General features: G+C 42.1%; 1 protein-coding gene and 1 long non-coding RNA gene across 2 annotated transcripts; both read left to right on the top strand.

The window, feature by feature from the left end:
* The first annotated feature begins 24,442 nt into the window (after positions 1-24,442).
* Positions 24,443-61,645, top strand: Atp1b3 (ATPase Na+/K+ transporting subunit beta 3). Its single transcript, XM_046431824.2, has 7 exons — positions 24,443-24,724; positions 43,809-43,937; positions 47,162-47,269; positions 52,384-52,568; positions 55,101-55,151; positions 58,439-58,525; positions 60,967-61,645. The coding sequence occupies exons 1-7, from the start codon at positions 24,616-24,618 to the stop codon at positions 61,135-61,137; spliced, it is 840 nt and encodes a 279-aa protein (XP_046287780.1). The 5' UTR covers positions 24,443-24,615; the 3' UTR covers positions 61,138-61,645.
* On the top strand, positions 24,983-30,336 carry LOC131423709 (uncharacterized). Its single transcript, XR_009225620.1, has 2 exons — positions 24,983-29,478; positions 29,787-30,336. It is a non-coding gene; the product is annotated as an uncharacterized LOC131423709 (long non-coding RNA).
* Positions 61,646-72,089: the final 10,444 nt, after the last annotated feature.

Raw genomic sequence — 72,089 nt, 5'->3', positions numbered from 1 at the left:
TCCTTCCTTCAAGGTCAGTTGATGATGCCAAATGATAAATGTCATATACTGAACCTCAAGTTTTTCTTTCTCCTCCATACACACTATATGTGCATGTATAAAACCTCATTTGCAATACCCATAAATCTTAAGTTGATAATTTGGCAAGACAGAAAATTCCAAGTTATATTCCTTTCACAAAAGAGAAAAAAAAAAGAATATGACATTTAATGATGTCTGGTTTACATATTCCAGTTTCTGATTTAAAGCAAAACACCCTGCAGATGGAAAATGGCCCTCAACTTAGTTTTGTGGGTTTTTTTTCTTTTTCTTTCTTTCTTTTCTTTTTTCTTTTTTTTTGTACTGGGAATTGAACCCAAGGGTACCTTACCACAGAACCACGTCCCCAGTCCTTTCTAAATTTTTTATCTTGAGGCAGGGTAAGTTGCGTAAGGACTCACTAAGTTGCTGAGGCTGGCTTTGAACTTGTGATCCTCCTGCCTCAGCCTCCTGAACCACTGGAATTACAGGTGTGTGCCACCGCACCTGGCTTCCCTTTTTTCTTTCTTTCTTTCTTATGTTTTAAAATTTTATTCTTCACATTTAATTCTTTAATCTACCTGGAATTTATTTATTTATATATATATTTAGTTGTATGTGGACATAATATCTTTTATTTGTTATTTTTATGTGGTGCTAAGGATCGAACCCAGGTCCTCATGCATGCAAGGCAAGCGCTGTACCACTGAACCACAACCCCAGCCCCCTTTTTCTTTTTTAAGATGGGAGAAAGAGCAGCATGTGTACATATTAATAGGAAAGATCAAGAGAGAAAAACTAGTGATGGGCATATACCCAAGAGAAATAGGGTTTATGTCAACCAAAAGGTACATATGAGAATATTCATAGCCACTTTTATTCGTGATAGCAAAAACTAGAACCCAACTATTCCTCAGTAGTTTCTGGCAATCTGTTGCTGTGCAACCAACAATTCCAAAACTTAGAGGTTTAAAACAACAACATCACACCTCAGGATTGTGCAGGCCAGGAAGTCACAGAGGGCACAGTAGAGACAGGTCATTTTTGCTCTGATCTCTGGGCATTGGCTGGGATGACTTAAATGGCTGGGAGCAAAAGGGGGAACGTATTTTTTTCCTACCCTCAGCTTCGTCCTCTGGCTAACTTGCGGCATGTGCCTTTAAAACAGCCAGATTCCTTCCACAGTGGTTCAAGGGTCCAGGAGGAAGGAAGCGAAATTGCCCATCCTCTTAAAAGTAGACCTGGAATTAGCAGAGGGTCACTTCTACCAGCCCAGTTCAAGAGCACACAGATCCAGCTCTTAAAGGGAGGAAGGTCAGAGAAAATGCGGCCATTTCAAATATGGCACAATTAGTAAAATAGGTAGATTGTTGTACACTTATACAATGGAATAATGCACAGCAGTAAAAAAGAATGAACTGCTGCTCACAGTGAGTGAAGGTCAAGGGCATAATGATAAGTGAAATGTCAGACACCAAAAAATGTATTTTTTCTTTTTTTCTTTTTTTCTTTCTTTTTCTTTTTCTTTTTCTTTCTTTTTTTTTTTTTTTAGCAACAGGGATTAAACCCAGGGGCACTTAACTACTGAGCAATGTCCCAGCTCTTTTTATTTTGAAACAGGGTTTTGCTAAATTGCTTAGGGCCTTACTAACTTGCTGAGGCTGACTTCGAACTTGGAATCCTCCTGCCTCAGCCTCCCGAGCCGCTGGAATTACAGGCATGCACTGCCATGCCCCGCTAAAAGAATGTATTCTGAAATAGCATATTTATATAAAGTTTTGTTTGCATAATCAACCCAGGGTGATAGAGGTCAGGTGGGTAGCTATTCCTGAGGGGTTGCTTACTTGGATAGGACTTGTGGGAGACCCCAGGAGTGTCGGAAATTATCTAAATTTTGATCTGGGTGCCAGTAGCTCATATACATACATATGCAAAAGTTTATCACTGATACGCTGAAGATTGCTGTTCTTCTTGTATTTAAAGTCTGCACATGCTGGGGGTGCAGCTCAGTGGTGGAGTGCTTGCCTAGCATGTGCAGAGCCCTGGGTTCAATCTTCTGCATCAAAAAAATAAAAGGGAAAAAAAGTGCACATACACTTTTTTAAAAGTCAAAAACAAAACAAAACTTTGCAGAGAGAGAGAGAGAGAGAGAGAGAGAGAGAGAGAGGAGTCCCTTACTGGAAGGAGGTGTGAGAAGCAAGGGGTGACGTGAGGACCGTGGGGGTGAGGGATCCCCAGCGAGGTTGGTTGCGTAGCAGCGGGAGAGCGTGGCATCGCTCTTTTGATTGGTGTTTTTTCTCTTGGGAAACAGGCAGCTCAGCTAGAAGCTGGTGAGAAGAAGTGGAGGCTGAGGAGAGGAAGGCGGGAAAGGGCCGTCTGGAGTGGAGACCTGGGAGGATTTCTGGCAGTGCTGGAGAAAGGGTCGAGCGAAGGACGACTTGGTCATTAATTTCAAGTGAGGCAGGTCAGCATGACTTTGGTGTCCACAGTCAGCTGAGTGCAGCCAGAGAGTCGGACTTCACCCCAGACTTGGCTTTGCTGCAGATACAAGGAAGGAAGCAGATGAACATGTGTGCTCCAGCAGGTAAAAATCAGGAGATGAGAGCCCAGGAACAAAGGGGAGACTAAGGCTGCCAAATCACTAGAGAGGTGCAGCAATTAGAAAAAGAAATCTGAAAGTAGAGCAGGTGGGTAGAGAAGGAAGGTTGCAAGGGAGGTCTGGGTGGAGGGAGAACTAAGGGAATTACAATGTCTGCCCGTGCGGTGCATGGCTGAGGTTGTGTATTGGTATATGCTAACTGCTATAACAAGTAATCCCTCAATCCTAAGGGCTCAGGACCAAAGGTTTATTCATATCACAGCCCAATGCCTGTTGACGGGCTGGGGGGTGAGGACCTGCTCCCTGCAGTGACTTGGAGTCCTGGGCTCTCTCCATGTCAGCTCAGACTACAGGGTTGTGCTATCCCATGTGGTAGCCACTGGCTACCATCATTGCTGAGCACCTAAAATGTGACTTGTGCAACTAAGAAACTGAATTTTTAATTTTATTTATGTTGAATTTAAATTATGGCTAATACATCTGGAGCAATTTGGGCTACAGATTACAGATCAAGTGTTTTTGTTGGACATTTAGGATCTGCATTGACAGGGGCTATCAATGTCAATTCCACATCAGATTTCAGAGACAGTATAAAAATGATAGTTTTGATATATTGGGTTAAAGGAAATGTACTATTAAAATCTATTTCACCTGTTTTTTTTTTGTTGTTGTTGTTGTTGTTTTGTTTTTTGGGTTTTTTTTTTTTGCATTTTTAATGTAGCTTCTAGAAGGTGTCATCGTGGCTACTCAGGAGGCTGAGGTGGGAGGATCAGTCACTTAGGTCCAGGAGTTTGAGACCAGTGTTTTGAGTTTCAAAGGCAACTATCAAACAAAACAAAACAAAATGACACACACAAAAAAAACGTAGCTATTGAAAACTTTCAAATCACGCGTGTGCCTTGAATGACATTTCCACCGGGGACAGTGCCCCTCTCGGGCCTCAGAACCCTCCTTGAGTCCTCTCCATTTGCTGGCAGATAATGAGAGCCGACAGAGGACTGGTCATACTGGCGGTTTCCGTGTTCCTTTGTCCAGAGCTCAGTCATGAAGCCACACCTAGCTACAGACCAGGAGGGGAAATGTAGTCTGCCCAGGAAGGAGAGGAAACAGACTTGGTGAGCCACTAGCTGGCCCTGGCACAGGTAGGGTGGAAAGTCCAGATCACTGGAGGAGAAGCAGTCAAGGCTCTGGCCCCCGTGGGCTGTGAAATTCCCATGAGTTCGCAGAGTGACAGGGAATGAGCTCTTCAAGAAATTCAGAGATGTGACCCCGGAGCCTCTGGGTATTCGATAAAGAGGAGTATTTAGTAAATAGAGCCCGATGACCCGTGCTTCAAAACTGAGAGCTTTGGAGGAGTCAGGGACAATGGCTTTTTTTTTTTTTCTTGGTAGTACTGGGCATTGAACCCAGATGCCTTCTATCACTGAGCTACCTCCCCAACCCTTTTCATTTTATTTTGAGATAGTGTCTTGCACCATTGCCCAGGCTGATCCGGGACTTGAGATCCTCCTGCCTCAGCCTCTGGAGTCCCTGGAATTTCAGGCGTCCACCACAATACCCAGCCTTGGGGAAAGGGTCTTGAAGCACCAGGAGAAATCAGGACACCACCTTCAAATGAGGTGTGTCCAAGGTGTTTAGGGGACAGAGAAAAGACCCTGCCCAAAGGAGGGCCTGAGCAGAGGGTGGGCTCCAGTGCACAACCTGAAGCAAGTAATTTAAATAGTTTCTGTGAAGTTTACTTGTCTTAAAATAGGGATAATAGGAATACTTGCAAGATTCTTGTATTAAATGTGAGCACACCTGTAAAGTATGTAACTTGTAGAAACGGCTACATACGATGATGTCCGAGCACTGTATTCTTCTTCATTCATCTATTTGCTCTCATCTGCGTGGGCCTTCATGTGGCCTCGTCCTGAGATAAATGGAGTCAGCTGTCAGCTTTGCTCTTGTTCTAGGACGCGGTTCACCAGCAAAATTCACCAGCTCCGTGTAAATTGATGTGGCCATTCAGAAGAAAGGGTCAACTTTGACGTGATGCGGAATTAATTGGATTTTAGACTCTATTTTGAGAAAGGAACACACATTTCTTCTATAAGTAGAACAACAAAAAAAATCTCATTTCAAAAGGAAAAAAAGCTTCCTACGAGAAAAGGGAAGTCCTAGGAGGAGGGTGTGGCTACTTTCCAGATTACAGTTGATGAAAATACACAGACTTTTTTCCTATTGCCTAATATGGACTAGAACACGAATGGCCAAGGAGGACTGAGGCTGGGCAGTCTCTCCAGTGTCCCATTCTCTACACCATTTCCAGAGCAGCACCCAGGAAATCAACAGCTTCTGTGAATGTTGCCTATAGTCAGATACTAATAGAGAACCCTCTGGACATAACAGTTCTGTGAGCGTTCTGTATTACTGTGTGCTCTCCACAGGGGACATCCACTCTTCAAATCTCACACCCAAAACTCAAGAGCTCATCAGAAGTCCTCTGAAATGGGACTGTCCTAGGCTCAGAGCTACTGGGCTAAGTCCTCGCTAGGAGAGGAGGTAGGCGATTCTTCATCCCCCAGGGCTGGGACCCGGCTCAGTGGCCAAAGCAGGTAGGTACATAGCCCTGAGTTTGATCCCCAACTCCAGATGGAACAAAACAAAAAATCCAAACAGAAAAACCCAGCCTAGCAGAACGCATGATCCTGTGAATCATTAAAAAAAAAAAAAATCTCTCGTGGGGTTGCTTGGTCCTGGATGGGGCCTTCCACCCTCTGTGATGGTTTTGTGAGTTTCCATCCACCAAATCTGGCATGCTGAAGAGCTCTGGGGGTGGGGGATTGTCGGGGCTGCCTGTTCACCTTCACAAGCTTTGTATATTCGAGGCATGATGGGCGTGGTGGCACACACTGTTAGCACGCACCTGCTTGGGAGGCCAAGGCAGGAGGATCAGGAGTTCAAAGCCAGCCTCAACAATAGCAAGGCCCTAAGCAACTTAGCAAGATTCTGTATCAAAATAAAGCATTAATAAAAGGGCTGGGGATGTGGCTCAGAGGTTAAATGCCCCTGGGTTCAATCCCTAATACCAAAGAAAGAAAGAAAGAATTCAAGGCATTTTTCGAATATGAAACTTTGTAACGAGTCAATTTTTAGCGAGTTTCATTGATGTGGTGCTTCATAGCACCTTTGCGTAAGTTCCCATTCTGATGTCAGGAAGGTATTCTTGTCCTTAGTTTCTCCCAACAGAGAGTAGAGTCTTGGAGTTGGTGTGTCCTGAAGTCACACGGCTAGAAGGTGGTGGCAGAGGCCGGGTGGCACTGGTCCCTGATGTCATGTCCTGTGCTCTTGCACAATGTCCACCCCGTCCTGTGATTAAAAACTAAACTCAAAGAAAATGAAGTGAAAGACTGTTTCTCTGCTGCCTCATTTTATCGTAAACCACTGGCTGGTAATCCAGAGCTCATGTGCCCAGTTCCTCCACAGCCGCCTGTGTCCCCTGCATTCCCTGGGAGCAACTCCTGGCCCAGGCATACATGTCCAATGCAGGTGGCATCAAACTGCTCTGCATGTGGTTTTTTTCTCTTAGGAGTTTCTCAATGATCCCTTCATATTAGTCACAGTGACTTACAAGTCAGGGAGGGGATTCCTGAGCCTGGTTGGTAAATTCAAGAACTCAGCAATCAAACCCATTCCTTCTCCTCATGCTTAGAACCACACAGTAGTTTCCTGTCCATTCCCAAAGCCCACTACAGGTTTAGCCAAGAACTCAAGGGCCACCCCAGGTCTCTATCCCTATATCCCGTTTAAATCTCTTCTGCAGTGGGCTGGAAGCAACCCTCTGAACTTTACCTTCAAAAATAAACTTCCACTCAACCTTCATTCCAACTCCACCATTTTTTTTTTAAACCAGGGATTTAACCCAGGGGTACTTAACCACTGAGCCACATCCCCAGGGCTTTTTTTTTTTTTATGTTTTATTTTGAGACAGGGTCTTGCTAAATTGCTGAGGTTTGACCTTGAACTTGTGATCTTCTTGCCTCAGCCTCCTGAGCCCATGGGATTACATCTTTTACAGTGTAACTCCCAAGCCCAGAATAGCTGGATTCTTACCAACCTCAGTGGTACTAATAGCTTCACAATAACATTGTTACCCCCATCATATTAACAGCAAATATTTGTTAACTGAATGACTATTCCCAAACGGATTGTAAACGACTGGAGGTGTGGAGCTAGCTTTTTATGCCATCTGTGAGGTGTGTCTGCTGGAAGGATATTATCTGTGATTCTTTCTGAGAGCTAATGTTGCTGGGTCCTCCCTGTCAACCGAGATGCCCTGGGTACCTCTGTCAGGCACATGGACACCTGTTGTTCTGTTCTGTGTACCCCCACCCTCTGTTTTTAACTCTTCTTTTCTGGTACTGGGAATTGAACCCAGGGCACTCTACCACTGAGCTACAAAACCAGCCCCCCCTTTTTTTTGAGAGAGAGAGAGAATTTATATATATTTATTTTAGTTATTGGTGAACACAACATCTTTGTTTGTATGTGGTGCTGAGGATCGAACCCAGGCCGCACGCATGCCAGGCGAGCGCGCTACCACTTGAGCCACATCCCCAGCCCCCAAAACCCAGCCCTTTTTATTTTTTTATTTCGACTTTTCCATTGATTTACTGAGTCTGGTTCCTGTGCTTTTGTCCCCCCAGGTACAGGACTGTACTAGAACCGATCATTGCTCTAGGGGTTGCGTAAGATGTGATCTCAAAAAAGAAATTCTTATGGTTGATTGAAACACATCAAATCTCTGAAGTCCATGATAATAACGGAAATCTGAGAAAAAGCACGCTTGTCACCATTTGAGCTCAGCTCTTTATTTTGAAAGTGGATAAGTAAAAGGCGGGAATGAAGCATTTATCCTGTGTTTCTGGTGGCAACTCTATTGCAACAACCAAATAGCCTCGGTGGAGCAGGGAAAGTGCTGCTTTACAGAGAAACCATTTATACTTCCTAATAAAATTTTACTGAGTCAGGCAAGGATTGGCAATTGAGGTTAAAAACTTCTATGGATGGGGAACTGGTTATTCATATGGTATCAAAATTATAGCTCTCAGGTTACTTTCTGGTCACAAGAGATAAAAACATAACAAGTGCTGTTGGTATAACTCAGTGGTGGAGTGCAGGCCCAGTGTGCCTGAGATCCCAACACCAAACAAACACCTCAAAAAATTCATAATACAATGGTGACATCAGGTTTTTGCCACTTTAACCTAATGGTCATTTAGCATCACTTTGGGGGAGATAACCAGCTACTGTCTATCTTCTGATGGGATAACAATAGGAAATGCAAACATTACATCCATTGAATTCTAACCAAAATGTTTAACTTGAATCTAAGCAAATGATTATAATTATTTATATGAAATATAAGGAGATATAGAAACTAGCTGCACAAGTATATGGGAAAACACACAAATACGAAAGATTGCACATTCTTTAGGATGATTGACCTGAACTCTTTGAAAACTCAGTGTAAGACAAGATGCTCTTCTAGGTTAAGAAAAAAATACTATTCTAAGTTAAAAGACAGTTTGAAGACATAATTTAAAAGATTATTTGGCTGGGGATATAGTTCAGTTGAGTTGGTAGAGTGATTGCCTCTCATGCACAAGGCTTTGGGTTCAATCCCCAGCACCACACACAAAAAAGAATATGATTCTGGACTGGTTCATGGTTTGTACAAATGATCTATAAATGATATTTAAGGTCCAAATGAGGAAATTAAAATATGTATTAAGTATCATAATTTTCAGAAATCAATGTTAATTATGTGAGATATGAAAATGTCATGTTAGCAATACAGGAAGATGTTCTTATTCTTTAGAAATGCATAATGGAGCCGGCACAGTGATGCACACTTATAATCCCAGGAGGCTGAGTCAGGAGGATCACAAGTTCAAGGCCCCGCCTCAGCAATTCAGCAAGGCCCTAGGCAACTTAGCAAGACCCTGTCTCAAAATAAACAAATAAAAATGGCTGGGGATGTGGTTCAGTGGTTAAGTGCCCCTGGTTTCAATCCCTGGGGGAGAGAGAGAAAAGAGAGAGAGAGAGAGAGAGAGAGAGAGAGAGAGAGAGAGAGAGAGAGAGAGAGAGAAATGCAGTCACGTTTTATTGGCTAAAGCAAGCCACATGGTCAAGTCTAGGGTTCTAGGGTCTGTGGGGGTAAAGAGGCCTCATCGTCCCACAGGGCAGGGTGACAGAATTATTTAGAAATCAATGACAATGAGTACAAAGCCTCCCAAACTCCAAGACTTAACAAAAAGGATTTCTCAGGGAGAAAATGAGAATGTTAAATCCAGATGTTAGAAAGCAAGAAAGGCTGAAAATAAATGAACTCGGCTTTCAACTCTAAAAAAAATAAACAAGAGAAGGTAGAGGGAAGGAATTAATAAAGATAAAATAGATAATACGAAATAGAAAACCAAGAACATAGAGTTAAGTTCTATGTTTTGACAAAACCAGAACATAGAAAGCCTTTGGCATGGATGAGCCAGAAAAAAAAAAGAAAAGAAAGAAACATACAATGACATGAGGAATAAAAACAAGATGCAGAGATTTTATTTATTTTTTAAAAAAAAATTTTCGCCTAGTACTGGGGATTGAATCCAGAGGCCCTCTACCACTGAGTCACACCCTTACCCTTTGCATTTTGTTTTATTTTTTTCAAGTTTTCCTTTGTGTTTTATTTTGAGACAGGGTCTTGTTGAGAGCCACAGCCGAGTCGGGATGGCGCCTGGCATTGCCAGAAGGAGTGGTTGAGAGGTGACACCAGGGAGCCATTAAGATGATGATAATTAAGTTAAGCTGTGTATAATTGCTGTGACTGGATGATGCTGGATTGAAACAGGCTGTGTATTCAGTTGTATATTAGACCCCTGCTGTTCCGCAATAGGGCGGCTCCTGCTGCTTTGGGCGCCCACTACTTTTGAGTTCTCCCGGAGTTTCCCCTTGAGTTCTCGCGGGGTCCCCGTGGGTTGTCGGAGCCAGGTGGAGGGTGAGAGAGTTCCCGGGGAGTGCACGTGGAGTGCGGGTGAGAGTTCGGGCAATAAAGTTTGTTCCTGCTTGAGTGGCTCGTGATTTGTGCCCAGCCAGACTGAGGCAGGGTCTCCCTAAATTGCTGGCCTCAAATTTGTAATCCTTCTCCCTGAGCTTCCCTGGTCTCTGGGATCACAGGCATGTGCCGCCAAATCCAGAAAGACTTTAGATTCTTTTAAAATACTGTGTACAACTTTATTTCAATGAATTTGAAAATCCAGACCATGGGGAAGAATATTAGTTACCAAAATTGACTCAGGGAACAGAAAGCCTGAATTTACCAATGATAATATAAGAAATTGGTGGCCAAAATTTTAACTCCAAAAAAGAAAAAGTTCACTTGACCCACAAGGAAAGGTTGTTCCACAAAGACTTAGAGGATGACTTAGACTCCATTTGGTGAAAAAAGTCTTCAAAGCTTCGTAAATGTAGGACACATTGCTAAGTTCGGTGGCACGTGCTTGTAATCCCAGCAACTCTGGAGGCTGAGGCAGGAGGATTGAAAGTTTGAGGCCAGTCTGGGCAATTTTGTAAGGTCTTGGGCTGGAGATAAAGATCAACCATAAGAATCCCTGGATTCAATCCCCAGTACCACTAAATAAATAAATTAGTAAATAAAAGTTGGAACCTTACCAAGGGCAGATGATAGCTCTTCAGGGTGTGAGTGATGAGGTGAAAGAAGACAGGGGTGTATGGTTCTGGAAAAGGTTTCCTTCTCCAGTGCCAAAGGACAGGAATATAAGGAACCTCTCCTCCCACTCTGTGTTGGGATGTTGCCTGTGGATGTGCTGCAGCCATCTTGTGACCTGAGGTACAGATAGCCAGGTCTCTCAGAGTGAGCTGGGAAAAATCTGGGTTCTCCATGATGTCCCTAGGAGCTCAACCCTGGGACCTCCTACATAAGAAAATATGTTCTTGTTATATAAACCATTTTGCTTTGGTTTTCTGTTACTGGCAGCTGAAATCATACTAACTGAAATATGTGAGCTCTACCAACCTTTTATGGTTTAACTATACCCCAGATAATACCAATGGTTTCAGAGCCCAGAAAAAGTTCAAGACCTTCCAGCTTGTGTTGTTCTTGCATAATCCTGATGCTACAACAGGGCACTCTCATACATTAATTCTGCAAGACATCTTCCAGGCTGGGGGTGTTAAGTGATAAAGCCCGTACTCAGCCTGCACAAGGTTTGGAGTTCAGTCCTCAGTATCAAAAAATAAAATAAAATAAAAACAAATCTCATGTTAAGTCCTATACTGCCATCAGTCCACTGAATGACTTCAAGGATGAAACAGACCGACACCTCTGTCTTTAAGAAAAAAATGCCCCCCCAAAGTTCTTAGCTGAGAAGTTAAAGCATAATGGGGTTTTGTCTGCCAGGATAATCTAGAGACAAACAGAATACAGCAATGCTATTTTTTTTTCTTGGTCTTTTTGCAGTACTAGGGATTGAACCCAGAGTCTCATGTATGCTAGGCAAGCACTGTACCACTGAACAACACCCTAAGTCCTTATTCTTCTGTTTTGAACATCAAGATCTGTGTGTGTGTGTGTGTGTGTGTGTGTGTACATGTACCTTGGGATACAGCCAAGAGCTTCACACTTGTTAGGCAAGCATTCTACTCTTGAGCTACATCTCCAGCCCTTTCATTTTTGAGACAGGGTCTCACTAAGCTTTATGATCCTTCTGCCTCAGCTTCTTGAGTAGCTGGGATTTCAGGTGTGCATTACCATATTTCACTACAATTCTTTTTTTTTAAGGGTGGGGAGGCAGGACTGGGGATTGAACCCAGGGCACTTAATTACTGAGCTACATCCTCAGTCTGAGCAGTATCCCCAGTCCTTGACTATGATATTAATTCTTAAGTTTAATACATTTTTGTTGTTACTGTTAAGAGGCGAAGTCTCACTCTATTGTCCAGGAGGGCCACACTCTCCTGGACTCAAGGAAGCCTCTCATCTTGGCCTCCTCGGTAGCTGGGACTAAAGGTGCCTGCCACCACGCCTAGCTCCTAGCTCTTCAACTTTTGATCTCATAAAAACTAAAACAGGATTCTTGGACAGGTAGTGGTTGCAGCAGATGTGCATTTTTTTGAAATGTTTGCACAGGTTGTTGCCCATATCGCATCTACAATTAAGCTTCCTCCCACTTCAGCTACATGTTAAGTGACAGGGCATTTCACTCAGCACAGAGTGTTTCTCTTCTTGGCAGCTGATGTAGTTGATGTTGGCAAGTTAGTGAGCTGTTTTAGGATCATTCCATAAATTAATAACTCAGGTGCAAATTTTTTCTGCTTACTAAACATTTTAGAATTAAAGTTGAGTGAAATATATGCCCCCCCGATGAAAATATTAAAACTCTCACACCTTGGGCAGGCGAATAGCCAAGTGGAATCTATGGGGACGACGCAGGTACAAGGTTGGGCAAACCCAGCATGGAGGGGGGGGGCACTAGAAGACAGCACCACCCCACCGAGGAACTGGGAAGGGAATGTCATTGCTAAGAACCTAGTGGATTGGGGACAGAAAGGTACCTGATGCCAAGAAACCCTGAAGCCAAGGTCAAGGCAGTAGCAGGACAGAGCAAAAGCAATGCTCTCCCGAGCATCAGAGGCAGAGGCAGAGGCAGGAGATGAGGTTAGTTAAGAGCCAGGCAAAGGCCCCAAGACCAGTTCATTCCACAGGACATATGACTGCTTCCTTGGCATCTGAATTGTTGGCACAGAAGACTGACAGACTCTTGCTATGAAAAAGAAGACCCTTTGATTTCCTGGGCCTAAGAGGAGCCCACCCTGGAGGAAGAAAGCTCAAGGACAACAGGTCTTGTGTTTAGTGTGTGTGTCCCCCTTGTAACCTCCAAGTGAATGCCAAAAACCAAAACCAGCCCAAAGTGCCTGAGGGACATCACCTCACCGGGCCTCTCTTACAAAGACTTGGCGAAGGAACACTTTGCTCTAACTTCCCAAGTAACAGGGGATCAGCTCTGTTTGCAAAACCCAGGAACTGAAAAGGAAGGTCATCTCTGCTGGAACTGACCTGTTGGAGAGAGGTTCCCTAAAGGCCAAGGGTAGTGGGGGACGTGTCAGCTCTTGGGGGACGTCCTGCCAAAACATGAAACAGAGGCCAAGATGGAGACCAAAGCTTGCATTTGAGTTTCTTCCTGGCCAATTTGTATTTGTCTTAGAAATAAAGTTGAACTTTTCTACTTAGCCATCCCCCCCCCCCCCGTCAATATCACCCAAAAGACCTCCATTAAAATGTTGGCTATAGACGCACACCTGTAATCCCAGCAGCTCAGGAGGCTGAGGCAGGAGGATCGTAAGTTCAAAGCCAGCCTCAGCAAAAGGAAGGTGCTAAGCAACTCAGTGAGACCCTGTCTCTAAATAAAATACAAAATAGGGCTGGGGGTGTGGGTTTAATCCCTGGTCCCTCCCGCCCCCGAAAAAAATAAAAAGCTTGCTATAGACCAGATAATAGAATCCTGGTAAAAATCAAAGGACATATTGCTTCCTATTATTTTGCCAAGTTGGGTCCTGAGGCCTGACATTGTCCTTCTGTATTTTTCCAACTTGTCTTCCCTGTTCCATGTCCTCCCCCACCTTCCAACTTCTCCTTAGGTGTGCCTGCCCTCAAACAAGGACACTGGAACAAGTACCCGAGCCCACACTGCAAGGATCAGAGCACCCTGTTGAGAACAAAAATGTTTCTTCCTCCAAGACAAGGAAATATTAGCCGGGCCCAGGGGCACAGGTCTGTCATCCTAGCTGTCCAGGAGGCTGAGGCAGGAGGATCCCTTGAGTCCAGGAGTTGCAGGCCAGCCTGGGCAACTTGATAAGACCCCCAACTCAAAAAAGTAAGAAACGAGGAAGGAGAGAATAGGAAAGGTACAAGGGTCTTCACAGTCCACAGATAGAGCAAGGGAAAGCAAACAAAAGTGTGCTCAAAGCCAGGCATGGTACTGTCCTTGGGACCTCCCTCCTCTCATGGTGTCCTGAGGTGCAGCTACATCATACCTTGGTTCTTTCAGAACGTGGCGTAGACAGGCAGCTACTGAATGCTCTAGATACCCCTCCTCCAGATAACGGATGCGCTTATCTTTCCTGGACCATTCAAAAAAGCAGGACTCTGTTTTCAAACATCAATGTCCCATCACAACATCATTGTAGATCTTGTATCTGGAAAGGATCTTAATGAACATATAACCCAAGAGGTCTTCAGCTGAACGTCAGTTTGAAGGGCCTATGAAGCCCTCACGTCGTGAAGGACACAGCCTGGGGACAGGCCTGGGAATGGCGCACAGGTGCCTGGATGGAACCTGCCTGAAAAGATGGACATTCTTGGGAAACCCTTTTTCCTAATTTCTTATAATACGATTCCTAACCTAAGGTCCAGTTCTCACTGCTTACTTTTAAAAGGGAGCGTGGAAAAGAATGGACTCAGGCCTTGAGAATTCGTCCGGAAGGAATCGGTGAGGAATGGACCACCACAGGTTGAAATGCGAGGTTTTCTTGTTTTTGTTATTGTTAGTATTTTGAGACACAGTCTTGCTGAGATGCCCAGGCTGGACTCAGACTTGCAATCCTCCTGCCTTAGCCTCCTGAGCAGTCGGAATTACAGGTGTATACCTCCACACCTGGCTGAAATAGTTTTGAAGACACTTGTGTGTGTGTGTGTGTGTGTGTGTGTATGCTCATGCCCATGCTAGAGACTGAACTCAGGGCTGCAACTCCAGCTCCTGAAGGCATTTAAATAGAGGATTATAGGATTTCTCTCCCCTTTTTCTCTTTCTAACAGTATTCTCAATTTCTGAACCTTGCACTTGAGAGCGATTGATCCCACACACAGGTCAAGAGTAGACCCTCTTGGGCTTTACACAATCGACATATCCTCACTCCCTGGACTTCATGTTTGGTTTTGATAGCACAGAACCCAGGTTAGGGCAGTGGGGCTAGTGAGACTACATTTTGGAGTTTTGATTGAGCTCTCGATGCTGTGAGTCTTCTCTTTTCTGATGAATGAAACCTGGAAGCAGGCAGGTTTCTAGAAACAAACCTGAGATATGGAACCAATCCACAGAAAGCAAGAGTCCAGGATTTGTTTTTATCTTTTGGGTCCTGGTCCAAACCTTTCCTGAAGCCAGTAAGCTCTGCACTTTTCATCAATGTTCACTGGTAAATTCCCCTGACTGTTTAAGTCAACTGTATTTTGTTTTCTGATTCTTGCCGGGGAAAGATCATTAACCAATACAAGCTTATGTAAAACCCAATGTGTATTCATAAAGATTTCCTAACTCCAAACCAACATTTAACCAAAGCCAATTTCTCTAGTATTCCCAGTAAGGTAACATGATGTACTTCTATAATAGATTCACATAAAGGTAATTAGGCTATGATCTTATAGTGAGTCAGCTGCAACACAATAATTGGAATCAAGGAATTTGAATTCCCACACCCCTGGAGACATTATCAAGTCTCTTAGGAAATAATGTTGACACGTTGCCTAAAGTGACATTTAAATCTTCCCTCATGTTCCTCTTGGTGAAATTGTGACAGATAGTTCCTGCTTAAAAGGACACGGTCATTTCTCTTACACAATTATTACTCACTAAGCAGAACATCGAACTGAAAGGAAAAGGTACTGTTTAAATAATATTAGGTCCATTGTTTACTAATAAAATGAGGCAACACTAACCTGGTAACTAGGAAGTTGGATTCAACTGTCAAATTGCTCCAAATTCGCTCAAGGATTTGTCTGGAAAATACACCAGAAGCCTATGGCTTATTTGAATAAAAGAAAATGAACCCTGATCACTATTTGAGAGCTATCTTTGTTCAAAAACAGATGAAACACAAAAAGATAGGCCCTGTTCTTTTTTCTCCACAATTCCTTATTCACAGAAGGATGCCTTGACTCTAGGACATGAAGAATAAACCACTTTCAGAATTATTCCTGACCTCATGAGGCCCTAGGCCCTTGGTGGAAGGAAGGAAGGAAGGAGAGAGGGAAGAAAGGAAGGAAACTCAATGGTGAAGAGTCATTTTTTCAATAACATAAATATAGTTATATATCATTTGATGTGTGTGTGTGTGTGTGTGTGTGATAACATTGTAGGGGGTCTGAAAATTCTGTGGGAACTATCATGGAATGGGATTCAGACCCTGTCATCTACCACAGCCTTTTGATCATTTAATGAACCGTGACAGGGAGCACTTGGAAAAAGTCAAGTTGAAGATGCCATAAAAACAGAAACAGGAAATTTTTTTCTTTTCAGCCAGTCTGTATTGCTGGAGACCAAAGAGCCACCTTTCAAGACTGCTGCTGTATCTGGCTTCCTCAAGAAAGGGCTGAGAATGTGAGGGGATCTGTGTCTGTTCCTGGGCACTGCACCATGAGCCATCGGGGGTTCTGCCAGGGAACAAACCTCCCCAAACAGCAGCCGAAGGGGCAGAGACCCCTCCCACCTTCCCCTGAGCACCATGCAGTCATTTTCAAAATAACCCGGGAAGGGACAAAAGCATTCATCTCAACCCAAACCTTTCCCATTTGTCTATGAGGATGGCACCATCGAGGTAAAAAGAGTGAGCGTCATTAAAGGTATGTTCCGTCTGAGGGGTAAAACTACTCTGAAAATGAGCATGTGCTAGGTCTCTGTAACTAAGAACACACAAGCCCAGAAAAGTGTCTTTTGCCATGATAATTTCTGCTGACTTTTTTAACAGCATGAGATTTAGCCCTCTTCATGAGCCATTTCTAACGAATGTATAAAAAACACTTAAAAGTAAATTCAATTATGGTATTTAATTAGTATCTGAAGAAACTAGGGTATAACTTTTAAATTTGATGTTGCAAAAAAATGAAAATTGCTTTCTCCAAATGAATTATACATATTTCTAAGCTAATGCAACTTTGGAACTATAAAAATAAATTTGTTTTGCATATAAGCAAAAAAAGAATTATTCCTGACCTCTGACCTCTGAGGAGCAACTTTTTTTTTTTAACTTGCAGAATGTGTGACGAATCATGATTTTCCAGATTTACAAAAGTGCACTTAAAACTCTTTTTTAAAAATGCTGATATATACATATATACATATTCAAACACTGATACTTTTTTTTTTTTTTTTTTTGGTGGTGCTGGGGATTGAACCCAGGGGTCTGTGCATGTGAGGCAAGCACTCTACCAGCTGAGCTATCATCCCCAGCCCTGAACACTGATATTTTTGATGGTGCTGGGAATCAAACCCAGGGCCTCCCGCATGCTAAGCAATCACACTACCACCTAGCTATGCCCCAGCCCTATTGTTATTTTTTTACTATGATTCATATTTATTTATTTTGATTTTTTAGAGAGAGAATCTCCCTGTGTTGCCCATGGACTTGAACTCCTGGGCTCAGGCAACCCTCCTGCCTCAGCCTCCAGAGTAGCTGGGACTACTTTGCCTACCACTCTGCCAGCTCTCATTAACTCTGTGTACAATAGGTTTTTTAGTCTCTCTGGGCCTCAGTTTCCTCCTCTGTGAACTAAAGGGCTTAGACCAGCTGTTCTGGTGGGTCCCTTTCCTGAAGGTCTCTGAGTTTATGAGCCTTATATTCATCTTACTACAATGCCAAGAATCATAATTTATAACTACACATCCTCTGTAGCTTCTGGTCCTTCCTGATGGCAGTCAGAAAACAATAATCAGTTTAGAATGGCAACATGTAAGAAGGATTCATGAGTAGGAAAACAAATGCCTCAAATTTTGCAGGAATATTTTAGTTTGATCCAAAAAAAAAGACCTAGGGCTAACTTTTGAAATTCAAATGTTTTCTAGGTTGTTGTAAAAACAACGATAAAGTATGAGACATTATTCTTCGGTCTGCTTTGCCCTTGTACAAAAAAATTCTTCCTGGACTCTCTTTAATCAGTGCTCACCACAAAAAAGGAAACAGAAGAAACTGTAGCATGTATTATTTCAGCATGTTATATGTCCATGGGGCCTGATGGATAGATAGCTTCATGTGACATCTTTTTAATTTCAAACCTGAGTTGAATTTGCAGGCTGTTTTGTAACTGACATATCAAACAAATGTAAATCAAAATTCATCAGAGATGGACAACCCCTTCTAGAATTGAAAATAGTTTTGTGTTTTTGATGAAGCTCTGTGGGGTTTAAAAAAATTTTTTTAATTAAGTGGAAAAGTCAATGTAAAAAAAAAATGTATGGCTCCACGTGGTGGCACATGCCTGTAACCCCAGTAATTGGGGAGGCTGAGGCAGGAGGATTGCAGGTTTAAGGCCAGTCTCAGCAACTTAGCAAGACCCTGTCTCAAAATAAAAAATAAAAAGGGATGGGGGATAAGCTAAATGATAAAGTAGGTACTTAGAAAGAAAAAAACAAACTAAACTAAATGCATGGAACGCTACAGGCTGTAATGTGGTTTGGGGCTTCCTTTGTTCGATTTGTTATTGTTGTTATTGTTTTACTGAAAAGAGCATATGTTGAGTTGAATCGTATGAACTTGTTGTCTTCATAGGCCAATGCTCGATTTGGGTGCTGGGGATGCAACTTGGTGGTAGAGCACTTGCCCAGCATGTGCAAAGCCCCAGATTTGATCTTCAGCACCTCCAAAAACAGGTCACTTGGTTTTACCTAATACCTTATAACTCAATTTATTTAAATGTTCTTAGCTTATAACTTAAGAACTAAAGTTCTTGAAAAAGATGAAAAGTAGCAGTTAAAAATTGTGGGGTTCAAAGTTTGTAATGGGAGGAGCCAGTTACACTAAAGTGCATTTTTTCTCAACCACTTAATTAAACTATCAAAGTAGAACAACTTATTTGTGTGTGTGTGTGTGTGTGTGTGTGTGTGTGTATATATATATATATATATATATATATATATATATATATATTTTTTTTTTTTTTAATCAACAATATAGAAGGACTAAAAATGAAAAATATATGTATCCTGCTTCTATCCCCTGGAAAATCATTCCTTCTAGTTTTCTTCCATCTGTTCACTCTCTTCAGCTCTAAATAACATGTTCACATATGTATAGTTTCTTTATCTAAACACTATCCACTCCCTGCCACGATGAATGAGCTACTCATGTTCTATGTCCTCTTCACCTTCCATTTCATATTTTGCTAGTCATTTTTCTATTTGAGAATTATTTGCTATTAAAGAATGTAAATATCCAGGCTTGGTGGAGCATGCCTGTTATCCCAGCAGCTGGGGAGGCTGAGGCAGGAGGATTGTGAGTTCAAAGCCAGCCTCAGCAATGGCAAGGTGCTGAGCAACTCAGTGAGACCCTGTCTCTAAATAAAATTTGAAATAGGCCTGGGGATGGGGCTCAGTGGTCGAGGGCCCCTGAGTTCAATCCCTTGGTACCCAAATAAACAAATAAGTAAAGAAAGAAAGAATGTAAATTCAGGGGTTGGGGTTATAGCTCAGTGGCAGGTAGCACTTGTCTAGCAGGAACAAGGCCTTGGGTCTGGTCCCCAGCACAGAAACCAACCAACCAGCCAAACAAACAAAAAAACCCCATAAATTCCTACTGCCTGCCCTCTTTAATATTATGTCTTAACTCCATGTTATTATCCGTGAGAGAAATGAACACTTCTACATTTTCCTTCACCTTTTGTTACAATTTGGATCTTAAAGTTCCCCAAAGACTCTGGCTTGGTTGCAGCCTGTGGTGCTACTGGGAGGGGGCACCTCAGGAGGTGGGGCCTAGTACAAGGAATTTAGGTCACTGGGAGCCACTTTCCAAGTGGGTATTGGGACCCCCATATCTCTCTCTCTCTCTCTCTCTCTCTCTCTCTCTCTCTCTCTCTCTCTCTCTTCCTTTTTGTTTCCTACCTGTCAGGAGGTGAGCATCCTCCTCTACCACTGCTATCATGTACTGTCTGCCTCAGCACAGGCCCAAAAGAAACTGGGCCAAACAGAGGCCTGAGGAACATGTTTAAAAAAAGAAAAGAAAAAAAAAAGACAAAGAACTTGGGCCAAACATAGGCTAAAACCTATAGGAAACAAGGACCCAAAAGAAATTAAGTTTTAAGTTGATTATCTCAGGTATTTTGTCACAGTGACAGCAAGCTGACTAACATGTCTTTCTTCCTTCAACTCATTCTCTTCTCTACAGATCCCTTGACTTCAGTCAGCTCCACCATTACCTTTTTCCATGATTACTTTTATATTGTCATAGTTTATAACACTGATTATTTGTTCTATAACCTGTCATGCAGCTGGATCCTAGGCACTGAAAATCAATAAACTGATCTACTGTGTGCTATTTTAATTACATAAATAGTATTCACTGTGGAACAAAGTACATCAGCTCAAATGGAAAAGGTAAATCTCTATCACCAACCCTGTGCCATGAGAATGAGGGTGCTCCAAACATTGGGGTCAAATAACCACATTTTCAAACATTCCCTTTGTTGCTTAAAGCAATACCACATTTCAGTTTGCTTTACATTTGGAACACAGTTTTCTGCTGTTTTGAATTGCTTTTCTTTTTCCTTCTTAATAAAAGAAGCACATGCCTTCACCATTCACCTAAATTTATTCCACTCTTAGTGTCATGGAATATAGTCTCTGCTTGAAGATATTCTTCTCCATTGGAAACCAGTCACTTAGCCTGCTATACAGCTATCATTCTACGTCTGCTGCACAATGTACTCATGAGTTAGGACTAATGTTTCATCCTTCTTGGGTTCCTTTTTCTTTTTACTGATCCATCCACCTATTAAATTATTATGTTAGATCATAATATAATTTTTTTTTTTGTAAAACACCTAACATAGTGGTTGTATTAGTCTTTGTGTTGCTATAACAAAATATCTGAGGCTGGGTGCTTTAAAAAGAGGCTTATTTATTTATTTATTTATTTTTAATTCTTTTTAGTTGTTGTTGGACCTTTATTTTATTTATTTATATGTGGTGCTGAGAATCAAACCCAGTGCTTCACACAGGCTAGGCATGACCCCAGCCCAAGAAAAGAGGTTTATTTAGCTCACAGTTCTGGTGGTTTGAGAACATAGCAATGGCATTTTCTTGGTTCTTGTGAGGGTTCCCTGGCTGTGTCACAAGATAGTAGAGAAGCAGAAAGGGAACAGGTTACAAGTGGAAGAGGCCAAGTAGATGGAGTAGCCTCATTTTATAATAAATCTACTCTCAATTGGACTAACTCAGTTCTGTAAAACTTATATTAATCCCTTCCAAGGGTTGTGACCCCATGACCTTCTACCTTCCACTAGGCCCTGCTTCTTATCTTTCTTTTTCCCCTGTGGGACTGGGGATGGAATCTCACACATGCTAGGATAGGCAAACACTCCACTTCTGAACTATATCTCTAGCCCTAGGTCCTACTGTGTGTGTGTGTGTGTGTGTGTGTGTAGGTAGGTAGGTGGGTGGATGGGTAGGACTAGGGATTAAGCTCACTGACCTCAATACCCTCTGCCCTTTTTTATTTTGAGACAAAACCTTACTAAGTTGCTGAGGCTGGCCTCAAACTTGTGATCCTGTGCCTCATTCTCCAAATCTTTGGGATTATAGGCACACACCACCAAGCCTGGCTTTCACCTCAACACTGCCCTACTGGGGACCAAGCTTCCAGTACATGAACCTTTGCAAGACACACTCAAATCATACCCAAATCATAGTAGTGTTTAAAATTATAATAACACCTTGGCATGCTGGTGCACACCTGCAATCCTGACTCTAGAGGATAAGGCAGGAGGATCGCAAGTTCAAGGTCAGCTTGGGCAACTTAGCAAGGTCCTCAGCAATTGTTTCAAAATAAAAAATAAAAAGGGCTGGGGTGTATCTCAGTGGTGGTAAGGCACCTCTGGGTTTAATCTCCAGCATTACAAAAAATAAAATAATAATAACAATATACTCAAGTTTATCTTCAGATCACATAAAATTATAACAACAAACTTACAACGACTACCATTTATAGGGTGCCTTACATTCCCGATCCCACTCATGTTTTACAAACACTGGTTTATTTGATTTAAGATGATCAATAAATGCAAGTGACTTTAATCTGCAAAGGAGGTGGAGATGTCATTTGTTAGTGGACAGTATTAAAACAAATCATGTGGAAAATGACATTGCTCTGTGTAAAGGAATATGACTATTTTCATAACTATTTCTCAGATAGGGACAAAGGCCAACATTATCAGAGCTACCACTTGTGGGGATGGGCCATTTCTAAGGCAATCTTAATATCTGTTCTCTCAGGGACAAATAATGGCTTCTCAGAGGTTCAGCACCCTGTCATAACAATTCTAATACCCAGTTATAGATAGAATATTTTATAAGAAACTGAAATACTTTTTTTCTGTATATATGCTTCTAAAATTCAGGAACAAAAATATGTTAATTTTAGTTAATGAAGAGCCAAACTGTCTTATGTATATGCCCATAGAAGGTAGAAAGTGGACCTGTTCTTGGAGACAGCATGCTTAGCCAGTGGCCCACAGCTCTCTCCTGCCTCCTTCCCTTCCTCAGCTCTGCACTGTAGTGCTGGGTATGGAGCAGAGGTGGACATTTGAATGTAGGTACTGCCCCTTTGTAGCTTCTCACCACCGGTGAACCACTTCCTTTCTCCAAACATCAATTTCCTCATTTACAAAACTAAGGAAACAACGTCTCTAGATTGGGGTTTTGGTGAAGATTATGAAATAAATCACACTAAGCAAATAGTACAGGGCTGCAGCCTTAGTTATTTATAAATGATTGTTATTATTACTGCGGGATTCGTAAGTATTCCCTACAGGAAGGGTGTCAGATGAAGCATATAAAAATACAGGATATTCAGTTTAGTTTGAATTTCAAACAGACAGAAATAAATTTTTAGAGTAAGTATCTCCCAAATATTGCACAGAACACGCTTTTACAAGAAAATATCCATCTGTTCAAATTTAAGTGGGCATCCTATGTTTTATCTGGCAAAGAGAAACAGGTTTAGTAAAATAAATGTATGGAAAAATATAACTGTGATTAAATTTGACATTTCATCTGCTCTTATTTGGTAGGCCAGTATTCCTCTATACAGTTAGTATTTTCCCTTCCAGGTAATGCTCAAGTATCACATATCAGAGAAACAAAAATAGTCCCCATGTTATTGCAGCAGAATGTAAAATTTTTACCAAATTGAAATCTGTTGGATCTCTCATTATTTACTGAACTAGTCAGGGGTTTTTGAAACTGCTTAGTGAATTATATTTGTGTTTAAATCCTTAATTGGAAAACCACAAAGCACTAAATATGAAAGGTATATTAATGCCTTCTAAAAATATTCAAACTACAAATCTCAGCATAGCTTTGAAACACTCTCCCATAATGTTCTTGTTTACCATGCTTTCTTTGTGCATGCCAGATAATTATTTTTCAAAGTGCTGTTTATTTTCAACACACACACACACACACACACACACACACACACCACAATAAGAAGCGTTTTCTATTTCATTGCAGACTATCTTCCTCCTACCTAAACTAAAAATCCTGCAATCAATGCTACCAGTATGTTAGCTTGCCTCTAATTTGTAGTTAGATTTTTTTGAGATAATACTTCCATTCCTTAGTTCGTTTTCAACCTTGCCTATAAAGAAATGCATTCTAGTCTACTTGCACAGTGTTTTGCTATTTCTAAGAACCAATTTAATGCCAAACTCTATAAAATGCTTCTGCAAATCTTCTGAAAGTTACCGGATTTGGGTTGTCTTTCTCTTGGTCAAAATTATAAACTTAGTTTCCCTAAATGTTAAAAAATCCAAACAGCTTGATGCATTTCTTAATTCATAATTTTTATTTAATAAAACAGGCACTGCTCCATTTCTTTTTCCAAAAAACTGCACACCTTCTGCCCAAACTCCTGCAGCTATAGTGCTAAAGTACTGGACTCTTCAGCTCCATCTCCCGTTAGCAAACGTGATTACACCCTCGGCTCCGCCCTAGGGCAGCGTCCACTACAGTCAAAAAGCAGAGCCACCAACGTTATTTTGGAATTTGACACTAAACGAAGTGATTTCCTGTAGGCTAAGAATTGCAGTGCCCGAGCAAAACCAGAGGGTCTCTCAGTGAACAGGAACCTTAGGAAAGCATGTACATTGGTGACACTGAGAAATTCAGTTGAATCCGGAGGAAAACTATGCTGCCGGCAAAGGAAGCCTGAAAGCCCCCCTGACCCGCGATCCCCGGTGAATCCGAGCTCGAGCCCCGCAGGGGCATTCGCGGCTGGCGGCGCTCGGCACACCATAGTAGCCGCGGGAGGTCCTCGGCACCGTATCTTTTAGTGACGTCACAGAGCCGGAGGGAGAACGCTGGGGACGGCGGGGAGGTGCTGTCCCCCGCTCGGTGAGGACGACCCGGGCATGCGGGAGTCGTTTTGGTGCTCTCATGGTCCCGCGCCGCCGCCGGCAGCATCTCTCAGAGCCTGGGCACCTGGGAGCGCCCAGGACACCCAGCCGTCCACCTGAGGAACCTGCGGGACGGGGACGCCCGCCTTCTGCGTGTTATGAATGTGCTTGTCACTACGCCCTGCTGGTGTCTGAAGCTTGCTGCGCGGGACTCCCGCTTCCTCGCGCCGGGGCCCTGGGAGCCGAGGAGCCGGGCGGGCCGGGGGCGGGGCCTGCTGCCGCCTCGGGCTGCGCCCAGCCGCGGGCGGGCGGGGGGCGGCGGCGCGGGCGAGCGGCGCGGGGATTGGCTGCGGCGCGCGGAGACGTCAGGCTCCCGCGGCCCGTGCGGCCGCCCGGCCCGGCGCAGCGCAGTCGGCTCGAGTGCTCCCGGTGAGGAGGAGGTGTCCTCGGCTGTGCCGCCCTCCGCCGCCGTCGCCGGGCTGCGCCGCTAGAGCCGGGACGCGCCTCCGCGCTCCTCGCCGCCTGCACCCCCGCGGCCTCCGCTCCCCTCGCCGTCCGCACACCCACCATGACGAAGAATGAGAAGAAGTCCTTCAACCAGAGCCTGGCCGAGTGGAAGCTCTTCATCTACAACCCGACCACCGGAGAGTTCCTGGGGCGCACCGCCAAGAGCTGGGGTGAGCGGGCGGGCAGGCGGGCGGGCGCGGCTCGGGCCCCGCGGGCGCCCCCGGCCTGCGCGGCGGCGGAGCGAACGCGGCCCCATTCATTTCCCGCGGGCCCGGCCGGGCCGGTGCTGCTGCCGGCGGGGCGCGGCGTCGGTGGCTGCCCCGGCCTGACCGTCTCCTCCGCCCGCCGGAGCGGGGCGCACGTGCGGCCCGGCTTCCCGCCGCGAGCGGCGCCGGAAGCCGGGGACCCCCGCCGGGCCGGGCCGCGGGCGTTCGGGGCCGAGCCCGGCCTCCTTTGTACCGAGCCGGCGGGGCCAGGCCGAGGCTCCCGGCGCGCGGAGCTGCTCAGGGACGCCAGACCGGCCCCGCGCCTGGGGAGAGGAAATTTCCACTCCCGCCGCTATCTTGTGACTCGTCCACGCCGCCACCCCGACGGGTCGCAGGAGTGCGAGTGAGTGAGTGAGCAGTGTGTGTGGGTTGCAGGGACGTGTGGCGGTGAGCTAATCGCCCGAATACATTGTGCACGAACGTGCGCTTGAATTCCGATGGAGGAAAGGCCCGTAACAAGGTTGGTTCCTCCTCTTTTTTAATTGCTGCGGATTTCTTATAGATTTGCCTCTTCAGGGGAAAGTCAGTAATTCCTACAATTTTTTTTTTCTGTGCATTCAAAAGATGTGAGTGATGTCGTATGCCTGTTGTCTGAGTGATCTCTTTGTTTTAAAAGAAATATTTAATCCATCTACTGGGGTACTGCTGCTTTAGGATGCCTTTTTGTTTGTAAAGTTATTACTGTGAAGATGGCCAAGTGCTTTTTTTTTTTTCCCCCTTTATTTTTGGGTCTTACACTGAAGTAACTCATTTCACCTTTTTAAATCTCTTTGAAAAATATTTGGCTGGTGGATCTTGACACACCTTTACGTTGCTGGAGTTGAAAACTGTTCACATGTTTAAGAGAAGCATGAAGACAGTAAAGGATCTATGACTCAGAAAATAAACTTGCTGCCGACTGAAATGAGCTCCTCCAGGGTGGAAAGGAGACTTGAAGTTCTGTCACAAGCTGAAAGGGGCCTTGGAGGTTTTCTAGCCCAACCTTCACTTTAGAGATGAGAAAAATGAGACCCAGCGAGGTTGTGATTTTGACTGCATAAAATTACATATTCCGAAGAGCCAAGAGAAGAACCCAGTTCTCCTTTAATCCTAGTCCAGTGGTTGTATTATTTTACAGATGCCTTGCCTAACTACATGGTAATCACTCACGATTTTTATTTAAATTGCTATCTTCTTTTGGAAACACTTGTGTGATGCAATAAATCTTGCATCCGGAGTTACATGGAAAAAAAATGAACACTTCCAGAGTTTAATTGTTTCTTGAGTGTATGAACTTTGTCCTGAAGAAATTTTTGAATAGTGGAGACAAATTAATTTTTATAAGCTACCTTTGTTTTTTTCTCTGTTCCTCAGCATCTTTTTCTAGCATTGAGTATTTTCACTTTGTTAGAATGACCTTTTTTTTTTTTTTTTTTTTAAAGTTCAGATAGTGCTCTTTAACCTTTGTATTTTATGATCTTGGAGTAGAGATTTTATTGGGAATATGCATTTAAATAGATAACGTGTACAAGTTTCAAAGTATAGGGCAGGGTGTAAGGGCTGTAATAGTACACACAAGTGAAGTTGGGATTCATTTTAGAAGGATTAAGACAAGATCTCTTTTCAGAGTTGATATTTGTTTGTTTTGCAGTACTGGGGGTTGAACCCAGGGGTCTCTACCTCTGAGCTAAATCTTCTACATCTCCAGCCCTTTTTTATCTTTTGTTTTGAGACTAGACCAAATTGTCTTGAATTTGTGATTCTCCTGCCTCAACCTCTCAAGTAGCTGGGATTACAGGTGTGTGCCATTTTGTTTGGACAGTATTTATGTTACTCTTAAAAAACAAATAGTAAATCTCTTTATAACAATAATATTAAGCTATTGTAGAAAGGATAAAAGGTGACAATTAATCCATAATTTGTTCCCAATGCAAGGGCATCCCTCTAAGGATGTGTGTTGGCCAGGGGTGAGGAGACTGAAGTCCATCCTCAGTTGGCCAGGCTGTGCTTCTGGAGCATGACTGGGTCTGCCTCAATGAGGAGTCCTCTGTTTTAATTCTCACAAAGGCAAGGTCACTTGGGAAACCTATGTGTCTTGTGGGACTGTCTGCTAGGAGAGGTACCTTTTTCTAATTCTCTTGTTGACCCTGCATAATATAAGCTAACTGCCTGATTTCATCACATAATGTTTCATATCTCTTTCTGAAAAGCATACATTTCATTTTTTTTTTAATCAAAAGAGATCATTCTTCTGAGTATAACATGAACATCTTCCCATGTTATTTAAAGATCTACATTACTTTTTTGTTTTTTTTTTCTGGTACTGGGAATCAAACCCAGGGGTGCTTTACTTTACCATTGAGCTACATCCCCAGCCCTTTTTATTTTTTATTTTGAGACCAGATCTCATTAAGTTGCTTAGGGCCTTGCTTAGTTGACCACACCGGCCACAAACTTGGGATCCTCTTGCCTCTTCTTCACAAGTTGCTGGAATTACAGATGTACACCACTGTGTCTGGCTTCATGTCACCATTTTTATTGATATTTTTAAAAAATTTAGCTGACCACTGTCCCATTGCAATTAGATATGCTGTGATTTTTTTTTTTCCTTTCATTATTGTATGCTGGTCCTCCTGCCTTATATTTCCTTCCCCCTGGCATATTTGTTTTTGCACATTTATGTCCTTGGATATATTTGTACTGGTACACCTTTCGTGTGTACCTTTTGTTGTGTTTTTTTGTTTTTGTTTTTGTTTTTTTTTTTGTGGTACTGGGGATTGAACCCAGGGCCTTGTGCATGTAAGGCAAGCACTCTACCAACTCTTTGCATTTTGAATACATGTTGTCATAATGCCTTCCTGGAAACCTCTGCAATTTATACTTCAACTGAAAGTTGAACTGAATATATAGTGGTATCTTATACCTTCATCAGCAAGGAAGGTATTCTTACCTGTGTTATTAATTTTAAAAACTTACAAGAAAGCTGGTGTGGTGGTGCATGCCTGTAATTCCAGTGGCTTAGGAGGCTGAGGCAGGTTGATTGCAGGTTTGAAGCCAGCCTCAGCAACATAGTGAGGCTGTAAGCAACCTAGTGAGATCCTGTCTCAAAATAAAAAAGGGCTGAGGATCCTTGGTACCAAAAATCAAAACAAAACAAAAAAACTTATAAGAAAGCTCCCTTTTTCATTTGCACCAAAGTTTTATTCTAGTTTTCTTTTTGGCTCTCTCTTATTTACTTTCAGGGCAGGGGATCAAATTCAGGTTCTTGAACATGCTAGGCAGTTGCTCTTCCATTGAGCTATACCTTTAGCACCTCTCCTAATTCTTTAATCTTTTTTGGTAGGACTTTGCATTTATTTGTATTTTTCTTATCAAAATGTTCCAGTTTATTGACATTTAAAAAGAATTCTGATTTGGTCATCCAAGAAATGATAAATTAGGCACTTTATAAACTTGTAAATTTGATAATGCTGACTTTGCCATCATGCTCATCAAGTGCATTCTTAGCCAGCTATGGCAGTGCATGCCTATAATCCCAGTGGCTCCGAAGGCTGAGGCAGGGAGGATTGCAAGTTCAAAATAAGCCTCAGCAAAAAGCGAGGCACTGAGCAATTTAGTGAGACCCTGTCTCTAAATAAAATATGATAAAAAGGGCTGGGGATTTTGGCTCAGTGGTTGAGTGCCCTTGAGTTCAATCCCCAGTACTCCACCCCCCGCAAAAAAAAATTAAAAAAAAAAAAGAGTGCATCCTTGGCAGTTGTTCTATCACTGAGTTATATCCCCAGTCATTGGCCCTTCTAAAAAACATTTTAAATCCTAAATTTAATGTAGGTGGTGGGAGGAAAATTTGTTATCATTTTGTTTTTAACCTTGTAAAACTGCCAGGTCTGCTGGTGTGTAGAGAAAGGTCTTCTGTCTCCACAATTTTATAAATATATTCACTTATAATCTGAGATCTTCCCCTCAAATATATTACATATATTAAAAAGCACCCATGAAAAATCAATTTTGCTGTAAACATTTTGGATAAAGTGAAAATATTGCATGTTACATCACAATTACTGTATTTAAAACAGCTATAGACAGATTTTGAGTGCTTTTATATTTGGCTAATAAATTATACTTGGTTATATTAGTTGCAAAATGCTTATATGCACATATGTCACCTCTTTTGATTTTCACAACAGCCCTCTAAAGCAGACTTAGTGGGTGATGGAAATATACTTAGAACTGGTATCTCAAACTGAACTATTGCATACTTATTAATACACATCAGGAATAAGTAGTTGCCATTTATGACAACACAGGACAAAGAAAATTTAGCGCCTACTGGCTGATGTTGCAAATATTAAATAACTTTGGTGCATGAAGTATAGTCATAGTCAAAGGAGTAAAAGAAGTTTAGAGATCATCTTGTGTTACTTAAACTAGGTAGAGGGCCATGTGTTGCAATTAACAATTTTTTAAAATGATGAAACAAAATAGTAAAAAATCAGGTTTATTAATAGTTTTCTAAGAGTGTTGTTTCCTGAAATGTTTGCATATTTTTTTATATGCAGATATCCTGATGTAAGATACATTTCTTACTGTGGCTTCTAGTCAAAAAAGCTTGAAAGTCATTCATCTTGCCCAGTTCCCTCCTGTGAGCCACAGTTAAGAAATACATTCTGTGCAACAGGGTAAGAAAATTGAGGCTACAGATTTGCCAAAATTTACCCAGTGTGTTGGTGATAGAATAGGAACCTTGGACCTTCAGACTCCAAGGCCAGACCTTTTTCTTTTCTTTTTAACTGTGCCATGAGGTGATAGCATTTAAAGACATCTGCTTGTGGGAGGGTTTTTTGGAGTTAATTAAGGTTTTCAATAAATGCTTTAGATTAACATTAACTAAAAACTTGAGATATTGGTTTCTAAGCATAGTGAGGATTCTAGACCAAAACTTAATTAGCACTTATATTTTGTTCATGTGCCTTTTCTTTTATTGTAGGTCCATGAAGTGCCATTTTCTCAGTCATCTCCTCCCAATCTGGGTCATGCCTCAGTAAATTCTCTGCTCTGGAAGTCAGACTTCATCCCATCTTGGGTGTCTAACTGTAGTGGGGAAGACAAATGTGTACATTCTCCCAGTATCACCTTGTTTTATAAGGTGATATCCTATGCGAGTGACATTAATGCAACTTTACAAAAATATGCAGTGTTTGGAAAGTAACAGGACTTGCCGTACCTTGTGCATAGGTTGTAAATACAGGCCATAGGTGGGTATAGTGGTGGCAGAGCAAGGCAGGGCATGTCCTGAGCCATCACCCAGAAGGAGCAAGACAACAGTCCTTGGACTTTCCAGGAAGTAGTCCTATAGGGGAAGGGAGGGAGAGGGCTAAGTCTGTGTTGTGTTGTTTCTGGGTACCATTGTAATTAGACTATATTAGTGTGTGCCTTAATATAGTACAACTTTACCCTACCCCCAAAATAATTCAGTTTTTAAAAATTGACTTTTTAATGTATATACATAGAATTAAACTAGTTCAGCTAAAAGGAAACTTGCTATCAATAGTAAAAACTTTTCCATAATTTATCATTATTTATTAAGGACCAATCATTTAACACTGACTGAAAACATTTTTTATGTTATTATTTTCTAATTATACATTCATTATGTTGATTTTGAAGTGAAATCATCTGTAATCTTAAATCACTATAACCACTGTTAATTTTTTTTTTTCTTTTTGTGTGGTACTGGGGATTGAATCAAGGGCCTTGTGCATGTGAAGCAAGCACTCTACCAACTGAGCTATATACCCAGCCCCCACTGTTAACATTTTAACAGTCTTTTAAAACTGTATAAAGTTTTAAAATATGCAGTTAGCTGACTTTATCACTTAATGTCTAAAGAGAGTGGTTTTCCTTTGCCTTTGCTTAGAGATTGATATATTAGGTTTTTTCATAACCTTTGTGGTGACTTTCCAGATTTCCTGTTTAGAGTTACCTATTTTGGTGACTGATTACTATCTGTTGAGACTCCATATCTGCATGTGTAGTCATATGGCTTTTTTATATTACTGAAACCAGCTGCCTATCAGAAATCTTCAGTGCATATTTTATAGGTACCACTTCACGTAAATCTCCATTGCCCTCAGCGTTCCTCAGCATGACATAAAAACTCTCACCTCTCTCTACCATTTCATGTAATTCTTTCCCACCTCTTCTGGGACTCTATCTTGGCCGACTATTTAGATGTTAGCTTAATCTCTGGAAAACTCCTTGAATTCCCCCTTTGCCTTAAGACTGGATTAACTATGTGGCTTTACGTAGTATGCTGCTCCTAGTTTACTAGACTGTAAACTGCCTCTTTTTCTTCTAGTTTCTTCTAGTGCTGGGATTGAACCCAAGGCCTTGGGCATGCCAGGCAAGCATACTACCTCTGAGCTACAACCCTAGCCCTCCTATAGGCTTCTTATACACATCTTGTCATCTTTGGTTCTCTAACACCTTGCCTGTCCTAGCAGTGAATAGAAATGTAATAAAAACTGTTTGAATGGATGAGCAGTATCATGAAATGTTCTTATGTGGTTAGTCTTCTGTAGTATTATTTTTAATGTTCTTAGTGTTTGATGGTATTGTGTCCCATGGTATGATCATGCTCCCAGTGTTTGGACAGTTGTTTTTTTGTTTTTCCCCCATAGTACTGATGGGTTTTCATAGAAGTTTCAGTGTTAAAAGAGCTCTGGTTCTATCCCCAGCACTCGGGGTGCCGGTACGGGGAGCTGAGAATTAATTCTACTTGGCCCATTAAGGGGAGACTCGGGCAAGTTTGTAACATGTCTGGGTTGTACATCTGGTAAGAATAACAGAACCAGGGTTCTTATCCAGGTCTCCAGCTTGCCGCTGTATTGTTTTGTTCAGCTTCTCCTGCTTTTATGAGAACCTCATAAAGTCCTTTTTGTTTTTTTCCCTTAAGTTACCTGATCTCAAATTTATTTTAATAGTATCCTTCTCTCCCTTATGGGGCGCTCTTACTAATCAGTCTGAAAAGACTTCTAGCTTAATGGCCTCCTACATACCTGTTTAAACTTTGTTACTGAGTCATTTGTGGAGCTAGCTCTCATTTGTTACTTCCTCTTAGTGTTGCACTGGCCCATGGTAACTGACCTTCCTCCAAGGCATGCAGTACTTTTCTTATCATGGTTTCTAGCCTGTTGGCAGTATGTAGCCCATAAGAAGTGATTCTTGATGTACTCTATGCCTCCCTGCTCTCTACTTGTGGAGCCATTCCTTTCCTGCTCCCTTGTCTGCTCTTTTGTTTCCTGAATACCTATTTCCCAGGTGCTAACTTGGGTCTTGTTTTTATCTTTCCTGGCAATGGCAATCTAATAAAACAGTTGTCAGGACTATTCACAAATTTTGCCTATCTCTTAGATTCCAGGCCCCTAATTATTTAGTTGGCTTCCTGTATATCTCACAACTGTGAGAGAGAGAGGCTTAGGTGTCCTAACTGCAGCTCTAGTACCATATATGTTGCCTATTAAACAGAGGTCATTCCCTTTCTTCCACTGAAATCCTGTATTTGTAATTTAAAAAATAACTTCACCGGCCTTTCTGTGATTTGGGTTCCAAACTTGGGTAAATTGTGCCAGTTTTGTATCCATAATATCTCTTCAATACCCCCATTGATATTCTTACAGTTTATTCAAGAATTAATTTTTTTCTGACCTTTTCACTATCTCTCCTTTTCCCCATGTTGGGAAAGTGTACATTCAGAGAATCCTTGGGGTGCTCACTTTTTTCCTAACTTCATAACCCTAGCCACCTGTTTCAAATCAACCCTCAGGTAACAATCCCATTAACCCTGTCCCCATTTTACCAGGAACTGATAGTGTGTTTTTCTTGTAAAATCTTAAAATATTTCAGAGCCAGCCTTAGCGAGGCCCTAAGCAACTCAGTGAGACCCTGTCTGTAAATAAAACCCGAGGATGTAGCTCAGTGGTTAAGCGCCCCTGGGTTCAATCACTAGCACCTAAATAATTAAATAAATCAAACAAACATGAAATGAAGATCTTTTTTTAAAGTTGTTTCAATTCAAATAGATAATTGACTTTCTGACTTTCATCTGTTTTTTACAAAAGTGTGGTATCTAGGGAAGGAGGACTCTTAAGCTCCTGAGCATTTCCAAAAAGATCCAAGCAGTCAGTTGGAATCTATGTAACCTTGCTGCTGTCAGATTATTTCTAAGGCTCAAACTTTAATCATGCTGCAACCCACACCCCAAAATTGGTTGGATCCCCAATGCTTTATCTAAGTTTAAGTAAGTTCCAGACAGTGTGGCATTCAAGACTACTTCTACATCGGCTTGGAAATAAGTTTCCAACCTTATAACCTGTCATTTCCCACCTCATCACACACCCCATGTAGTAGGCAAATAGATGTATCTAATGCCCTGCGTCTGGAACTGCCACTTTGTTCCCTTCCTCATCCTCTTCATTCTCTGCACATTAATTCTTCCCTATTTCTTCACAGGCCTGGTTTGAATGTCAGCTCTGCTGTAAGTCTTTTCTGATTTACTCTAATGATAAGTGAAAATAATACCATTTATTTCCTATAACATCTTCCCTAACCCGTAGTACTGGGGATTGAACCCAGGGCTATATTACCCCCGAGCTATGCCTCCAGCTCTTTATTTTTTATTTTGAGACAGGGCCTCTCTAGGTTGAAGCTAAAGCTGGGCTCAAACTTGGAATCCTCATGCCTTACCCTCCTGAGTTGCTGGAATTATAATCATGCACCATGTCTAGCACACCCGTATCTTATCTTAGATGTGTGTACAGGCATACATACATTGCTTCTACTAACTAGATGTTCTCAGCAGGATTTGCATCTACATTTTATTCCATACAGTATCTAGTACATAGTAAGCACTTAATATTTTCTTGATGAACAAATTGTCATTTAATCAGTTTCAGTTTGTGATTCATCTAGTCCTTGGGTTAAACTTGAGGCTTAACTGTAAAAATTTTATTTGTGGAGTTCATCATATAGGAAGGCATAATTCTGTCACGCAGATCATCATGAACTCTGTTTCCTTCAATTTCTAATTCATTTTGAAGTTTCTAGATAGAGCATTGTTCTAAAAGTGAGCCTGTCAGTATACATATTTTTATTTGATGAATCTTAGAAGTACACTAAAATATTAAGATGATGACCAGACTGGGATTCAGAATATAGACCTAAATTTTAGTTCCTCATAAGCATCTAAGTTTAGATAAGTCACATAAAATTTGTTGGCCTTCTATAAAAGAGAAAAGTTGTATGTAGTGTCAAATGTCACTTTGAGTTAAGTACAAGGCCAATAAAAATGCTTTAGAATAGGAGGCAGCAGACTTTAAAGGACCAGATAAGTATTTTAGGTTTGTTGGCTGCACAGTGCCTGTTGCAATGTCTTAACTTTTCTATTTGAAGTAGCTATAGATGGAAGAAATCTGAACTGATCTGAATGGGGTGTGAACTTTTGGCTTTTTGGTATCATGTAAGAGAAATAACACCAGCATTTGAAGTTTTACAAATACAAATGTGAGTAGCCATTAAATTCACTGTCATACTCAGCTTCTTTTCTGGGTAACCATTGTTAACTGTGTAGTGCTTTTTAAGCAATATATGGTGTATCTACTTTAGGTAGAAGTCTGGCAGTTTCTTGTAAAAAAACAAATACACACCTACTCCCTGAGCAAGCATTTCTACTCTTAGGTGTTTATCCAAGAGAAATGAAAACATAGGTCCTCAAAAACATTTGTACAAGAATGTTCATAGTGGCTCTATTCATAATAGTCCCAAACTGGAAACAGCCCAAGTTTCCATCAGCAGGAAAATGGATAAACTGGTATGTCTAAATAATGGAATACTACTCAATGGTAAAAAGAAAAGATAGGCAGGACAATGGCTGAATCTCACAATTAGTCTGAATAAGAAGAAAGCTTTACTGAAGAGATAGATGATTTTGTTTCTGTGAAATTCTAAAACCAGCAACACTTACCAGTACACTGGAAAAAAGTACAGAATGATGGTTGCTTCTAGGGTGAGTGGGTGTGGGGACTGATTGGAAGAGATGTGGAGGAAATTTCAGGGATAGCATTCTGTATCTTGAGGGTTTTTTTTTTTTTTAATATTTTTTAGTTGTAGTGGACACAAAACCTTTATTTTATTTATTTATTTATATGTGGTATTGAGGATCGAACCCAGTGCCTTGCACGTGCTAGGAGAGCGCTCTACCGCTGAGCCACAACATCAGCCCCATTGAAGAGGGGTTTTGACCATATATATGGATGCATTTGTCAAAAACCATTGAATGGTACATTTCACTGAATGTAAATTTATTCCTAAATTTTAGTTAGTATGCATGTTGAAGTGTTTTGGGGGTAAAGTATACTGCCATCTGCAACTTGAAATGCATCCAAAAAATGACACAAGTATAGTAAAATGTTTATAGACTCTAGGCGCTTTTATGGGTGTTCACTGTTACATTTCATTCATATGCTTTTCTGTGCATTTGTAAATATTACTAATTGAGAAATAATTATGAATACCTTTCTTTTGATTGTCTTTACCAATCTCAGTCCTCCTATAGGAGATTTATCAGTTTTTCTTTTTTTTTTTTTTTTTGGTACTGGGAATTGAACTCGGGGGCACTCAACCACTGAGCCACATCCCCAGCCCTATTTTGTATCTTATTTAGAGGCAGGGTCTCACTGAGTTGCTTTGGACCTTGCCAAGTTGCTGAGGCTGGCTTTGAATTCATGATCCTCCTGTCTCAGCCTCCCGAGTCACTGGGATTACAAGCTGATGTTTATCAGTTTTTCTATAAGTCCTGTTTCAGTGCATTCATACAAATGTTTATAAATGGGTACATATGGGATATGTAGGAAGAAGTAGTTTATCTTTCCCCACTTTTACATGAGAAATAGGAAAATTACATGTTGCGGAACTTTTTCTTTTTCATTTAATGTGTCTTGGCTGTGTTTCCATGTCAGTATATACAGATTTGTCTCATTCCTTTGAATAATTACATAATATTTCATTTTTCTTTAAATATTTATTTTTCAGTTTTTGGTGGACACAACATCTTTATTTTATTTTTATATGGTGCTGAGGATTGAACCCAGCGCCCCGCGCATGCCAGGCGAGCATGTTACTGCTTGAGCCATATCCCCAGCCCAATATTTCAGAGTATGGCAACTTGACACACACATATATAAATACATGTATAGATAGATAGATAGATAGGAATTTCCTTTTTTCCCCCCACCTGGCACTGAGGGTTGAATCCATGGGCACTCTACCACTAAGCTGCATCCTATGTCCTTTTTATTTTTTATTTTGAGACAGGGTATCATTATGTTGCCCAGGCTGGTCTCAAACTTGCAGTCCTCCTGCCTCAGCCTGCTAAGAAGCTGGAATTTCAGGAATGTGCCACTATACCTGGATATGGAGATTTTATATATATATATATATAAAATATTTTCCAGCTTAAACACTACTCTGTGCAACTGTGTGAACAAGTATATACAATTTTTCTAGGGTAAATAAATTGAGAAGTGGAATCTCCAGTTGTATAGTATATGCTTATTTTTATTGTTAGAAGGTTATGCTCCAAAAAAGCTATACAAACTTAAACTCCTACCAACACTGGGTAAGGGTATCTGTTTTCTCTTCAATTTTTTTAGTAGTAGATATTATAACTCTTGAAAATTTTTTCCATTTTGATGGAGTGATGGTATCTGGCTGATTTAATTTGTAATATTTCTTTTTTAATTTTAATTTGTTATATATGACAATAATGCATTACAATTCATATTACACATACAGAGCACAATTTTTCATATTTCTGGTTGTACACAAAGTAGAGTTGCATCCTTCGTGTCTTCCTACATGTACTTAGGGTAATGATGACGATCGCATTCCACTATCTTTCCTACCCCTATAGCCCCCTCCTTCCCCTTTTTCCCTTTGCCCTGTCTAGAGTTCATTTAATCCTCGCCCTCACACAGAGCATATTATGAATCAGCATCCTTAAATCGGAGAAATCATTCAGCATTTGGTTTTTTGGGATTGGCTAATTTCACTTAACATTGTATTCTCCAGCTCTATCCATTTACCTGCAAATGCCATGATTTTATTCTCTTTTAATGCTGAATAATATTCCATTATGTCTATATACCACATTTTGTTTATCCATTCATCTACTGAAGGGCATTTAGGTTGGATAGAGCACTAATCTCTAGAATATATAAAGAACTCAAGAAATCTTAACACCAAAAAAAACCAAATAACCCAATCAATAAATGGGCCAAGAACTGAACAGACACTTCTCAGAAGAAGATATACAATCAACAAATACATGAAAAACTGTTCAACGTCTCTAGCAATTAGAGAAATGCAAAGCAAAACTACTCTAAGATTTCATCTCACTCCAGTCAGAATGGCAGTTATCAAGAATACAAACAACAGTAAGTGTTGGTGAGGATGTGGGGGAAAAGGCACACTCATACATTGCTGGTAGGACTGCAAATTGGTACAGCCAATATGGAAAGCAGTATGGAGAATCTTTGGAAAACTAGGAATGGAACCACCATTTGACCCAGCTATCCCACTCCTTGGTCTATACCCAAAGGACTTAAAAAACAGCATACTACAGGGACACAGCCACATCAATGTTTGTAGCAGCACAATATTTCTGATATCTACAACTAAGCATATTTTTGTTTGCTCGGTTTCCATTTCTTTACAATGCCTGCAGTCTTTTGATTGTTTTTCTTTGGTATTATGTTCTCACGGGTCTAAGGGCATTTTGATATGCCTTGGATATTAATCCTTTATTGTCCTGCTGAATGTTCTTTATTTTCGCCTGCGTCCTGCACAGGCAATGGAAATGGGAATGGGCTGGCTACGAAATAAAAGCTAAGAAAAATAGAACAATGAGAAAACCACAACATAGAAAATATTTTCAGAAAGTGTGGTGGGAAGCTGATCATATGGATCAAGTATCTATATTACAAAGCAAAATGGAGCCCGAGCTTGCTATTTATATCGGGGAACAAAAAGGTTATAGATGGGCTGTCCAGTTCCCAAAGGGTTACTTACACCCATCTCCAGAGCTACTATGAGGGATCTTCCTAGTAGAGCCAAGATAAAGGTCGTGTGCCTTGGGCAGTCTATTGCTTGGGAGAGCCACGGATAGTTCCCAAGGTTAAACCTAAAATTTCCCTGGCTGCCATACTGATAGAAGACCCTCAAGTAATTCATGGGTGGCTTCCTGCACTTTATAGTTCCTTGCTCATTATTTTGCTCTCTCATATCATGACTCTTTTTCTTTACAGCATAAGGATTCTTCCCACCCACCCACCCCCAGCACTGGGCACTGGATCCAGGATGCTCTACCACTGAGCTGCATCCCCAGCACTTTTTATTTTTTTATCTTGAGTTAGGGTCCATGCTGGCCTGGAATTTGATCCTCCCACCTCTTCTTAGTAGTAGCTAGGATTACAGGTGAGCACCACTGCACCTAGCTTTGTCTTAAATATGTCAAGAACTTTTAAAAGTGAAAAATAAACAGTTATATTAGCTTTTTTTCTGGAATTTGTTCCATGAATTTGATCTTTTTTTTTTCTCAATACCATATTTTTCTTCAGCAACAATAAAAGGAAATGAAGACAGTATAGCTAAAACTCAAATTTTCCTTGTCCATGTCCCAGAACATAATGCTTATTTAGAGGTAATACCTCTTATTTAGAGGTTACCACTATGTATGAATTTTATTTGTAAGTTTCTGGCCCATCAACACTTTATATAATGTATTTTTAGAATTCTGCAACTCTCTTTGAGTGTTTCACACTTAAACATGTGGCTGTGCATCATTCTGAGGTTACTTTATTCCTCCTGGGGTTTTTGAGACCTATTTTATTCTTTTTAGAATTACTGTTGAGTTGGGCATGGTGGCACATGCCTGTAATCACAGCGGCTCAGGAGCCTGAGGCAGGAGGATCCTGAGTTCAAAGCCAGCCTTAGCAACTTACTGAGGCCCTAAGAAACTCTTGGTTGAATTTGGTAGTTTTTTTCTATTGGATTATTTTATCTTGAATGCTTGATAATTGTTGGTTGGTTCTATAGTCCTTCTCTTTGGCCTTTCCTGTCATCATTCAGTGGTGGCTGGAGCTGTGTAACCACAGATGGTCTAGTTGTATAGGTGCTCTGCTAGCATGGCCCATCCAGGACATTGCCTAATTTTCCTGCTTCATATCCATGGTCCTGCTTCTGTTGTGAGTTGCATGGCATGGGTGCATTGCAGGAGGAGCAGAATTCCTCTCCGCTGGCTGCTCCTGCTGTACTTCTGCTTCTCAGCCTAGTGCCTGACCCAGAGCTGTCTGAGCTTTCCATCTTGTGAGCCAGCTTACCTTTCTCTGGGAGGCCTTCTCTGGTGAAATCCCCTTCCTTCCTCTCCCTGCTAGAGGCAGTTCCTCCACCCCCAACTTCCACTTGATATCTGTAATTCTTTGCTTATGTATCTGTCAATTGTGACGCTTGAGCTATTGGAGAGGTGGAACAGAACTTATTCATGTAAATGTCTGTCACTGAAGAATAACACAGAATGTGAGTTCTTGAGTAGAAAAGATAACACAGCTTAAGCTTCCTGGGAGAGCAGGCCAGGTGAGGTACCATATAGAGGTACTGGCTTAGTGTTAGGTTAATTTTAGGCAAGTGATCTTTTTAGTTTTTCTACATTATAGTGATTATAATGTATAAAATGTGTGTGCATACATCTATATGTCTACTATATTTTATTATAAGAATAAGAATAGTATGTGTATAAAAATGCATGCTTTCTTTCAGTGAAGAATACTTTTTTTTTTTTTTTTTAATAAACAAAGAGTGATGTCACAACTGGATATTCCTATGTGAAACACTGAAGGTGGACCCATGCCACAAACCATATACAAAAATAAACTCAATAGGTCAGTTAGGAAGTTAAGAGTTAAAACTATGAAATTCTTGGAAGTAAACAAATGCAAATCTTCCTGGTGTTGGATTAGGCAGTGGTGTTATAGCTACGACAATAGAAGCACAGGGATTTAAAGAAAAAATAGGTATATTGGACTTCATCAAGACTAAGAATTTTCTATTTTAAGAGGGACCATCATGAGAATGAAAAGACAGCTCACAAATAATGATAGAAAATGATCTGGGTGGCTCAAACCTGAAATCCCAGTTAACCAGCTACTTGGGTGGCTGAGGCTGAGGATTGCAAGGCCAGCTCCAGCCAGTTAGCAAGACCCTGTCTCAAAATAAAATTTTAAAAAGGACTATGGACATAATGTAGCTCATTGGTACCATGCCTTCGTGGTACATGTGAGGCCTGGGGGTTTGATCCCCAGTACCCAAGGGAAAGAACCTGATAAGAGGCTTACGTCTACAGTGTATAAAGAATTCTATAATAAAAAAATTAATAACCAAATTTAAAAATGGGCAAAGGGTCTGAATAGACATTTCTCAAAAAAAGATATGCAAATGCCATAAGTTCCTGAAAAAAGATGCTCAACATCATTCATCTTTAGCAGTGTTGATAAGGATGTGGAGAAATTGGAACCCTGCTGGTAGAAATGTAAAATACACACTTCCAAAAACAGAATTTTCTGAGTAATGGGAGGGTCTTCGTTTTGCTAAGGAGTTGACTCTTATCAACTAGTTTACTTCAGGGTGGAGGCTGGTCCCCAGAAAGACCAGCCAAGTCCCAGTAGGATTGGGTCTTTGAGGCAGCCAGACTTCCAGGGAGGGCAGGAGAAGGGGTTGGGAATTGAGTGCAGTCATGCAGCCCTCAAGTCCATCTGTCATACCTCCATAATGAGACCCCAGTCACATTGACACGTAAGTGGAGCTACCAGGTTGGGAGACTTGTGCTGGGAGGGAGAGGGCAAAAAAGTTGTATTGTCTTCCAGACCTTACGCTATATGTTTCCTTTGTAATAAAATTGTAATCCTAAATCCAGCTTTTTGCTAAATTCTGTTATTTTTCTAGTGTCTGATATAACCCAAGGGGGCAGTAGGCACCTCCTAGATTGGTAGCTGGGGCACCTCTGCAGTGGAAGACAAGCCCTTGGCTCTCATAGTGCGGGGATTGAATTTTATAAGCAGGTGGGATTGAAACAGGAGAGGGCCTATTTCTCCTTTTCCTGGATGACACAGGGTAAACCGTGGCCTGAGAGCAGAATCGGATTTTAAAAACTAGGGCTTCTCAAGAATAGCAGTGAAGAAAGGGAGGAGGGTCAGTGCCTCTGAAAGAGAAGACATTGTTAGTGGTTGGATTGCTGTTCTACTGTGTGCTCTTAGATCTCAAAGGGAAAATAAAGAAGTAGCATTTGTGCTTCTGTACTGTAGGAATTACAGTGTGAAATAGAAAAATGCTGATAACTGCATTAAACTGCAGTATTTGAGAATGTCTTTGGTTGTGATTTTTGTTGACCTTAAATTACTTACTTAACTACCAGTGTCTGTGTTAGTTTCTTTTCTTGGGTAATGACTTCAGGAAATTTGGAGGATTTTAAACTAGGGAGCATTAGTAATAACAATACCTGCTGTTCATTGTTTCCCTCTTAATCTAGTAGCAGCAGAGCAGACATGCTGGCACACTGAAGAGGTACCACTTTCACTGTCCTTGAGGACCCCAGTGTTTGGGTTAAGCCCCATCAGCCCACTGAGCTTCAAGTTTACCCTGAGGTTAAGAGCAGCAATTTACAACTTCTTTTTTAAATTTCTGGTTATTTTTTTTTTTTCTCTTCAGAGGGAGGAGGAGGAGGAGTTTAAATTGATAAAGTATCACTACACTTATGAGTGGTCTTCATATATTTATAAGAGATTAGTTCTAATTTTTAAGTTTTGGGTTCACAAATTTTTTCAAATAGGGAGAACTCGCTTCAGTGCTTAAAGTAACTATTAGTAGACACTAGTGTATGGCATCAGATGTTGACGTGGCCATTGCTGATTTGTATATATGGTTTATGATATAACTCATTTTAGGAAGCTTTAGAAGTTGTTTTTTTATCGTATAATGATTCTTTTGAACACAGATTTGGGAACAGTTATTCATGTCTGCTTTCTATTTAGTTATTTTGTAACTTATAAATTTCATTTACATTATTTTTCCTGTAAATTTAAAATCAAAATTTTGAAAGTAGTGTAAGAATATTCTTTGTTAGCACTTATATTTCAAATTCCTCCAATTTAATTTGTCCTGCATGCACCATCAGACTTTCTGTTTCCTAAGTGAAGTTTTGCTGGATCACAGCTAGACTCACTATGTATGTTTGTTGACCCTGTTCTGTTGGGCAGAGGATCGAAGTGCTGTTACCTGTGTCTCATTAAAGCGGCCTGTGGTCTCTGTTTCATTTCCCCCTGCAGCAGATGGATCACTCCTTTGAGATGGGGCTTCCTCCTCTTTCTCTGCAGCAGAATCACAGGTGTGGTGGGGGGTGATGCTGCCTGAAGGTGACATCCTGTCCTCTCTTGTGTTCTCTCCCTCACTGTCTTGGCCTCCTGGTAATTGGGGGGAGGGGTGGAATGCTAGTCTAAATTAAAATGAAATTATTTTAACTGTTTCTCCTTTACTTGAAAAGAGGGGATTGGGCGTGGTTTCCTGACCTACAATTGAGAAAGTCATCTAACTTGGCTTAATCTGTTTTGGGATCATGAGGTCATTTGAGAATCAGAAGAAAGTGTATAGTCCCTGGGGAAAATTATTCTATTCAGAAATCTATCATTACAGAAATTTTAGAACATCTAAAGTTACTCCTTGTAGGGTAGTGGGGTCCACTTAGGAAGCCCTGCTTTAGCCCCTCTGAGGAATGTAGTCTGGCAAACAAAAAAAAACAGGTTGTAAAGCTGACACAATTTCAGCTCCGTGAAGTTCAGTATTCACTATTGCTGTATCTAGTCTAATGTCTTTGATCAATTTATTTTTAAACATTTAAATGAGTGACAACTATATTCTAAGGATCACTTCTGATGTTAGAATTTTGGATATAGATATTAAGAAAAATTATTGATTTTTAGGAGTTCCCAAAATAAAGTACTGGTTTGGGATATATCTGAGCATTTCCAAATCTTGAAGGAAGGGATTAAAATGTTGTTAAAATGTGTCTGCCAGATCTCGCTTTGTGCCTAGCAGTAGAGCTGAGAAGGTCCCTTGACTAGTGTGCCTGTTTCTGGTCTTGTCCTCCTTTCACTGTGCACAAGCCCTTGCACTCTACCAGTGTTTCCTAAACTGTATTCATTGAGGACCATCTTCATAATTTTGCCTTCTCTGCCCATTTCCTGGTTATTGTTTTTTAAATCAATTCTGTTTTTAAAACAAATTTATACAAATAATTAGTATCTGTGAAATACAGGTTTAATTTACTAATTCTTTTCTGTTTGTTACTTAAACATATGAATATATTGGAGGAGAGGTTGTCCCAGCTAAAATCAATTTCTTCTCTCTCTCTTTTTTTTTTTTTTTTAATATTTATTTATTTTTAGTTATCGGCGGACACAACATCTTTGTTTTGTATGTGGTGCTGAGGATCGAACCCGGGCCGCACGCATGCCAGGCGAGCGCGCTACCGCTTGAGCCACATCCCCAGCCCAATTTCTTCTCTCTTTAGAAGGCATTAAGTTCATTTTGGGAAACACTCTCCATGTGCTGAATCATAAAGCTCTGACTGAACCAGAGTAGGAGTGGTGGAAGCTACTTCAATTTGGGAGGGACCAGAGGAAAGGAGGGCTCATGGGATGAGTGGGTGCTGCCTGCTGAAGTATCCGTTGCTTGGGCAAATCCTTGCCGCCTGAATATGAGGATATTTGGCTGTGTGCATGGCAGTGCTTGGGCTCATAGCCTCCCAGTAACCATGTTTGGTTTTGTCTTTTTTTTAAATTAACTTGGACAAATGTGTGTGCACATGTGTGTCTTCACATTTCATAGGTTTTAATTTCTTTTGCAGGTTTGATCTTGCTCTTCTACCTAGTTTTTTATGGGTTCTTGGCTGCACTCTTCTCATTCACAATGTGGGTTATGCTTCAGACTCTGAACGATGAGGTTCCAAAATATCGTGACCAGATTCCTAGTCCAGGTAATTACATTACATTTATAATTTCTAACAAAATTGGATTGTATTTTAAATTCACCATAAATCTCTTCTGCATTATAGCAGATAGAAGATAATGAAACTTTGGAGTCCAGTAATGTGAACAATATTATTTTTGTTGTCCAATATTTACATACCGATTTAAAGACCTTCACATTCATTTTCTTTTCTTTTTTTGGTACCAGGGATTGAACCTTGGGGCGCTTAATTGCTGAGCCATAGCACCAGTCTTTTTTTTTTTTTCCTGGTTGTATACAAAGTTTATTCACGCCATTTGTGTCTTCATACATGTACTTAGGGTAATGGTGTCCATCTCATTTTACCCTCTTTTCTACCCCATGCCCTCTCCCTTCCCCTCCCACCCCTTTGCCCTATCTAGAGTTCATCTAATCCTCCCATGCTCCCCCACCCAAACCCCACTATGAATCAGCCTTCTTATATCAGAGAAAATATTGGCATTTTCACCAGCCCTTTTTTATATTTTATTAGCGACAGGGTCACACTGAGTTGCTTAGGCTGGCTTTGAACTCTAGATCCTCCGAGCTGCTGGGATTACAGGTGTGCACCACTGTGCCCAGCTTTACATTCATTTTCTGATGTTTTTTTTTTTTTTTTCCCCTGATAGCTCTTGAGTCCTTTGTGAAGAATGAACAGAAATGAATATTGGATTTTAGTGAAGTCACAGTTATGAATGATGTGAATGTTGTGTGACAGTTTCATTTTGCCTTGAGTGACTTATATGTAAAATGATTATTCAGCTCTGGCCTGGGCTAGACCATTAGTCTTATAAAATTCATGCTTTATGGTTTTAATTGCCTACTATGAAAGTGGTAAAAATGTTAGTTATATCAGTAGAGAATAAACATACTCTTTATATGTTTGATTCTTCTCTGTTGTCTTAAGAAAAAAATTCTCCATGTGACAGAGATGATTTAGTAAGAACTTACCTGAAACACTTATTTAAATTACATTTTTCAGGCTGTGATTGTGGGTCAGTGGTGGAGCGCTTGCCTAGCATGTGTGAGGCCCTGAGTTCCATCCTCAGCACTACATAAAATTAAATAAATAAAGATATTGCGTCCATCTGCAACTAAAATAATAAAATAAAAATAAACAAAAATAAATTTTTTTTTCTACCTCCTGATTTTATTCTTTTGAAATAGCCTTTGAATGCCAGCTCTCTCTTGATTGGTGGCCATGGCCCTAGTATTTTCTCAGTAGAGATGCTAGAGATAGGGCCCAGGATACTTCATACATGCTAGGCAAGCGCTCTACCACAGGGCAGCACCCCTACCCAGGTGCTGGCTGTTTTTAGAGTAAGAAACAATTATGTGTAGAATTCTGGTGTATGTAATTCTCAGAAATGTAAATGAGAGGATTCTTCCTAGAGAAGTGGGAGTTGGAGAGCTGGGGGAGTGGGTAGGCTGCAGTCCAACAAAGTGGGAGTCCAGCTGGAGGCTGTCACTGGAGCATGGGATTTTCAGCCAGTGGTCATTTGTTATCCAGGAGCTAATCAGCAATGTGTGGAGATATTTTTGGTTATTAGAACAAAAGAGGTACAACTGCAAGTAGAGGCCCGGGGTACTGCTGCACATGCTCAACATAGACCAGCACCTCACTACAAAGAATGTCCCACCTGGCTGTGCTCTTGCTGAGATCTGGGAGCCTCATCTAGATCCCCACTTGCTGCATGGACTCTGAGCATATTAGCAGCCAAACTGAACCAATTTCCCCAACCATTTTTTTCCTAGAACAGTTTAGTGATTTCCTTTGTTTATAGCTAATATTTGTCCAAGTGTTCTGAATAAATTTCTCTTAACTCTTAGTTTATTTGACCAAATATCAGAGACTAGCTTCACACTTTTTTCCTTATCTCTCATTGTACACATGGACTCATTTGCTTACACTACAGAAGTATTATAATGTAATACATTGGATAAAAATACTTCCTATTTTAGAAATACTAAACTCTTAATACTTGTATGAAGTATATAAGCAGTAAAATGTGTTCAGTGTTTTTAAGTACAGTTTTCAAATGAGCTCCTTAAAGTTTTTTATCCAATGTATTACATTATAATACTTCTGTAGTGTAAGCAAATGAGTCCATGTGTACATATACACATAGGATATATGAAATACAGTGTGATTAGATATGTGGACTGTTTATATTAAAGTTGAAAGCCTGATTATTTCTTACAGATAAATATGTTTGCATTTTCTAAGCTCAAGATTGTTCTGTGTACATGGGAGTTCCTGATATGAAATTGTTGATGGTTATACTTCAAACTCAGTATGTGTAATGCACATTTTAATGTAGAACAATGAATATTTAGCATATAGAGTTTTAAATGAATACGCCTCTTTAATTGAAGAAGCTATCTTTATGAATGTTTCCATAAAGTTTAAATTTAATGACATGCTTAGACTTATTTGCTAAAAATTTTCTTTGTTTATTAATGACAAGTTGGCACAACCTAAAAAGATATTTGATAGAAAATGAATATGAAAAGTCAAAGTAAAATTGCATTTTTTTAAAGTAAGGAAGAGCCGGGGATAGTCGCGCATGCCTGTAATCCCAGCAGCTTGGGAGACTGAGGCAGGAGTATTGTGAGTTCAAAGCCAGCTTCAGGAAAAAAAATCAAGGTGCTAAGCAACTCAGTGAGACCTTATCTCTAAATAAAATACAAAACAGGGCTGGGATGTGGCTCAGTGGTCGAGTGCCCCTGAGTTCAATCCCCATACTAAAATAAATAAAGTAAGGAAGAGAGAATATAGTTAGCTGAAAATAATCAAATTTAGGGGACTTTTTTTTTTTTTTTTTTTTTTTTGAGAGAGAGAATTTTTTTAATATTTATTTTTTAGTTTTCAGCGGACACAACATCTTTGTTTATATGTGGTGCTGAGGATCAAACCCTGGCCGCACGCATGCCAGGCGAGCACGCTACCACTTGAGCCACATCCCTAGCCCTTAGGGGACATTTTTAAATAGGTATCATCTGGATTGGTTTTAAGATTTGAATTTTCTTTAATTTTAGGTGACTTTCCCTTGATAATTGAAGAGAAGTAAGAAGTTGATAATTTAAGCATGCCTCTGGGCACAATTTTCCATGTTACTTACTGTGAGATCTGCTTTTTATGGATAAGAATTAGGAGAAAGAGAGAAGGGAATTTCACAGTTAATTTCCCACCTTTCTTTAATCTCTTTTTAGGACTTATGGTTTTCCCAAAACCAGTGACTGCGTTGGAATATACATTTAGTGTATCAGATCCAAGTTCCTATGAAGGGTACGTTAAAGACCTTAAGAAGTTTCTAAAATGTAAGTATCTTTTCTTAGAGTAAGGTAAAGATTAAAACCTCATACCAAATCATGATGACTTTTAGAAATATCATTCTTAAAAGTTTGTTTTACCTCTTCATGCTCTTTTTTTGTTTGTTTGTTTGCTTGTTTTTGAGTACCAGGGATTGAACCCTGAGGCACTTAACCACTGAGCCACATTCCTAGTTCTTTTTATTTTTTGTTTTGAGACAGGGTTGCTGGGACTGGCTTCGAACTTGTGATCCTCCTGCCTCAGCATCCCAAGCTGCTAGGATTACAGGTGTGGGCCACCATGCCCAGTGCCTTCCTCTTTTTATCAGTTGTAAGAATATTCTAATCTATGGAAAGACATAGGGGCCTAAGCCTGGTGAACGATTGATTTGATTTTTAATCTGTCCTATAATAAGTACACCAGGTTTGTTGAAACATTAAAAACTAAAAAATATTTAAAATATTAAATATGAGCCACACTCCTTGCCCAGTATTTGAGTCTTTTAATCTAGTATAGTACTTATATGGAAGATGAGGATAGTCATCATTCAAAGAAAATCAGCCTGTGTCAGATTTTTTATGTATCAGTTATGAATTTTTCAGTTACCAGTTCACAGTGCTCTTTAATAGACACCCTGGCTCACTATTTTCTCCTATTTTCCTTGACCTAACCAGTCATACAAATAATCACCAAAAGCCCTGGCCTGTGGGTTTCTGGTCACCTACATCGTCTTCCCCTCAGACAGACAGGTGTGTGCATGTGCGTGCTTCCTGGACCAGGGGAGGACTTCTTTGGCAGAAGCACTGATTGAGCAAGCTTTCCTGCTCCCATCTTCTGTCTCTCTAGCTTGCTTGTTCAACTTTCTTCCAGTTTATTCAGCATCATAAACTTCAGTTTATGTGGACTTCAGTTAGCTGATTCTTTGTCAGCTCCCGTAGCTGATTCTTTGTCAGCTCCCGTCTCCACCATCCGTTCTTACCTAGCTTATTAATTCTGTGGATTTTCATTTAGTTTTTTCTTTTGCTGGTACTCTGAAATCCCTTGCCTCCCAGTGTGTGGCCAGTCTGTGGAGCGCCTCCTCTGAGCCTGCCCTGAACAGCTGAGCTGCCGAAGACAGGACTAGTTAGCACTTTGAATATCTGATCACTTCCCCCAGGTGGACACACTTGCCTGCCTGGTGACCACCATGACTTTCTCTGATTCTCTGAAGGGTTCATTGCCAAGTTCTACTTAAACTTCTCACTCTTTACCTTTTCCCTATGCCTCATGTTCTTCATGCAAGAGATAATACGACCCTGGCACAGTGATGCATATCTGTCCCAGTGGCTCAGGAGGCTGAGGAGAGAGGATCGGTGCTGGGATAGGGACCAAACCCCAAGCCTCACTCATGCCAGGCAATATGCTACCACTGAATCACATTCCTACCCTCAAAAACTGCTTTTGATCCCACATTATCTGCTAGCTGTCTTCCTGTCTTTGCCTTGCTAGTTAAATATGTTTTTATTATTTAAGTTAAAGACATTTTTGTGAAAGTATTGTCTGGTTTAAAAGTCAGATGGTACTAGCATGCATGATGAGGCCTTAGGTTCAGTAACAACAGCAACAACAATAAAATCAAATGATAAACTTGTAGAGTGAAAATAGTAGATTCCTGCCCTACACCTTTCTACCTTTGGTCCTGTGCAGTCAACAAATGTTTTGTAGCAAGCACTCATCTGGGTTCCTTCAGTGAACAAAAGAAAAACCCTATCTTCATGGAGCTCATGGTCTATAGTGTATTAGAAACTATTAAGTGCTAAAGCGAAAAAAAGCAGGGAGAGATGGGAAAGGTTGCAGACTTAAACAGGGTGGCCTGGGAAAGCCACAGTGAAAGGAACCTGTGAAAGAGTGAAGAAGGTAATGGAACTAGCAATGGAAATGTCCAAAGAGGAAACAATAGGAGCAGAGGCCCTAAGGTTTATTGTATCTATGGTCAAGGTTCATCAAGGAAGGAAGAGGGGCTGGGTAGAGTGAACCCAGGGAAAAGAGGTAGGAGAATGACATCAGAGAGTGAAGGAGGATCAGACTGTGTAGATGCTTAGAGGCCAGTTAAGTTCTTTGGCTTCTGCAGTGGCCACGATGAGGGGTTTTAAGCAGGGAATTACATGATTAACTCAGATTTTTAAAGGACCATACAGGCAACCTTTTGAAAGTAAACTGCAGTGTGGAAACAGGGAAGCTATTACAGAGTGATGGTGGTTGGCAAGGGAGGGAGCCCTGGGATCACAGGAGAAATAGTCTGAATCTGGTACATTTCATAGGAAATAGCTTCGTGCTTTTGACTTTGGTCTTGTGGTGCTTTTCTAATGCATTTCTGAATATACTTTGCTGGTTCTTGATTAATCATGTTCATTTATTGTTATTTATCATTGTTAATTATGAGTTTTCACTTATGCATCTTCACTTAGCTCCTATGCCTTTACCTTGCCCCTTCTCAATTCAGTGGTAATTGACTCCTGTCTGGTTTCATCATAGGTTGCTGTTTCACACTTATTCTTTCCACCTTCAGTTACCTGTGGGCATTCTCTCCTGACTCCCCCATTTGTAACTACCATTCGCATCTCTTTCTGGAAATCTTGTATAACCCTCTCCCTCCTGCTACCTGTGTACTGATGCTGTATAGGCTTCTACTCCCATGTCTGTGGGGACTTCATTTCACCACTTGCTTGGTTGAATCTATTGTTTCCTTCTTTTTCTTTATTCTTAAGTTATTCCCTGGTTCTGTTTGGTTTTTGTTATTGTGATGATGTGATGAAGGCCTCAGCATGCTAAGCAGGTGCTTAACCACTGAGCTACACTACAGGCCCCTCCCTACCTAGTTTTGATGAAGTACGTATTCAAGAAACTTTGTAAGAAAGGATACATAAAATGTAAATTTTGAGCCCTTTATTTCTGACAGTGACCTAATTTGCTTTTACAGTTGAGGTACTTTGATTCAGAGCTGTCTTTAGGGACTTGTTTACCACTTGTTTGAGCTACATCCCCAACCCTATTTTGTATTTTATTTAGAGACAGGGTCTCACTGAGATGCTTTGTGCCTCACCATTGCTGAGGCTGGCTTTGAACTTGGGATCCTCCTGTCTTGGCCTCCTGAGCTGCAGGCATGTGCTACCACACCCAGCTCTTCTTTTTATTCTTAATTTACTCCTTTGGATTTTTATTTTTGTTGTTGTTGTTTGTTTGTTTTGTTTTTAAAGCGTGTGAGAGAGATGCTGGGGGTTGAATCCAGGGTCTCAAGCATGCCAAGTTCTTCTTGTGTTTGCCTTTTTTCTTTGCAAGGTTTTTGCTTTGTTTTTCAATTTCTTTCTTTTTGATATATATATATATATATATATATATAAAAATATATATATATATATATTTTTTTTTTTTTTTTCCCAGCGGACACAACATCTTTGTTTGTATGTGGTGCTGAGGATCGAACCCGGGCCGCACGCATGCCAGTCGAGTGTGCTACCACTTGAGCCACATCCCCAGCCCTCAATTTCTTTCTTTAGGGTTATTAAATTTGTCTGATTTCACTTTCTAAAATATCGTTTTGCAGGACTTGATTTGGGGTTATCTCTTTCCTTTAGGTTCATTTGTTTTTTCACTGATTATCTTGGTTTGTCTTCTTTGAAGCTTTCCTTAGATGTACGGGAGGGGCTATTTGGTTACTCTGAGACTAATGTAAGGTTTCCATCATTCCCTTGGCAGGGATTTACAATCTGACTACTTCCCATCCATCCCCTTACATTTGCAGTGATTTTGTGTGGAAGTAGAAGTCACCATAATAGAACACAATTACTGATGATCTGACTTGCACCCACAGTGTTCCCAGTGGAAGCCCTTGGGGACTGCTGAAGGATTTGAGTGTTTGTTACAAGAAGGAGGTGATGGGAGCTGGGTGCTGTGTGTTGTCAGTGTCCACCTCTGCACTCCAAATTCCTGAGTCCTTTGCTTTTAAATGAGTACATAAGACTGGGTGTGTGGCTGAGTCTGTGCTTAACATGCAAATCTCTGGGGTCAATCACCAGCAAATGCCCCCCCACCCCACCCCCGTGTGTGCATAGTTCTCATAATAATCTAGTTTTTTATATGATGAAGCCAAAATTTTGACTATATACATACATATATATATATATATTACACCATATATTAATTATTTTTGTCTTTCACTAGACTAATTTCATTGAGGACCAGGATCAGATCAGACTTGTTCACTGTCCCACCACCTCATGCCTCAGTGCTTCTGCTGCAGAACTAACGTTGTATCGGGCATCGGGTATTTTTCCACCTCCTTTCCTTCACATTTCCAATTTCTGACCATTTTATTCCTTTATGCTTTTAAGTCCAACTAGCCACCTCAGTCTTAATAGACAATCTTCTCTGAACTAATGCTATGTCTTACTTGGGCTGCTTTAACAGACTCCTGTCTGGTTTTCAGGATCCTTGTTATTTCTCCTTCTAGTTGGTTCCCCACATCACAGCCAGTCATGGCATAAATATTTTCATGACATAAATATGGTCATGCCATCCTTGCCACTTCCCCTGGTTTAAAACATTTAGTAGATTGTCTTGGGCTCTTTGGTACAACGGTCCTCCATTCCTAATTCTTTTAAAACACCTCCTCTGGCCGGTGCCTTTCTTCATCAAAAGTGCTTTCTCAGCTTCCTTAACTCACCCCTGCCCTTCTTCTCTCAGCCCAGTTGCCTTCCCATTAGTGGAGACTATCCTAATGCTGCATATCTTCATGACTGCAGTTACAATTTTATACTTAATGTTTGTCTTCCCTATAACATTGTAATCCGGAGTGGCAATGCTTTTTTTTAAGTCCTTACTATTGGTTTTTTTTTTTTTTTGTCCAAGCACATTAAAGATTTTCAGGTAATGCTATAGCCATGGCTGGTGCCACCTAATGGTGACAAAAGAGATTAATCTATAATCCAATTTGTACAGTTGTGGGAATGCAATAAAGTTAGCATTCTTCCCCTGAAGTTATCTAGGAATTAGCATTGCTGTTTTTATCTTTGAGGAAAATCATCCAAAAGATGTTGTGTTCCTGGTTGTATCTAATCTTTTTTTGACTATGTTTCCTTTTCAGCATATTCTGGAGAAGAACAGAGTAATCTCAAAGACTGTCCTGATGGAGTTCCTTTTGAACAGAAGGGTCCAGTTTATACTGCATGTCAGTTTCCTCTTGCCTTACTCCAAGAATGCAGTGGTATAGGTGATCCTGATTTTGGCTATTCCAAAGGAAAACCTTGTATTCTTGTAAAAATGAACAGAGTACGTACATAATTTACCTCTGCTGGGGCTTGTTTCTAAAATCCTTTGTTAAGAAGCTGACAGCTATTTTTAGATCATTTGATTTGAGTTAATGCCTTCTTATTAAATGTTACCTCATTGGGGAGTAGTTTGCTTAAAAGGCCAGCAGTGATATTTATTGCTTTGAAAAATGTGTAGCAGGGCTGGCCACAGTGGTATACCTATAATCCCAGTAGCTCCAGAGGCTGAGACAGGAGAATTCCAAGTTCAAAGCCAGCCTCAGCAACTTAGCGAGGCCCTGGGTAATTTAGCGAGAGCCTGTTTCAAAATAAAAAGGGCTGGAAATGTGGCTCAGTGGTTGAGTGCCTCTGGGTTCAATCCCTGGTTTATTCATGGGTTATATTTAGCTTTTTATAAATATTTAATAGTAAAGGATAATTCTGTGTTATATGTGTATGTGATGAAATGGTGGAAATAGAAATAAAATAAGCAGGTGAGCTTCCTGGGATGTTGCAGTGGTAACAGCTTTTTGTTGTTAACAGAAATAGTGCCTGAACACAGTCAGTAGCAGAGTAAGGAGCCAATAACGTTCATTATGTGAGAGCAGTAATGGATTTAGGGTCATTGTGCCAAGGAAGCTGCTGCCCCTCTATAGTGAAGTGACCCTGATGCCTGGCTGCTCTTTAAATAGCATACCACAGAGTTGCTCTGATAGAGCTGTATTTTGAGACCTTTCAAAGTCTCCCTTGAAGAGTGGATCATTCCTGGTCCTTTATTCACAAGATCCTAAGTTCACATACCACTGAAGTCACCATTGGTAAGAAAATTGCTGCCACCCTAGTAAAAATAAAACTTGAGTCTTCTGAAGTTGACAGTGCTAAATAAGATTTCCTGTGGGTAGAACCAGCGAGACCCTAAAGTGCCAGACTGGTCCTCTTGCAGCTTTGTCACCTGCCCTTTGAGAGACCACAGACAATGACAGTTTCCAGTTTGTCCTATAGAATTCTAGAGATCTTCTGAAAAATTGCCTGACAACATGGCAGATAGCCAGTAAATGATTAGTGAGACATTTCAACAAAAATTAAGGTTAACAAAATAAGCCAAAAGTAATGTGAAACTAGATGATCTGTTTGTAAGAGGAATTAAATTTATTATTATTTTTAATAGAGATGCCTTTTATAATCTTATCCTGCTGACAGTATCTTCCCAATAGAAAGTCAAAAGAAGGAGTCCCTGTCTGACAGGACCAACCTTCTGGCTTTTTTCCCTTAGGATGACCTTCCTGAACAATGGGAGTCTGAGACCACACTCACTTGAGGGGTTGTGGCTCTGCAGAACTTGACAGAAAGGGCAGTGGCAGACATAGGGATCTGTGTTAACATGTACATACCTAATATAGAAATTTTACTTGTATAATCCCAAAGTCATTGCCTTGCAAGGCTACTTCTTGCTTTTGGTATTATTTTATATAGATTGCAAGAATGTTTGTTATTTGAGAGGAGTATTTGTATTTTAGAAGCATTGACATGTAAACTACATATTTATTCAGAATGCCAAAAGGTCCTCTTACAAAATAGAAGGATAAATACCTGTTACCATTCATATGGTTATAACTGACATAAATGAAGTAGCCTTGGTGCATAGTACCCAATTGTGCTAGGAGTGTCTTAGGTAGATTCTTTCCTATGTGTGCTTTTGTGGAACCAGATAATTGAAATAAGGTGACACTTAGTGGGCATTATGACTTAATTTGTTTTCATAAAAGTTATTTGCTCATGCCCGGAATCCCACCTACTCAGAAGGCTGAGTCAGGAGGATTGAAAGTTCAAGACCAGCCTGGGCAATTTAGAGAGACCTGACTCAAAATTTAAAAAGAAGGGAAGCTGGGGGTGTAGCTCAGAGGTAGAATACTTGCCTATTGTGTGCAAGTCTCTGGGTTCAGCACCACAAATTAACAGTTTATTCTGCCTTTGGAGAGTTTGTTTTATTTTTAATACCAGAGATTTAACCCTGGAGTGCTTTACTACTGATTTACATCTCCAGCCCTTTTTATTATTTTGAGACAGGGCCTCAATAAGTTGCTGAGGCTGGCTTTGAACTTGCAGTCCTCCTGCCTTAGTCTCCTGAGGTGTTGGAATTACAGGTGTATGTCGCCATGCTCAGCTGCAGTTCTTAATATTTATATTAAATGATTTGTTCAACTATATAATTAGATTAGGTTTTCTGGGGGTTTTGTTTGTTTGTTTTCTTGTTTTAAAGTTAGCAAAGTACACAACTGTGTTTTGGTTACCTCTTTGTTAATGGATGTATTTTCTAAATCTCTTCAGGATAGCAGTAAGATGGTTAATTGGCAAGATAATTATTATATTGGCAAGTTAATTTTAATGCCCCCAAATCAAAGTAAAAGATAGATGTAACTGGGTTTAATCCAGAATAGAGTCAATCTCAACTTCTTTGTCTCTCATCCCTGATCTCTGGTCCCCAGCCACAGAGGAGAAGGTTCCATTGCACATGTATGTGATGTTTACACTAATCATTGTTTCTTAACCTTAGATAATTGGATTAAAACCTGAAGGAGATCCAAGGATAGAATGTGTTCCAAAGGTTAGTATTTTTTTAAAAATCTCAACTTTTAAAGCTCTGATGTTTCTTAAAATACTTTAGTATTTTAAGTAAACTCACTCAAGTGAGTTTAGCCATCTTTTTTCTTTCCTAAGTCCCCTCACTCTTCAGTAGCAGCTCTTCTTTCTCTTTCCTAGTGATGGTTCAGCGTGATGTTTTCTTTGTGTTTGGCCTCACACATACACTGTTTCACCAGTTTTGAGGTTCACAGTCTTTCATCTTAGAGTGTAACTGTAGTGTTTTAATACTACTGTATCATGTTTTCTGTCTTGGTATGTAAATTGGTGTGCCAAACCTCAGTGCCATCTGAGAGTTGAAAGGTGGTGCATTTTCCAGAAGGTAGAGGTATTGTTTTTCTCCCCATCCCTACATTATTTTCCAGACTGCTGTGCATTTTTCATTTCATAACTTCTTTTGTTTTCTCTCCATGCTGCAAATACATCTAAGACAAATATGTAAAAGATGGGTAAGAGTTCTGAGGAGAAACTGTTAATTTGTAAACTTAATTCTGTTATTATGCTAATAAATATTAGCATTCAACCCCAATTGTTTTGTCAGAAGTGTTTTACCTAAATTGTTGCATTGAAATCACTTCTAAAGTTGTGGGGAAAAATTGTAATTCCTTCAATTCCAGGTGGTTTTCTTATTTGGGCACAAACTGCTTACTCATCTGTCAGAATCACTTGGGTCTATTGGGTTCCATCCCCATAGTTTCTGAATCAGTTGGTCTGAGGCACACGCTTGAGAACCCTGCTTTAGAGTATCATTTTAAATTTTTTGAGTATTTGATCACTATTTAGATTAGACTAATAAGCCAAGAAGTTTGTGTCCTCTCATCTGAGTAGAAGTCTACATTGTGACTGTCAGCAAGTTACTTTACCTCCTTCTGCCACAGTTACTTCTGTAGGAAACTTTAAGAACCAGAATCTTGGCTGGGCGCTGTGGCACAACACCTGTAATCTCAGAGTCTCAGGAGCCTGAGGTAGGAGGATCTTGAGTTCAAAGCCAGCCTCAATAGTTTAGCAAGACACTAAGCAACTCAGTTAGACCCTGTCCCTAAATAAAATAGAAAATAGGGCTTGGGATGTGGCTCAGTGGTTGAGTGCCTCTGAGTTTAATCCCCGATCCCCCCCTGCGACCCCCAAAGCCGTCAAAAAAAAAAAGCCAGAATCTCCTACTGAAGACCCTGGGTTCAGTCCCCAGCACCAAAAACAATTTAAAAAGCCAGAATTTCACTTAAAATTACATGCCACACATCTAAACTGAGCTTTCTGAGAGAAATTCTTGTAAAGATCTAGAGAGCATGTACTGTCACTTCTTAAGACAAAGGGGCATTATGGCTTTCTTATAAGATTATATCTTATAAGAAAAAGTATCATGTAACTCTCCGATTCTCAGGATTTGCTTAACATCTTTCCGGTAGAAAGTTTCTGAGGTTTGGTACTGGGCCTCAGCAAGGTGGAAGTGCTAATTTTCTGCAGTGTACCTGTACACAGGAGCTTTCGTCTTCACATGTGAACAGGCTCTGTACAAAAGCTTGGAATGGTGGGTCCATGAAGCCAATGTCACCTAAAAAGAAAACAGGCACCCAGGCCACAGGGGCAGAAACTTTAAACTCTTCCCCAAGATTTTCATTTTGCAAGTCTTTGGCCATTATCAATAAGTCCATGTAAACCTGCCCTTAAGGCTTTAAAGGCATTTTTTTCCTTTGTATCTATTATGTACCTCTTTGCTTCTAGAATAGATGGGAATCATGATATTGAATAAAATCTAGATCTAACAATTCAAATTTGCTTTGAAGAGATGTGGTTAAGTACATAAAATAATCAAAATAGTGGGGGTGTTTTTTGTTGTTTATAGAGTTTTATTTTTGTTTAAAAGAAAAAAACAAAATTGGCAGAAATTCTTATAAAACTGACTCCTAGCCTAGCTCCATGAGAGCCAGGTGGAGCCCATGAATTTTAGAGGTGTGGCCACGTAGGACACCTGAAAGCATGTACAATATATTGTAACTAGTGTTTTCTGTTAGCATTGTCTATATCAAGTGTTCTTCAGTTTAAATCCCTTAGTTGATGCACATGTCTTTTTATGCAGTGCCTGTGTCTTTTATTTTGTGTTGTGTCCTTAAATTTGTCCTTTGCTATCTCCTGCTCTTTCCACGTGTTCTTGATGTGGATCATTAGACCTTGTCCTTCCTGGAAGGTGAGGCCATTACTCTTGCTTATGCTCTCTTGCTCCTCGTGCATTTCTTATTCTTGTCCCCTGACATGTGAGATGATATAAGCAGAGAGTAGAACTTCTTGTTTGATTCTTAGTTTTGCTATATTATTTCATGTATGCTTTCAAAAGTAAAAATTAATGAACAGGGTCTGTTGGCCCACGCCTGTAATCTCAAATACTCGGGAGCCTAAGGCAGAAGGATCACAAGTGTGAGGCCAACCTGGGCAACTCACTGAGACACTGTTTCAAAAAATACAAAAGGTGGGGATATGGCTCGGTGATAGAGCACCCTTGAGTTCAGTTCCCTGTACCATAAAAGGAAAGAAAAACGAAGAAGAATGTACAGTCTGGGAATGAGTGGTGGAGTGCATGCTTAGCACGCACGAGGCCCTGGGTTCCATCCCAACACCACACAACATAGAATAGGTTTACTCATCTAAAATTCAAGTGTTTAGTAATGTTTATAAAGTTTTTAAATGCCTGGAATACCAGGAGATTCAAATACTGAATGGTTTTCATGTGCTCAAACATTAATTCATGGGAAATGTGGATAAATTTCTGTCAGTGGTTTCACCTGGTTGTGGTCATTATGGTTACCTACCATAATTTCCTGTCCTGAGTGCTGCTTTCTAGATTGGCAGCTTGCAGTGGCCACTGCTTTCCAGATAATATTTCCACAATGTTTTTATTCATCTCAGGAAAACTTGGTGCCAAACCTGGTGGTGTATTCCTGTTGTCAGAGGCCAGAGAGCTGGCATTTGAACAGTTGGAGAGCAGATAAGACTTTACAGTAGAACATCTGTAAGTTAGAAGGGACCTGGTGAAAAGAATGTAGGTTATGCAGGTCATTTTTGAAGAATCGGGATAGTCTGTGTCAAAGGGTTTTATTTTAGTTACTTCAAGTATCTTCTCAAAAATAGACTATATAATATAGTTGGAGTAGCAAGATAGTTCTCAATAGTGTTTCCAATTGATTCTGCTTTAACTATAAACACATTTTAAAATTCTTTTCGTGTCCTAAAATGGGTTTCTTTTGCTTTCAACTCTAGGATGGAAGCACAGCAATTGTAGAAACATATCCTAATCTTGGAGTTATAGACTTAAAGTATTTTCCATATTATGGGAAAAAACTGCATGTAAGTATTTAGAAGTTATTTATGTCATACTTACTCTTTTGGGAAATTGAACTATCCTGTCTGAGGTAGGTAGACACATGATCTATGAAATTTGTGCATCAGCGCTTTGGGCTTTTAAAGACAGATGGTAAGGGCAAGTGGAGCTTCCCTGTCTACAGTTAAGAACACAAACCCAAGCAGACAAGTTAAAGGATGATTGTTTTCAAAATACCATTTTCTCTTTCATTATATGCTTATTCAGTATGTACATATTTAGAGAAAGTAGAAGAGTACTAAAGAAATCAGAAAGCTCATTACAGGGCTGGAGTTGTGGCTCAGTGGTAGAGCGCTCACCTAGCACGAGCGAGGCCCTGGCTTCGATCCTCAGCACCACGTAAAAATAAAATAAAGGTATTGTGTCCAACTACAACTAAAAATTTTTTTTAAAAAAAAAAAAAAAAACCTCATTACACAGATATAAAAATATTGTAGTACAGTTTTGTCCATATTTTTTCTAGAAATATATATATGTTCATTTATAAAATTTGGACCGTTTTCTATATATACTATTTATTTATTTATCTATCTATCTATTTATATTTGCAGTGCTGGGGATTGAACCCAGGGCCCATGTCTATTAGATTAAAAGTACTCTGCCACGGAGCCAGTTTCCAGCCTCTTTCATCTTTGTGTTTTGAAATTCCATCCTTGAAGTGGTTAAAATAATACATGGTACAGAGTTCCCAGATTTTAATATTTTTCCTCACTTGTCTTAGCAGTCATCGTTTTTTGAGTACATACATTTCCCCCATCAGAATGAGACTAAGTTTTTGCACTAAGTGCATTTTCAGCAGTCTGTGGTCTCCAAATCTGGACTAGTTCCCCAGTTCCTCTGTTTCATGTTCTTGTACTCCCAAGTGTATAAACCATTTTTGGTTTACTTTATGTTCCTTAGTTTGGGTTCATCCGTTTTTCCTGCCTCCCTCCCTCACTGTCTTCTGGGCACTTTTGTCAGTAGTGCCTGAGAAGAAATGTGTTCTCAGAAGGGACATGGTGTCGATTAATCCAATTGATAGTGATGTTAGCTCGTTTATTTTTTCAAGGTGGAGTCAGCAAGGTTTCTACACTGTCAAGTTATTTTTGCCTTTTCATCAATAAGTATCACGTACCGGGTGTGCTCTGAGAGTCTATAAACTACCGTTTGGGCTAGAACTTTAGCATTTGTTGATTTTTGCCTGAGTCATTTATTAGTGGGATGGTTCCTAAAGCCAGGTTGTTCACTTTCATCTTTTTCCATTTGATAGTTGGCATTCTGCTGTACACAAGAGCCTTCCCTTCTCCAGTTATTTATTTCTAGCACAGTAGACTCATGGATTCTTCTTTAATTTAGGGTTAATAATCTATAATAATTACTATTTTGTTGTTAAAATTGTCCCAGATTTGGCTAGCAGAACGTCTTTAGACTGGCTACTGTGTCCTTTTGACATGCTCCCATAATTCTCTGAGCACTTCCTTATATTCTGGCATCACAAGGTACTCTAGATTCATCTTGCACACTTTTCCTGCCCCAGCCCAGGAATCAGCCCTGGTTCCTTTTAGGAAGAATAGTCTTTAAAAACCATAATGAAGCTAAAATAATCAGGAGTATGTTTGCACCAAGTTGCACAGTGACTTAAAGTAAGGCTCTGTATACCTACTATACTACATATAGGATATAGACCTAAGTAAAATCAGGTAGATCTTATGACTGTTTACCAAACATAACATAAGAGACCATAGTGAACACGTATCTTAAGTTGATTTTTACTTCCTGGGGCAGCATTATAATGAGCTTTTAAATCCTAGTGTTGCCTCTGCTGCCTTTTGGACCAGTGTATATCACACACACAGAGCAGTCAAAAAAGTTGCCATAAAAAATACGTTTTTTAAAAAATGTTTTTTTAGATGTAGATGGACACAATACCTTTATTTTTATTTATTTTTATGTGGTGCTGAGGATCCAACTCAGTGCCTCATACACACTAGGCAAATGCTCTACCACTGAGCTATAACCTCAGCCCATAAAAATACAAATTTTAAAGTTTCATATTATAGAAGTATATTATTGTATTTCTAACCCAAAATAAATCTAGAAATTTTTAAAATAAAAAAGACCTTCCCACATGTGGAGGTAGTAGTAGAAGCCTTCTATTAACCCTTGAATGAAAAGGTATATTCAAACCAAGATTATAGAATATTTAAACAATATACCATCTATGGAATTACCATCTATGGAATACACTCAAAGCAGTATTCAGGAAAATTCATAGTCTTCAACACTTCATTTTTTAAAAAGTAAATAAGGCAAAGAACATGACAGGTCTAGTTAATATATTAAAAATTTGCAGAGTAGTCAATTCCTAACAAAGTATAGATGAAGTTACTATGGAATTTGAATTCATTTATTTTCCTTTATTTGCCAGGTGGGATATCTGCAGCCATTAGTTGCTGTCCAGGTCATCTTTGGATCTAATAGTACCAGGAATGAAGTAACAGTTGAGTGCAAAATTGATGGATCACCCAACCTAAAAAACCAGAATGATCGTGACAAGTTTTTGGGACGAGTTGTGTTCAAAATTATAGCACGTGCATAGTATGTGTAGGATGTCTCCACAGAATAAATGTTGTGTTGTCTGTCTTCATTTTGCATCAGCTGGACCTGCCATTCTAGAATTGAGAGACCACCTTGGAGAAGGTGTGTGGTACATGACACTGGGGTGACATCATAACGTGCTTCCAGATCATAGTGTTCAGTGTCCTCTGAAGTAACTGCCTGTTGCCTCTGCTGCCCTTTGAACCAGTTCATTCGCCTGATAGGGACCAGTGAACACCTGATTCTGAACACGTAGGATGGGGTCTTGCCCTCTTTTTATGTGGTTTAATTGCCAAGTGTCTAAAGCTTAATGTGCTGTGCTATGTAAATATTTTATGGATTTAACACTGGTTAACTGTTATATTTTGATGCCAACAAAATTTTAGGGATAAAATGGTACCTGGCCAACATCAAGTGACTTTATAGCTACAAGCAGTGTGTGTGGAGAAGTTCTGTATGTGAGGAGGAAAAAAAGAAAATAAAAGTGGATCTAAAAGTGTTATCTTGGATTTTTTTGTAAAATTATTTTTTACATTCTGAACTAGTCTGTGGATCTTTTGATTAAGAACACAAATGTTTTGTTGTAAACCATGCTTAAAAATATATATATGGGATTATTTTAGTGATGGATAAGTCTCCTGTAGTGGATGTATTTCAGTCCATAGAAGACACAGCGTCTTTAGGTTAGCCAGGGTTAATAAATATGAAGCTAATTTTTTATGAAATTAAATTCATAAGACTTAAAGTGTACAATAATTTGTGAAATATCTTATTATTGCTTTTATTTAGCAGACTATGGACTCCAATAAAAGATATAAATTGTGGAATATAAAAACTTGGAACTTATTCACAGCTTGAAACCAAGTTAAGTTTTTTATGGCACCTTGTTGGTTAGTGTCAGGGGCGTTTCCTCTGCTGCTTTAGGTGTATTCTTGGTGGGACTGTCATAATTTGAGCTACTTTCTCCTCTGGAGAAAGGTGTGCTTCCCACATAATCTGTGGATTTTTTTTAAAAAAAAGCCCTGTTCCTATTTTTACTTTGTTCCTGCTTAAAACAAAACAAAAACAAACCAGTGTGTATTTCTTGAAGTTTTCTGTGTTGCTGCAGTTGAGACCATCAGGACAGCCCAGCTGGCTCAGGAGTGGCAGTGTGGAAAAGCCGTGGGGGCACAGGGTGGCTGGGCCTGACCAGATGGGCCTCTGTGGCCTAGTGGCCTTTCTGCTGGTTGCCCAGTCAGGTCACAGTGGCAGTGGCTTTTACTTCAGAATTCTTTGCAATTGAAGAAAACGATTCTTGCAGTCTTTCGTTGTGCTGTTACCAGGCTGTGCGGCAGAGTGCTGTGGTCTGCAGCAAGGCGCCACTGCCACTGGCCTAGTGTGACAGGCGCTCAACAGCTGTCCACTTGGCTCCCGTGCACTACGTTGTTACTGATTAAATTTGTACTTTTGGATTTTTGAGATATGATGTAGATAAAATTTGTTTTAATGAGATTAGACAAAAGCAGACTAGATTCCTAACATGAAAGGAGGATAGAGATGCCATCCAAAATGGAGCAGTGGGTTTTAAAGAGAAATAAATGTTATAAAATCTGGGCTGGGGATGTAGCTCAGTTGGTAGAGTGCCTGCCTCACGTGCATAAGGCCCTAGGTTCAATCCCCAGCACCACAAAAACAAAAGTTCCAAAATCATCTTATTAGTGCCTCCCTGGTTTAGCAGTTTGGACATGGCTTGTCCCCTGGCTGCTATGTGACCTCAGGTACCCTCCCCAACTCTTAGTGGCCCAGTTTTCTTCAGTCAGTGAAATTAGGGGCATTACGTACTGTTTGTCACAGTCCGGTGTGCCAGGGGATGACATGCCAGACTTTTGGAGCATATGGAGATGAAACAACGTGGTCTCAAGAGACTTTAGAGGAGGAGGGAACAGAGAGACTGGGGATGTGCTCTGCTGACAGTAACGTGATGTGGAAGGGGCCGTGGAGGTGGGGTAGGATTAGATTATTCCTAATGTCCTCCTTCTCTAAAAATTCCTTTCAGTATAAGGTCCCAGGAGACCAGAAGTGTTCTGTGGGTGGGGAGGGTAAGCCAGGAGCTGGGCCTGAGGGATGGATTAAGGGTTGGACTAGACCCCCATGTGTTGGCACCTGCCAGCCTCAGCAATTTAGTGAGGACTTAAACTACTTAGTAAGACCATGTCTTAAAATAGGGGGCTGTGGCTCAGTGGCAGAGCGCCTGCCTTGTACATGTGAAGCACTGGGTTTGATCCTCAGCACCACATAAAAATAAATAAAAGATATTAAAAACCCTACATGATCTGGGTTTATAAAATAAATAAAAGGGGCTTGGGATGTGTCCCAGTGGTTAAGTGCCCCTGCGTTCACTCCCTGGTAAAAGAAAGGACTGAGACTAGGAATGGGGGTTTCCTAGGTCAGCTGGAGTCTGCATTTGGACAGCATTTCTGCTGCGTTTCAGGTTTTCCTCCAAACTTCAAAACTCCTTCCTGCACTCCACTGCCTGGATGTCTCAGTGGCATGCAGATTCCAGCCTGAGCACCCAGCAGCTTCCTCCTCTGTGCAGTGCTGCTCCCTCAGACCACAACCTGAACAAGAGCAGACGGCCTGACAGAAACCAGCTTTTGCATCCTTGGCGACTGAGCGTAGCACTAGTTTGATGTAGTGGACAGAGAAGATTCAGTGTCGGTTACTTTGGCTGATAGGGTATTTAAAACCAGTAAGTATGTTATATTCCTTGCCAAAGGAAAATGGTGGCCTGCTTTTCTTAGATCTCTAAGCTGTTTCACATTGGACTCTACTTAGGTATAAGTCTGAGTATTTCATTTTGGTCACTTGTAGACACACAACTATATTATTCTGTCTGTCCCTCTGAACATCCCAGGCTGTCAGCCCCTTCCTGTGTCAGTGTCTCTTGGTGGAGTTTTCTGTAGACTAGCACATGCTGCTCAGCTCTGCTGTACTTTGGTAGTGTCCCCACGCATACCATGGTGAGCTAAGATGCACCAGTCTCCCTCCTGTGAGCTCTGAGTGTACGATTGCTGTCTCCGATGTTGCAGCCTGTGAGGAGGACCCAGATTCTAGTCTGCTGGGAGACATCACGTTCAGATGGACTCAGTCCTCATTTTGGATGGATGAGGTAGAATGGGCTTGAAATCCCCACTTACATGTGATTGCTTAGAAATCTTCAGCATATTGCTTAACTTCTCAACTGCAGTTATCTGCCAAATGAGGTTAATACCAACCTTCAGGGTTGTATGAATCTGCATGAAATGCAGATATAGTAGATGTTCAATAAAGGCCAGTTTCAGTGCTACCTCTGTGTTTTTGAGTTTTTCTGATTTTTCAGGAATGTCTGCAGTCCTACTGTTGGGTGTGAGCAGTTTTCTGTCACCCCAAGCGAGGGCAGTAGTGGAAAAAGGGTACAGGTTGAAATCTCTCTATGAATCGCTCTGCATAAGTGGAGGTCATGTCTACATGAATTTTAAACAGTCCGTATGGAATTTTTCTTTTCATTTGGCTTCCCTTGCTTCAGTAAAGTCGAATTGGAGTTTAATTAAAACTGAATAGTGTGTGCTAAGTGGACTTCAGCGTTTTTAAATCCATTAGTTCCCACACTAAGGAGAAGTATTGTCTTTGAAATTATATTTGGTCCCAGAGTTTTCACATGCTCCTGAATGAGGAGACTGCTGCAGAAGGGGGCTCTGTGTTCACAGGGCTTAACCTTGAACCCAGAGGTGCTTCACCACTGAGCCACATCCCCAGCCTTTTTAATTGCAAGATGGTCTCCCTGAGTTGCTTGGGGCATCACTAAGTTGCTGAGGCTGGCTTTGAGTTTGCAGTCCTCCTGCCTCAGCCTCCTGAGCTGCTGGGATTACAGTCGTGCACCACTGCACATTGCAATGGCTGAGTTTTGAACAAAACATTTTCTCACGTTCCAGTGACTGTTGTCCTTCAATGAAGCCTTTTTATGACAACTATAGCATCATGTTTCAGCTTTCAGAACATTGTACAGATGGTTTTTTGGATCTGCCGTCAGTGAACTGTAGCACAGTTTTTGACCATTATCATAAAAGGTAGGGTTTGTCCATCGAGAGTGGATTGCGTTTTAAAAATTAACCAGACGTCACTCAGCATTAAGACTGGTGACGGCTGGGACTTTAAGCATGGAGAACATGGCACATGAGTTGATAAAGGTTTGTGCGTCTCCTGACTCCGTCTTTTAAGATTACATGTGGGTCCTGAGCCTTTGTAAGAACAAATTGCATCTGACTGGCCACCCACCAGCTGGTGACAGGCCAGCTTGGGTTTGGAGACTGGGCCCTTCTGTCCACTCAAGTACAAATTGCTGGGATTGGAAGATTGGCAGTGCTGCTGTCTGGCACCTGCCTCAGCAAGATGGTGCTGAGAATCCCAGGAGGTTGAGACGCAGGCCTCGGAACTGGAATGGGACTGGGGCTCCAGGCTTCCTGCCCTGCCGGTCACAGTTGAGGTGTCCCTGGTGGAGGCAGAGCCAGGGTGAGCTTCAGATTGGCCTTGTTCCTGTGGTTCTCCCCGGGGGGTGGGGCTGGGGCTTGGCTGAGAGCAACTGGGATTGGTACACCAAGGGCTGTGGTTTCCTGCAGAAGTCTCGGCATCCTGAGATAAGGGCTCCCCCCCCCCTCCCCCGTGGGGAGGGAATTGGGATGTCCTGAGAGATGCTCTATGGCAGGGTGGAAGGTGGCAGTGGCCAGAGGGGGAGAAACAGAACCAAGGGAGGAAAAGAGAAGAACCAAAGTCCAGCTCCAGAACTGCAGAGACCTTTTGAAGAGGCATCCCAGTGTGACCCTTGCTGAGAGTTCTTTGTGGCAGGACAGGATTTTAGGTACGTGTGGCCTTCACCTTCTGGTATCCAGCCCAAGGTTATATCACATCACGTGGCAAAGGGACTTTGCAGATGGAATTAAAGTGGTTTGGATTATCCGGGGATTCCTGTGTAACCAAGGCAGCTGAGGCAGAAGTGGGCCTCAGCTCAGAAGGGTTTGCACACGGCTTCCTTTCTGAAGGGACCATGTGGAAATCAGAGAAGGGAATGTGCATTGCCTGCTGCAGGTGGGTTTGGCAGCCCAACTCTGCCCTACAGACTATCGAGAAACCCCAGCTGATGCCAGCCCTGCGCCTTTCCAACTTGGTTGCATGTGGTTCTGCTTCTGTGGGGTGCTGGCTCGGCAGTGTTTGGGTGGGGCCCGAGTCTGCATTCCTCTGAGGACCACAGGAGCCCAGGGCCCTGGCAGTTCAGGGTGAAGGGGGATTGGAGGGGGAGAGGCCCAGGAGGGGGTGACCTCCAAAGAAGTCACATTCCCAAGGGCTGAGCAGAGGTGCTGTTGTGGCCCCGCCTTGGCCCCTCAGCTTGCAGGTGCCTTCCCTGGCCGGCCGCTGACCCAGGCTGCCCTGTGAGGCAGGCAGAGCTGCGTGTGCCAGGCCATGTCCCGCGGCCGTGGGCTCAGCAACCCGAGGACAGCGTGGTTCAGGTCTGAGTCAGTGCACCCTTGTTCCTGATGGAACCAGGTAAGCTTCTGGAGGCCAGTGGCTTGGAAACAAAGGGACCTCACCTCACCACTAAGAAAAGCTGCCCACTTGCTGTCGTGCCACTCAAGACACACTGTGTGGGTGCTGCGGCCCATGCCTGTCATCCCACAGCCGCGGGCCCTGTCCTCCCCCAGGACTGCAGAAAACAAGGGAAGGGACATGGCCTGGCACACAGGGCAGCCTGGGTCAGCGGCCGGCCAGTGACGGCACCTGCAAAGCCAAGGGGCCAAGGCCAGGGCCACCAGCAGCGCCTCTGCTCAATGGGAGGCTGAGGCAGGAAGCCTCGGCAGCTTTTTGAGACCCTCACAACTTACCGGCTCAGCAGGGGCTGGCGATGTGGCAGGCGCCGTGCTGGGGTGGGTGTGGTGGTGGAAGCCAGAGGCCCTCAAGGACCTTAACAGATGAGCAGCTGGGCTGCGGCCACTCCTGTCCAGCGCTCTGGACAGTGGCTCTCCTTTCGGTCACCCTCTAGGGAGGGTAAAGACCTTGGGAAACTAAATTCTGAGGCCAGGTCCCACTGGCAAGCCGCTCACATCCTGTACCTGGGGGTAGCAGGCTGCAGGGCCTCCTGCTGAGACCCCAGAGCTGCAGTCACAAGCCTCTGTCCCCGAGGTGGGGCTCCAGGGCTCCTTGGAAGCCTTGTGTCATGCCTTGACATCTCCTGGACAGCCTGTGGAGCAGCAGCTGCTGCCTGCCCCAGAGGCCCCACAGGCACGTTTGGGGTGACCCCGGCTGGCTGGCCGGCTGGCCGGCTCGGCCACGTGGAGGATGCCAGCCAGTGGTGTCCTCAGGACGGGCTCGGCTGACAGTCCTCCGGCCCCGGGTGGGTCTTCTTGGACGCCTTGGTTCGCTCTGTCCTGTTTCGTCATGGTGCTGAGGATGGGACCCCGGGCCTCGTGCAGGCTGTACCACCGGGCTGCACCCCAGGCCTCAGGTGTCTTTCACGGTGATCCCCCTGAGGAGGGTGGCCCCGGGCAGTGGAGAAGGCCCCCTCTGTTCTGCGGACGGCATTTGTCATTGAGGCAGAGTATGGCACCCCGTCCGGTCTTCCACGTGGTGCCCGCCACCCCTTCAGACTCGCCCTGTGCCATCTTTCCTACAGGTAAGTGATCTCCTTGGGCCTCTGAAGTGAGCTGGCTCCTGACTGTCCCGCCTGCCTGCCAGGAAGGCCCTCTCTGCCCCCACCCACCCTGCCTCAGGGAAGTGCTGCTCAGAGCTCACCACTCACAGGCTGCCCGGGCTGTGACTCCCCCAGCCCCGCCTCTGGCCTCTCTCTGTTGGGTTTGGACCTGATCACATCATGTGTCCTGTTTGTGATGCTTTTTGTCTCAGGTGTGTATTGTCAGAGCCTAGAGGGAGGTCACCTGGACTCAGTGGCCTGGGACTCCTCCGTCACCAGGAGGGCCTATTATAATGTTCCGTGTCCATGACACTGAGAATGTGCTGGTCGCTGTGCCACCTTCTGGCGATCGGCGATGGCTGATGAGCTTGCTCTAACTCCCGGGCCATTCACATGGACCTAGCACTCCATCTTATTTCACCCACGAGGCAGGGAGGCCGGGGCTGAGGCTGCCAACCAGAGGGCAGCAAGACACCACAGTACAGGGGCCTTCAGGCTGTCTAGTGCAGTCAGCAGCTGACTCGGGTCCCCTTGCTCTAGACCTGCTGTCCCCTCAACTCTGTCATTTTCCATTTGCTGTTGGGAGGTGGATATTTTGGGGAGCAGTTCCTACCCCACCCACCTTGGTGTGTGACTTCCCTGTTTGGGGCCGTTAACTTCATAAAAACGCTCAGAAACACGCTGCTGCTATATCACAAGTTTTTTTTTTTTATTATTTTTGTGGTTCTGGGGGTTGAACAAAGAGGTGCCTAATCTTTGAGCTACATTCTCAGCCAAGTTTTTGGAGACAGAGAGGATCTCAATTTGTTGCTTACAGCCTCAATTGCTGAGGCTGGCTTTGAACTCACCATCCTCCTGCTTCAGCCTCCTGAGTTGCTAGGATTACAGGCGCGCACCTGTACCCCGCTAAACCACAGATGGCTTGCTCTTAAGAGGTCTTCTCCAGCAAGACTGCGGTGGTTACATGGGATGCCCTGCGTCTCTGCCTGCCCTGCCCTGTTCTTGCCAGGCCCAGTCCCAACTCCTTGATGTTCCCCACAAGTCCCGCCACACTGGCCTGTTACCAGGGGTGGGTGGCTGGTGGCCCACATCTCCCTCATCTGCACTCTGGCTGGTTGGAACCTGGGTGAGGATCCCTTCAGCCACCCAGGATCACAGACGGGGTCTGTGTCCTTGGGATAGCCACTGGCCCTCTCTACTGCCCAGGCTTCTGGGGAGGAATCACAGGTGACCAGATCATGAAGGACTTCTTGATCCAGCTCGGAGTCATCTGGTTCTGACCACATCTTCTAGATTTCTGGGCCACTACCTCCCCTGCCCATTGGCTTCTCTGGGCAAGTATTCTGTGTTCACAGCTGTCCACGCTGTAAGGAGGCATCCAGTGGCTGCTGGTTAGACTGGCCAGCGCTGGACGGCAGTGGGGTGGAGACGGAGCAGCCATTCTGGTAGTTCGTGGCTCTCCACATGTGTCGCCCTCATGTGTCCTGCTGTCTTTCTGGCTTATAGAAAATGAACGGAACCATTCTGGCAGGAGGAGTCAGCATGCGGGATGGGGCTCCTGGGCATGTGGCTGAAGGCTGGCACCTCCGCAGGCAGGAGCTGGCCCAGGAAGGTCCTGTGGCCCTCGCTCTTCCCATGAGTCCACCCTCTCCCCTTGGATCAGCTTGTTTTGCTACTACCCACCCGTGACCTGAGAGGCCAGGCAGCGGCACGCCACGGCCACTTCACGTTCTCCTCCCCGTCCCCCCTCTCTTGACTCAGCGCAGCAGGAACAAGGACAGAGGATCAGAGAAGGCCACATTTCCAAAACCTGCCCAGTCATCGCACTAAAGGTGAGGGCATGATTTGGTTATCTGAGACTCAACCAAAGGTCCACACACTTTTTTTGTACTGGGGATTGAACCCAAGGCCTAGGCAAGCTCTCTACCTACTGAGCCACAACCCCAGCCCAAGGGCCATGTTCTTTTTTTTGCTACTAGGGATTGAACTCAGGGGCACTCAACCACTGAGGCACATCCCCAGCCCTATTTTGTATTTTATTTAGAGACAGGGTCTCACTGAGTTGCTTAGGGCCTCGCTGTTACTGAGACTGGCTTTGAACTCCTGATCCTCCTGCCTTGGCCTCCCAAGCCACTGGGAGTACAGGTGTGCGCCACCGAGCCTAGCGGTCCATATACTTTTAAATAATATGTTGTTCACTTATTCATTCCATAAGAACTGAGAATCTTTATACCAGGTACTGACCCGGGCCTCGAACTGTACGGAGAAGAAAATCTGGGTATAACAATTCCCAATTATAGTTTCAGAGAATTTCTAACAGCTGAGACGTTATTTTCACTTGCTTCCCTGGTACTGGGGGTTGAGCTTGAGATTCCTGCTATGTCTGCAGCCTACAGGCAGCTGTGACCTTTCCTTCCACCCCTGCCAGGCAAGTGTCCCCGCTATAGAGGTCCAGGGCCCTTCGGAAACCCCAGGACGCCTGCAGTGTGTTTGGGGGCAGGGGGCAGTAAATCTGCGACCCCAAGGAAAACGGGGCAGGACTATTAACTCCGTGGTCAAGCAAGTACTCAGTTTCCATCCCCAGCATCGCAAAAGAAGAAAGCCAAGAGCTACCTGAGGAGTTAAGGAACATGACAAAATCCTAGAGAAAAATTGGAATTTTGGCATAGGGATTATTTTATGGGGTTTGTACAACATAAAGTAATATATTTAGAGAAACCTCAACTAAAATTTCTCAAAAGACCGCTCAACTAAGGACATCAAGTGAGTAGATTAATGGCCCGTCTTCCCAGTCCGCTGGTTTCTAGCAGTGGTTTAACCTAATCCGGGACTCTCGGAGCAGCAGATGGTATTTGTTGAGTCTTGCAAACAAAAACCTAAACCAACCATGACGGAAGGAGCCTGCTCCTGTGACCAACTGCTGCAGCTGCCTGGAAGCTTCGGACTCGCCCTCCCCCAGCACCCAAGGAGCAAAGCTGGCTGAAGGCGGCTGCCGAGGGCCAGCAGGGTGTCCGGTGTCACAGCCTTTCTGTATTTATTCTGCCCATAGTGTCATGTCGTGTGTCCCCCACTACCCCTTCCTCCATCTGTTCTGAGACGGTCTTGTGACCATTAGGAGGGCTGCCTGCCTTCGGCCACAGCCCAACCCTGCACTCAGTGCTTCTGCCCGTGGGGCTTGCAGAGCTCTTCAGAAAGGATTCAGGTGTAGAGGAAATCAGAGGGGCCCTCTCCTCTGCTGGCTGTTTCTCTGGCCAGATCTTCTTCAACCTGCAATGTCAGACAGGTCTCCTGTCGCAGGCCCAGCAGGCAGGTGACAACTGCCCTTGGTTGGTGATCCTTATATAGAAATGTTCATTGGAGCCAGGTGCGGTGGCACAGGCCTGTACTCCCAGCAGCTGAGGAGGCTCAGGCAGGAGGTTCGAGAGTTCAAAGCCAGCCTCAGCAACTTAGCGAGGCCCTAGCAATTTAGCAAGACCCTGTCTCTAAAAAAACATAAAAAAGGGTTGGGGCTGGGGCTCAGTGGTTAAGGGCCCCTGGGTTCAATCCCTGGTTTAAAAAAAAGAGGGGTGGGGTGGGGTTATGGCTCAGTGGTAGAGTGCTCACCTCGCACATGCAAGGTCCTGGTTTCGATCCTCAGCACCACATAAAAATAAATAAAAGTTTTTTTTAAAAAAGTTTATTGGGAGCTTTCAGAGGCCCTGAGGCCTGTGGTGTCCACCAGCACTCTGAAGATGGCTTCTCCCCAGAGTCTACATAAGGACCCGGTGAGGACTGGAGCCAGGGGCTCTTCCAGATGCCTGCCTGCCACCTCTGCCCTGCTGCCAGGCTCTGAGTCAGCAGCTCAGTGGGCGCTGCCGGCAGCAGCTGTGCCCGGCCCCAGCCTGTCCTGTTGGAGAGGATGGGGGTCCCGGCCGCGCGGCGTGCCTCTCTTCACAGCACTTGGGTTTTGTTCTTAGAAATAATCTCCAAAAGCATTCACTGAAATAAAAACCTGTCACTCTTCAGGGCTCAGTGGCAGAGCACCTGCCTTGTACATGTGAGGCACTGTGCTTGATCCTCAGCAGCACATAAAAATAAAACATAAAATAAAGTCATTATGTCCATTTAGGACTAAAAAAACCAAAAAATGTGTCACTCTTGTTCCCCTCTTCCACTGGTTTTGTTTTGTGGTTTGAGATACTGAGGACTGAACCCAGGTGCACTCGAGCGCTGAGCTATGCACCCCTCACTACCCACCCCTCACTACCCACCACTCT

The sequence above is a fragment of the Marmota monax genome, unplaced genomic scaffold, assembly GCF_021218885.2.
Source record: "Marmota monax isolate L192 unplaced genomic scaffold, Marmota_monax_Labrador192_F-V1.1 WCK01_AAM20220418_F8-fsc00022, whole genome shotgun sequence".
In the NCBI taxonomy this organism is placed as follows: domain Eukaryota; kingdom Metazoa; phylum Chordata; class Mammalia; order Rodentia; family Sciuridae; genus Marmota; species Marmota monax.
This window is presented reverse-complemented; position numbering and strand designations above follow the sequence as displayed.

What these genes read in the sequence shown, in the direction of transcription:
- Atp1b3 (XM_046431824.2), top strand. Translation starts at nt 24,616, where the DNA reads ATGACGAAGAATGAGAAGAAGTCCTTCAACCAGAGCCTGGCCGAGTGG. An exon ending in CCTTAAGAAGTTTCTAAAAT is followed by an intron (nt 47,270 to 52,383) that starts GTAAGTATCTTT and finishes TTTCCTTTTCAG; the next exon opens with CATATTCTGGAGAAGAACAG. An exon ending in GGATAGAATGTGTTCCAAAG is followed by an intron (nt 55,152 to 58,438) that starts GTTAGTATTTTT and finishes TTTCAACTCTAG; the next exon opens with GATGGAAGCACAGCAATTGT.